A 72,089-nucleotide genomic window follows, 5' to 3' on the forward strand; every position below is an offset into this window, starting at 1 on the left:
AACATGAATCAAACCTTGGAGCCAGCATCCCTCGAGTCAGTGTCTGTGGGGAAACATCTTCAAACAGACCACCTAATAATGTTAGTTAAGCCCTGGTGGAGGGAAAGACAGCAAAATATGAGATCTGTGAAAGCCAGAGGTGAACAGCCAGCTTCTCTTTAAATATACATTCCAGTTGGTTCAATAGTGGGTTCTTCCCCAACCAACTGCAGATCCAGGTGTTGAAGACAGTTGTGGCTGGCGAATGAATATGTGTATTGATGAGTTTGACCCTCAGAAAGCACCTTAATGGAGGACTCAAACATCAGCTGCTGATGTTCATTTGAGACTGGAGCAGTAGCCTCTGGTGCAAGCACTGTTTAAAGTTACTATCTTATGTTATTTAGAAAGGTTCCTAAAGTCACTGCTTCATCCACTATGACTATAAGGTAGGGCATGAGAAGCGTGAAAGGCAAGATGAAGCAGCATGCTTTCTTTTGACTACTGCATACAATATGCAGAATTTAGAAAGGACAAGAGTTTTTCACGTACTATATATATTCGCCCATAGTGATATATGCATTTATAGTGTGGCCCCATTCCATCTGTCACCTTTTCACCATTGTAAAAAAAAATCCTGCTGCAATTAATGCCTAAGGTGAACAGCGGAAGTAAACACAACCTTAGAGAATAAAGGCCTGATTCACAAGTGATATTTTGTAGTATGTTTTGTAGTACTGCAACATTTACCAAAAAGGTGCAATTCACAAACTGCACTTTAGTAGTAACTCATACTTTTATATTAAGTCCCTACCTCCATTATTTTCTATGGGAGGATGTTGAACTACCATGGTTGGCCATGTGTAGTGCTGGACTTACAAGTCAAATGCATAATTCCCTTTAGGTTCACTTATCATTCAACCACTCCATATATACTCACATGTATAAATACCGTCCTAAAGGAAGCACTAATCCGTGGGATATCAAACACTTATAAATTCAATTTAAGGAAAACATTCAAATAAAATAAGCATCATATTACAGTTAAAAACAAAGATCTTTAAAAACATAAATCTAACAGATTTTGTAATATAAAAATGGAAGAGACAATACACAGACAATCACATTTGTCATAGAAAAATTACTTTGTGAAGATACATAGAAACAACACATAGCAAAAAAACAAATTCTTTTTCAAGATGTTGTTAATTATTACACAAATTTAACAGCAACAAAGCGTTGACGCGTATCAGTGGGTTAAAGCGAATAGGACCACGTTCTTCAGGACAATAAACTTATCTTCTCCTCTTCTAGACATTTTCATTAAAACCGGTTTGCAACACTCGACGAGACGCCATTCGTGTTGAACAAAATACTCACTAAACAGATGAGGGTCTATTCCATATGTTCAACTGATTTATATCCTCATGTTCCGATATATCAGAAGTGCAGTCGATGCTTCATGCGATTAATAAGTGGGCTGAATATGCTCCACCCTTTTTCCAGTGCTACCCGACTGTCTGTACACAGTGTCCCTGCGGTCGATGAGTATCAGTGAAACCACAAGTAGGGAGTTGAAAAACTTCCCTCTGTCGTTTTGAGCTGGACTGAGACTTCTAAATCCACTTCTGTCTCTGTAACATAAGGGAAGGGAAGAAGCTCTTATCGTTAAGAGTCTTCTTGCGTATACATGGTTGTCCGATATGATAACGAATGAGTTGTTTCTATGAATCTTCACGAATTAACTTTTCTATGAAAAATGTGATTGTTTTGTATTGTCTCTTCCATTTTAATTGAATGTTTTAGTTAAATAGAATTTATAAGTGTTTCGATATCCTGTGTATTCGTGCTTCCTTTAGGCCTGTATTTCTGCATGTGAGTGTTGTGCCCTGTCCTTTTGATCTGAGGGGCCCCTCTCTTTGTATTTGACCTGCTGGCCTTACTACAAATGTGTTGTTTTTGATTATCGAGAAATAGTAAGTTTACTAAAAAGTGTAAGTTACCTTTGTGAATCAGTCCCCAATTGTTTTCAGGTACGTCCACCATGGTTGGTAATTCACCTTTCTTTTAAACAGTGGCGCGGGCTTGTAGGTACACAACTACACCTGCTGGTATTGTCACAGTACATTTTCCATTTATAGCACATGATTTAAAAGTGTTCAAATTGTAGAACATATTCGACTTATGATAGTGTAAATGTGCAACAGTTTAACATAGTCGTAGTTCAGAAAGGGTCAAGCGGGGGTCCAGAACAAATGTGGATATTATGTTTTCCCTTACAGGCTAAATTGATCCTTGGCATCTACGTACATGAATCCACATATTGAGTTGTGCACACTCATCTAAAAAGTGCATTATTGCAATGTTAAGTAGTTCGCATTTTTGTAGCGAAAAGGGTGCCTTTGCACATTAAAATACAAAAAACTAGATTGAGGGTCTTACCATATAAAATTGTATCTTTCATGATGCATATTTCTAGTGCAAACTGAGACAGAATCATGACAGGCATTTGGGCCTAGTCTCTACAGTGTGCACATTTTAGAAATTCCCCACATGCAGAGTTTTAATGAAGCTTGTCAGACTTTGCTCGTGTAATACAGTTTGTTACCCAGAGAAAATTGACTAGAACATTCCTTTCCCAGAGGTGGAATGCTAGTGAACAGAACTTCATTATTTACTGAATATTAAATCCTCTTCATTAGGTGCAGATAAACTCATATTTCATATCATATTGATTTTTCTGTTTTAAAATGTGCGTTGCATTGCCTTTTGGAGTGGAGGAGGTGTGTTTTCAGGGGGCACCAAAGAGACAACCAGCCAGTAGAAGCCTCTAATTGCCACTTAATTGTATGCTATAATACACACATTTAAGTGCCCACTCATATAGGACCAAGGCTCAAAAATCTCATTGTTTTTTGTGGACTGGTCCTGGGAAGTTCAAACGTGAGGTTTTGTGCCGCCTCTCTATATTGTTGCATTAAAAAAGATGCAGTACATTCGTGCACACTGCAACATGCACTTATGAACAGCTAAGCAAAGTGGGTGCCTTTACACTGTGAGAGGCAGCAGTCCGCTGTGCAAGAGAAAAGGTTATAAATCATTGCAGCTAAAAAGCTCATGGGCAAACGAAGCTTGGTTCCCGTACTTGGATATCTTGCCCAATCAAGGGTTAAGACATGAAATTCTAAGGGTCCGAGTTGGTATTAATCCTTGGAAGATGGAAGAAAAAATAAAGGCAGCATTGATTCAAACAGATGGAATTTGTAAATGTGGGCTAGGAATAAGAAATGACATTTTGCACATATTGCTTGATTGTACTTTGGTTTTAGCTATACGGAAATTGTTTTTACGTCCCATACTTTTGAAACACGAGGTAAGCTCTCGTGCCCAAGCTGTCTGTCTACTTACGAAAATGCCATCTCTAGACATTGCAATTGCAACGGTAACATTTCTGAAAGCAACAAAAGATTTCGTAAGGGAGAAATTAAAGGAGGGGCATTGATTTTAAATGTATTTTAGTGCCCTCCCATTAAAGAGAGTTTTATGGATTTAGATGTTCTTATAAATTGCGTTTAATGAATTATGATTGTATGAGGGGGTCATCTTTTTCTTAAATGTATTTTAATGGTAATTTATTTTGCTATAGAATTTATATTGTCACCATTACTTGGATCCCTCTTGTGTTTTGTGTATTGTTTAAAGACTATGGTCTAAATAAACAAAGTTTTCTCTCTCTCTCTCAGTGCACTTGTTTCTACTTCAAATAGTGAAAATATATCGGAATTATCTTCTTAGACTGCTTAAGGTTTAAAGGAGATTGGCTTTTCATTTGAATGATTTACACGACTAAGGCAGCATTCCAAGTGGATGTCATGCAGAAAGGAAGGTTAATAAATTCTGATAAAACATGTTCTTCTCCATGTATTACAAAATGCAGCAAAGGACTTCAGAGTGGATCGGTATTGCACAGAAGGGAAATGCTAAAAAGTGGCTCAGGTTAAATCGACATAATTCCGCCATTTTGTTTTTAAATTGTACAGTCTGAACCAAAATGCATTGATTAGTTCTTGACAGGAGATATTGATTCTGGTTTTGTAAATGTGCGTGAAGCCTACAGGAAAACAGAGCAAGATGGTATATTTTACTTCTACGTGAGTGATCTGATTTATGAATTTGCACATTTCAAAGGAAGAGTATTTTCTGCTTTTATTTTGACTGTTATTACGAATAACCCTCAACATCTAATGGAACATTGAATGGCTTCAATGAGTGTTAGACTTCTTTTAATGTGTTGCACCAATTAGGCTGGCAAGCGCTAGAAAGGTTGAGTAAATGATCTGGCAAGTGGGCGAGCATGCTTCAGTGAGTGAATACATTTCTGGGTAAAGAAGAGAGGACCAATGACCCAGGCGTGCTAAGAGCCAGGTAAACCTAAAAAAATAAGTGTGAAAAATCAAAATATTATGCACTTAGTAACTTCCTGAATCAAAAAACACATATTAAATCTTTGTCACATAATTTGTAGGCGGGTTTGTGAACATACAACAAAAAAATAAATTCACCCTTATCTCTTCTCCACATATTTTAAGGGGATTCACTCTTTTTTACAGAATGATTGTTGTGCTGTTGATCATGTTCGATTCAAATACAAGAGATAGATCGATGGGCATTAGGAATAAAGGGTGACGAAAAAGAAAAGGAAGGATGGGTGAAAGGGAACAGAATGGCAATGAAGAGACAGAAGGGGAAGGAAAGAAACATGGCCCTAGCAGATTCTTTGTCATTTTTCTGTGAGCACTCGATTTCTGTGAGCAAAACATACTTAAAGGACTCTCTTTTCCGTGCTCTGATAGCTGACAAGCCACTCCATGATCTTGATTTTATCCGGCAGCATATTCTCACTGTCACTGTAAAGGTAGCTTCAGCATATCCATTATGCACTGTGCTCCCATCTGGAAATTTGGAAAATTCAGATACTTTCCATAGATTCCTCTTTCCACACATTTCTAAAAAATCCAATATGAACAAAGTTGTATGTCAGAATACTGTCCACATAAATATTGGCTGACATAAATGTTATGTCTTAAGTATTGTTTACGAAAATATCTTCCTAGTTGGTGTATATTTTCTACTATTTATTATTTATATTCCAGTGGGGATATTTTTGTTGCTGACAGGATGCAATGTTTACGTCAGACGATCTTCTGACACTGGTAATCTGGTACCACACCGACAGATATGCTTGATGCGGCCCAACTATCAAAAGGTCTTGGGTGCCTACTGTAGTTTACCAATACTCACCATAGTGCCATTGATCTGACGGCCATCTTGGAATTGTCACTATATGAACACAGTGCATAAGGACCTTGACAGTAAAACCTAAGTTTACTTTGAAAAAGTATTTACATTCAGGTAATTAAAACATCTAAACATAAATCTCATGTTTCTCTGAGATATTATGTAGGACTGTATGTATGTGTTGGTGTGTGTGATGGTTTTTGGGTAAATAGTGGTATTTGAGTAGGAATATTTACCAACATATATGGAGTGGTGCATGTGTAGCATGGTGTATGAGGTAGTGTATGTGATGGTTTGTATGTGATCCTATGCGGTAGTGTATGTGGAGCAGGCTGTGGTGGTGTGCATAGTTTATATGGTTTAAGCATTTGAATATCCATAGGTATACATTTGTAGTGTGCCTTAATGCAGGTGTTTGTGTAAGTGCAAATGAATGTGTAGGTGAATCTTGGCAGAGAATGTGCTGATGTTTATAGTTTTGTAAATGTGGGCACATTATAGGGTATGTGTGAGTGTACATGTGGTGGAGTAAGTCATATGTATGTGGTGGCACATATGTAAGCATACAGTGCTATATAATGTGACCAATGTGATGATGTATTTTATTTCTAAATGTATATGCATGAAAAAGTGGATTTGTATGTGGCAGTGTAGTATAGTGGGTGTGATACTAAATGTGGAGGTGTTTATATGGGTGTACTGGGAGTATGTTATGTGTGTAAAGAAATGGCTTTTTGCAGGGTTCATCCTCGCTTTTTGCCCCACTTTTTTGTAATTTAGGATTGATGCTGCTGGTTTTTCGACTCTGAGAGTACTCTGAGACCTGCTAAACAGACTCAGCGCCAGTGCTCTAACTCTTAAAAGTACATGTACAATTGACTGACACTCAATTGGTATAAACTAACTTACTTATAAGTCCTTAGGGGTTTATTTACAAGCCCCTTATGTCGCTGGTGCATCACTTTTTTTGATGCAGCGGCGGCACAGTGCTGCCCCATTTGTACAAGGCCACGCAAAGCCACCCTGAGTGGCTTCTCATGGCCTTGTAAATATGACCCATTTTCACACATCACGCTGCGTGAAAGGGACGTGGCATGGGTGTTGCTGTAGGTGTCCCCATGCAAAACCATGAATTCTGCTGCATTTAACAGATTTACAGCACTTCATAAACCTGGGAATGTGTCAGAATCCCATGCCTCTCCAGAGGAGGCATACGGAGGCACAACGATGATAAATACTTTTATTTCTCCTAGTTATTTCCTCTTTCTATGTGTGCTGCATTCTGCAGCACACATAGGAAGTGGGAAAAGCCTCTTGTGATTGTTTTTGTGGAGGAAGGTGTCCCTTCCTGCACAAAAACAATCATCCCCGTAATGCAGGCACCCTTGCACCATGGTGCAAGGGTGCCTGTGTTGGCGCATTGCAGCCAATTGTGCACAAGCGAAGGGGAAAGCACAGAGATACGTCATATTGTTGTAAATATGATGCATCCCTGTGCTTATAAAATTACGCAGGTCGGTGGAGCAAAATGGCTTGCGGCGCCTCGCTGTGTCATTTTGTTGTAAATAAGACCCGTAGTATATGGTACTGAGTGTACCTAGTGCTTGTACATTAGAGGTCTCTTGTGGACTGCTGCACTGATTTTTGACACCACGAGAGAGACAGAGTAAAACATGACACCTAGGCTGCTATCGCAGACTGGCAGGACAGTCTACACTGCTAAATCGACTTTGCCAATTCAATTAGTGGTAAAGCCTAAACCTTCCTTTTAATATAATACTGATCACCCCTAAGGTAGTCCTAGAGATCCTTAAAATGCATTATATTAAAAAGAAGATATGTGTTTTTATGTCTTACATGCCCCGACAGTAAAGACTTCACCTTGTCATTTTTACTGTGGAAAGGCTAGTAACTCTATTGGCTAATATGGAATTAAAATCTGACAACTCAGCTGTTCGAATTTCCAAGTGGGAGTACTAAAGATGGTACTTCAAGGTATCAAAAGAATCAAATATCACTGAATTACAAAGTGCAATTTTAGGAGAGTTGCCACTTTGTTGATCAAAGTCTCCAGTATCCGTTCACGGTTGCACACAAGCTTCTGTTCTTGAAACAGCCTTCTGCCCTCCTGGGGGAAGGTGATAATGACTCTTAGGAAGCCAAACTAAAGATCTGCCCCAGGAGGAGGTGCAATCTCCTCCTGGATGAATGGCCAAGAGTGAGTATGAGCCCAAAAGGCGAACTTCAAATGGGAAGCAGCCTTTAAATGGAAACTGGAAATCACACATGGCAGGGGCTGCTCTTTTGTTTAGGCAGTGTCAGAGGTGCCTGAATCTCCACAGAAGCAGAACAGGCAAAATTTCCCAATGCCCACTCAACGGTGCCGTCACCAACAGTGTTGGGTAATGTCACCAGCAGGGAAGGAAAGGGGAGTGGGACAGAGAAGAGACAACTCCGCATTGGTGATAGCTCCCTCGCCAACCAGGATCCACAGTAGGTACTTCTTCGGCTCTTCAGTAAACCCTTTATAAATCCCAGGCAGGAACGAGCACCTAATGCACACAATAGGGAGACAACAATGAAATCACACCTCTCTACTTTCTTCTTCCCTATCTATTTCTAAGACTAACTCTTACCAATATAATCTGGAGTTCTAGCTTCTCTTCTATAGGATGCTGTCTAATGCCAATTACATAGTCTACACAGTATTGTTAAACAGATTATAAATGTACATTAATCTGGAACAGTGAAGATAAGTTCTTTACAATAGCTCCTGTCATTTTCTTCAGTTTGGGGAGTTTCAATTCTAAGCTTTCAAGCGCCAACTTGGTTTGCTGGTGAAGCGTGCAAAAAGGAACAAGGGTAGGAAAGAGAGGGAGAAAAGAATAAGGGAGAGAACTCAAATAGGGAGGTCAGGGGAAGGCAGCTTGACGAAATATCCAACAGTAATTCAAGGTCTTACTGACTTTTCTAAGCGCTGATGAGGACCCAAACAAATGCTGCAGGAGAATGCGATGAGAAGACTCTCGCCGGAACAGAGGTCGGATACTGGAAATTCTCCTGACGAAAGTACTGACTTCCTGAGAGAAGCGAACACAGCTCACAGCTGAAATGCTCCAGTCTACGAAAATGAAGCTAAGGAGACGCTAGGCTAAGCGATTCTGACTCAATTCAAAATTGGAAACTGGACTCGACAGAAGTCTTGGATAGGAAGTTATTTATTGACTTCCAAAGACGTCCACCTCCACTCTAAGCCTTGTGAGTGCAATGGACTGAAAAACGAACCTTCTTCAATGGAATTCAAACTGAAGTGCGCTGCATAGTACACGCGCAGTCAACTAAAGCCCTCCAAATCTCGCGAGAGTGTTCTTTCACTAAGTGGCTGCGTAGATCAAGAAAACACGGCAGCCATCTTGTAGTGTTCGGAAACAACTAGTCTTACAGCTCCTTTCAGTGATTGATCGCTGGAAGCTTCACTGCGATTCTTCTTTTTCCTTTCAGCCTTCTCCTCACCCTACTCTGAACTAGGGATACCACACTAATCTGATTCCTGACAGGCAGAGAGGCTGGCATCTCAGGTAGAGAGGGAGAAGCTATTGTTAACCCAATTTTTCAAGGGTAGTATCGCCCCAAGGTAGCCACGCCTCTGGATTGGACTATGGAGCTCCACACACCAAGAAAAGGGTTCTGCCCTGATGGGAGTAGGCAGAATGGTGCATTCTGTGCTAGCCAGCTGCCACACTTTGCAGGACATTGTCATTAGGCGGTAGGGATCTGGTAGCCAGTTTGGCTTGTTAGCTGCCCGATCCCCTGAGCTTGCAAGGGGCATAAAAGTGGCACCTCTGGCACCCAGACCTCATATTTCCTCTGTTGTGAAAAAAGGACCGAAGAAAGACTGCCCTGCTGCCTTCTTGGACCCAGCAAAGAGATGGTGCACCAAAGACTGGACTGCACCTGCTGCATCTTTGGCTAGCAAAGAGAGGACTGTGCCTGTGGTGCCCCGCTTAAGGAGAAGTTGTCTCTGAGCTCCATACAGAGAAGTGACTCCTAAAGTCAGTTGACTGGGTCCCTGTTGCAGTCACTGGCTCATAAAAGTAGAAGAGTTGGTAGCAAGGAACGGGTGATCACCAAAGACTGCCGAAGCCCATCCTGGTAGACTGAGCGCTGATGCTCAATGTTGTTCCGTAGGCGGCTGGACTACGGAGAGTAGTCAGAGTGTAGTCTGGCTGCTTATTGCAGAAGTGACTACAAGTTAAAGGGTGCCAGTCATCTGGCTGTAACCAGGATAACAAGGGGTGCCCAAAGAAGGACCTTAGAGACTGGCACAGTATCCTCAGCATCCTTGAGCATCTTGAGCATCCTGCATTCCTTGCATCAGGACCCTTCTAGTAATTCCTATGGAGGCTCGCCCATAGAACTTGGAACTGAACTGGAGGCTACTTTGACTGCAAGGTAACTGTTCAACTGGACTATTTTGGTCCCTGTTGCCAGCTGGCTGCCAGAGTTGTCACCCACATGAGTGCCTAGATAACTGTCTAACATGCTTGTTGTGGCTAACCCTAAACCACCGTTGAGGCAAATTACAATGATCCATTATGCTTTAATGTAAAACAGTTATTTAGTGTGTCTTGAAAAAAATTATATATTTAGAACCCTCCAGTGAATTTTATTAATTCAAATATCTATAGAATTATAAAAAAAAATTATTCTATTTTTATAAATGGTGTCAGATTTTTCTTGTGTTATGTTTCATTCTTATTCACTGTTTTGGTACTACAAAATACTTAACACTTTTTCAGTTGTTAAAGCCTGACTGCTCTGTGCCACAGCTACCCAAGACTTGGCTAAGTGTTTTTTTTTTTAAACGGACCAAATAGGACCTGATAAAGAATAGTGTCATTATTTTTTTTTTCTTTTTTTTTTTCTAAAAACCTTTATTTGTGCAGAGTAAAAGAACAAATACGGGCCTACAACCATCAGGCCGGCCACAATACGGTTGAGCACAGAGGCAAACAATACATTCCCTGTGCGGCAAAATCAAGATTAGCAACGATTCAGGATTCATACACTGGAGGGATCCTTGACACCGGGGGAAGGAGAAGTGAAGGTTAATTTTAAGGTTTTCAAAAAAAAAAAAAAAAAAAAAAAAATTTTTATCGAGAATAAAGTCAGTAAAGGATAGAAACAAGGAGATTCGAGTCCGCAAGTCGGCTTCATACACTGGAGAGCAGCAGCATCATTAAAACAGCCATAGAAAATCTCATACAGTAAGGCGATGCAATTAGATAACAGGATCATCACAGTAGTAAATACGCACCCCCTAAAAGCCGCCCCCACTCAATCCACCCCACACCCGGACCCCGAATCGAAACAAGTATAGCGCAGAGACATGAAAGAAAGAGGCCCATAGAACTAAGAAGAAACAGTAAATTACCCCCCCACCCTACACCAATGCGGAGGCTATGGCCTACCCCCCCCCCAGCATAGTGCCTGTCGCCCAATGAACCCGAAATATAGACGAGAGAGAAAGTAGGAATAGAGTAAAGAAACTAAGAGAAGAAAGAAGAAAGGAGGCGGGGAGGAGCCCACGTATCCTCAGGAGCGCCCGACACCACCGGCCAACCAAGCCTCCACACACTGAAGCCCCACTACACCCGAAGGCGGTCGTGGGAAGACAGCATGTAACACCACGGAAATGAAGGCAGACAGATCGCGACGAGTGCGCACAACATAAGTAGACAATTCCAGTCCCAGTCCAGCCCGGCCGTGAAGCCATGATGATAGAAAGTAATCTAGCCCTGGCCCGATCGCGGGCGTACGATTAGACCCGCCCCCTCTTGAATGCCCCCCATCCCGAACAGACAAAGACAATATGGCCACTTGGGAGAAGATGGAGAAGTAGAGTCACAAAATGGCCGCCGATCATCTATGGAGGTCCCCTTGCACACCATATAAAATCCAGACCTGGCTTGTAAAGTACATGAGTTCCACATAAAAGGAGTCATAGGCCACCGTGAACGGTTCCTCGAGGTCGCCAGGTGTAGTTCAGCTGGAAACTCCTGCGGGCACGGAGAGGCAGGCAACAACAAAGCAGGCAGCAATGACCGGGGAAACAAAGTATCTGTCATTGAGCAGGAGAGCGATTGATCCCGAGCGCCGGGAAAGCCAAATGCAGACACCAGTGTAGCACCGTTATACCCAGTCGTTGCTTCCCCGCAGGAGGGCCACAGCACTGGCAGACTCACGTCTTGTTGGTCACAAACGGGGCGCTCACGGCCCGCAGCAGACAGTGTAGAGTCGAACCGCTCACTCAGCGTTTGCAAGCCGACACACAATTGCAGACGAAAGTCCCGCAGGGCAGCCAGAACGGAGCCGTATGTCAGCGGAGGCTGCGTCCCCCCAACGGCAGCAATCCGGGACGGCACTGGGGAGCTGGAGTCTGGTAGAGGGAGGGCGAAGCGGGCAGCGGGCGAGACCGGAGCATCACCCCCCAGCAGCGAGCAGGCAATCAGCGCCATGTTTTACCGTTGAACGGTACCGTGGCCAGGGGGGGGGATCGTGACAAGGAGGCAATTCCCAACAGGTCTGCGCCGCAACAGGTGAAAGCCAGCAGTCTCTTCCCCTCCCTCGGGCGCTCTTTGCAGCCGACTAGACCATAGAAGAAGGGGGTCTGCAGCCTTCCACAGCGTGGTCCACAGAGCGGGGTAGGAGACCCGCCACACCGGGGCTTACCCTCTGGCTCCAGCCCGTCAGATGCAGGGTACAGGAGGTGTCCGGGCGTCTCTCTCCCGGCCCTTCTGGCGACCGTACGTGGCGTGAGGCGGGATCGGGACCTCGGGCTCAGATTTGCACCAGCGGGTCCGGTGACTGCGACGCTTCCAGGGGGCCGGCCGAGGCCACAGTAGAGCAAGGGTCCAGGGCGGGGAACAAAGACACCAAAAACTCCGGCATCCGGGCGGGCTAAGACTTCGGGAAAGCGGCGGCGCAGTCAGCGCGTCGTCGCACGCGTTGCACCTCGAAAATCGGCAAGGATAGGAATCAGGATGATAGTCCGAGGCCAAGGGCCGACGGAGCCGGGCGCTCAAGCGACTGCTCCGGTCGCCATCTTGGCTCCTCCCAATAGTGTCATTATTAAACAGCGAGATCACACAACTACACCATATAATAAGCCATATTCCCACAATGTGTATATGTTTGAGTAAACGTATGGTTGTGTTTGAGGTGGTTTAGGTGTGGGATTCTGTACAGGTGTAAGTAAGGTGTATATAGTAGTTGTATGTGCAGGTGTATGTGGCAGGACATATGATGGTGTATATGATGGTATATGTACTGTAAGTGGTGGTGTATATGGCGGTGCATGTTCATGGAGTATTTGTATGTGTCTGTGCATTGCTGTGGTGTGGTATGTGTTGAGGTGTAGTGCATGTGGAAGTGGTGTTTATGTAGATGAATTTGCAGGTATTTGTGTAGGTGAGCAGTAGGGTATGGGTTGGTGATTAGGTTAGCATATGTGTATGTGGTGCTTTAGGTGTAGGCAAGTGCTGCAGTGTGTGTGGAAATGTATATTGTGGTTTATGTAATGCTATGTAAGTAGGGGTACGTGTAATGATATGCGGTGGTAGGTATGGTGACATAGTTGTTTGTTTATGATAGTGATTTGTTTGGCATTTGAGAAGACGTGTGTGTGTGTGTTTGTGAATATGCACCTGTTTTTAGATGTAGTTGTATATGGTGCTGTATGTGGCAGGTGTAAACTGTGTTGTACGCGGAGGCATTCACGAGCTAAAACTGAGGGCTTTATTATTCTCAGACTCATGCAAGGCACACATTATTCCCATGAAGCGCATCATAAGGACACGTCGGAGCCCTTTCCTGTTTTGTATTGGAAAATACTATATATGTCACTTTGACTGCACCCCCGGGACTTCAACCAGCAGTGAAGACTGAAATATCCTTGCAAATTCCCTTGTCTGCCTGGGCTCAAAGATTCGTTTCCAATTTTCGTTTTTTTGTCCAATCTGCAGATTAAAACATTGAGGACCTTATACGCAAAATATGTTTCTGACTGAGCTAATTTTGCGAATCATAAAAGGTAGTTTAAGGTGGCATGGTAAAAAAAACAAGATTTAGAATTTTGGTGTGCTACTAATTTGTAAGACAGAAAACATTTCTAAATTGCAAAATGTCACACCTCGATCACTGATTACGTCATAGCACCCGGGAGATCACAGCATTCATTCCAAAGTCATCTAGAGAAAAATGGCGGAAGGCGAGTGCAGTGAGAATGTTCAGCCTAGCAGGAGGCGCAAAACAGAATCCATGAGGATGATTTAATAAACACCCAAACCAGCCTCTCGAAAGCAGGCTAAAAGCTATCAATTCGGCACCAGGTGACGTGGCACCGGGACCCAGAGGTCTGGGCGGCCCAGCACTTCACCAGTTGCTCAAGGCAGCTGCATCTCAGAGGCATGTGGAAAGAGTGACATCAGTGTGGTTACCAAGGGCCTCATGTAGGAAGCCAAATACCGGTCGGTAACGGCCGAAATTCGGTAAATATCCCGTTACCGACCGGTATTTAGGCATTTGCTATGTAGGGGGCTGATTTCTGGATTCGGTATTTACCGAATCGGAAATTAAGAAATCGGTAAAATACCGATTCGGTAAATACCGAATCCAGAAATGCAATGTAGGGAGCACTCTAAAGAGTGAACATCAGTATTAAGAATTCGTTATTTACCACCAAATACAGGTTGGTGATAAATAACGAATACCTTGCAAAAAGCAATATTTTGCTGATTTAAGAGTGCCATGTGGCAGACATATATGTGCGCCACATGTGCACACATGCAAGATTCAGGGGTGCAACCGGGTGTCAATGTGACACCCTGTCACCCTTGTATATGCTCCCCCCATTACCGAATCGGTATTTACCGAATCGGTAATGAGGCATACCTTCCCATTGATTCCTATGGGCCTCCAGGCCCATAGGAATCAATGGGAAGGTATGCCTCATTACCGAATCGGTAAATACCAATTCATAATTTCCGAATTTTTCCGATTCGGTAAACTTTACCGAATCATTACCTACATCACATTTACCGATTCATAAATACCGAATCGGTAAAATTCGGTATTTATGAATCGGTAAATGTGAGGCTACCTACATATGGCCCTAAGTGCGGTCTGTCTCTTTCCCTGCCTTGCACCAGCCCACCATGCATGTTGCCATAACGACCAGCAGCCCTGGTCCCAATTTTGGAATAAGGACAGGTCTGATCTATGGAGCCATATGGCTGGATAGGCAAAGCAGCCAACAGGAGTGCAGTAGATACACCGATAGACTGTGATGTGAAGTGGGATTATGTATGTGATGTTGGCTGTCAGCCTGATATGTTCAGCAGGTGAGTGGGCCTCGGGGCCAAACTGGCAGTGCACAGAGTCAACGGCAAGGAGGGAGCTGATGCAACCTCATTTAGGATCCAGATCACCAGAGCCCCAGATTGTGGTCCAGCAGCCTGTCCCTGACACAATCATTAACCGCATGTATCTTCTGATACAAAGTACTAAGGTTTATGTAAACTGTTGCAAAATGTAAAAATTTGGATGGAAACTGTACTTCCTTCCAAATGGGGCATACCTGACCCACTGCTAAGAACCATCGCTCCCATTTACTCAAGAGCCTGGATTAAAGGTTATTTATGGAACCAGGGTCTCAGGTTTTATATTCAAAATGGTGGCCTGCATCTGGGATTACCCCTCATGTTTGTCTTTACACAGTTGACCTCCGGAAAGCCCTTCAACAATCAAGGTGCTTTCCTTCACAAATAGGGCCACAACACATACAGCTACATCAATATGCAGACGATATTGTTAGCATGGATATAAACAGCATAGGTTTTCAGGGAGCTTGGAAAGAACTGCATGAGTACATCGTAATAACTTGATGGCCAGTAACACAAAAATAAAGATCATGGTTTTGGTAGGCAGAATAAGAAATCCTCTAAATCCTGGTATCTAGAGACACAATGTTGAGTTACGCGTGCATTTATAACTATCCAGGAGTCTGGATATCGGATACGGTCTCCCTCAGATATCATATGACCTCTTTTAAGAACAGAGGCACGGATATCACATTTACCTTCTGTAGATTGTATGTAAGATTACATAGTCCATCTGCAGAGCCCACTCTCAGCGCACTGAAAACTAAGTTAAGACTGGTCTGTCTTATGAGCAGGAGGCTTTCCACTTTAAAACTGACACAAAAGTGGAGGTACTACAGTGTTTGGCACTTAGGAAAATCGAAAGATTATCGTTGGCTACAGCTAGAGCTCAGCATCAATTTGAATTTGGTCTTGGAAGGTAAGACTTGACATGCAAAGCTGTCTTTGAAATGTAGCTTGCAGGCAAGAATCAGAAAACAAGGATCACCGGAGGCTGTTATATAGCCTTTACCTGCAAATTGTAATGCCTTATAGAAATTAACTCCTATTTTAGCTAACTTAATGCAAACTAGGCCTCCGACTCCTTCTTAAATGTGACGTCTTGTTATATTAAGTGAATGGATTTGTATTTTCATGCCTCGCTAGAATAGAATTTAAATGTTCCTCACAGAGAACAGCGAAGACTTTCACAGACTGTTCTAAATAAAGTACAAACACTCAAGGTGAAACCTAGCTGTCCCAGGGAGAATCACATACTATGTAACTTTACTGTTCCATGTGCAGATGTTGCTCATGAGAAGCTCAATGTAGTAGAATTCTGAGAATCGCATCAAATGTATTCAGTTGTAAATATTTCCCTTTTGCTCATTTCTGATTGGTTAAGAGCCGGTGAACGATGTACTACTGTAGTGAATATATGTGATCCTTTGTTCAGACATGAAAACACACTAACCCCAGGGAGATTCAGGGGGAGGGAACTAGAGGCGCCGGGCACTAGGAGCAAGCTAGCCTCCAGCACGAAATGTTTAGCACAAATGAAGCTGCTCCTAACACCACTTTTATCACGGTGAGGGGACAATAATTTCCCCATGCTCACCATCTACATTATTTTAATACCATATAGCTGCCTCTTCTATTAAATTTAATTTGGTAACTGTAATGGTTTTTAAAACTCCACTCACTTATCACAAGCCACCACTTAGTTTTAGAAGTACCTCCCTGTGAAGGCCCGCCCTCTACCAAACCGAGTTTCTAGAGGGCGAGGACTGCCGATGATGAAGCATGACACCTGGTGGTGTGTGACGACATTCCTTCACTTTTTGTGAGATGCCGGCACTCATTATTTAGGTTTAGAGTACCTTCGGTCACTGTGTTAGGAGCAGCTTCATTTGTGCTAAACATCCTTTTTTCAGAACCTTATATAAGAGTGTGATTTCTTGATGTAGAAGCAGCCCTTTGCACTTACTTTAGAAGACGAATCTATGTTGGAACTCCTCCCCATCTTATACTTTGTATTTTGCTCACCTGATTTCTACAGGGTTCTTGATTGATTCTGTACCTTAACTGGGCTTTGCACCCTGCTTTATTGACTAATTGATTTTGACAACACCAAATACATTCCTGAACGAATGAGTTTCTAAAAATAAAACATTTAAGGTTGAGACTTCTTTGTTTGTCATTCTTTTAGGAAGAAATGTGCTCCGCATTTCTGATATTTGAACTTGCCACCAGGGCCGGACTGGGAACCAAAACCGGCCCTGGTAAAGTGCTCGGCCGGCCCCCCGGGGCTTGGGGGTGCCGCCGAGCTCTTTGCCAGGGCCGGTTTTTGGCCAATTTTGTTACAGGGCCGATTTTGCAGCTACGCTGCAAAAACGGCCCTGTAACAAAAACGGCCCCCAGGGGCCCAAAACTGGCCCCCACCCGTGCGGCGCACCGGGGGATTGCCCGGTGCCCGCTACGGCCAGTCCGGGCCTGCTTGCTACTTTAAACTTCTTAAAATGAGACAGGTCCAGCAGGGAGTACCAAAGTCCGTCTGGGGACTAAACCACTCCCCTTTCATCAAGGTGTGCTTTGGAGAAAGATTAGATGGGTTTTACATACCGTCAGCTGTTGTCTGGCAAATTCTGGACAGAAAAATGGGTTCAAAGAACAATCCGTGGGCCATCAGTTTAACTGATGCTCTCGACCAGTGATACTCAAAGTACGGACCAGGGGCTGCATATGGCCCTCTTGACCTTTACATGCGGCCCTCTTGGTGAACAGCAGCAAGAGCTGCTGTCTAGTTGCTGAGCACTAATATTCAGAAAGGAATGTTCACAGGCCAGGTCGCTCCCCCACCGCGTCAGCGTCCCCCTTGCTGCCTCTGTTGATCCCTGCCTTTTTTCCCGCCGTTCTTGCGCTTTCCCGCTCCCGCCGCTGCCTCCCCTGCGGCCCCGTTCCCCGTGCCTGATTCGCCACCCGCTCCCCCTCCCAGCTGCTCCTCCCTCGCTGCCTTCTTAATGGAGGCCGCTGCGCACTAAGGGAGCGACCCTCGACCCTGTTCACAGGCCAGGTCGCTCCCCCACCGCGTCAGCGTCCCCCTTGCTGCCTCTGTTGATTCCTGCCTTTTTTCCCGCCGTTCTTGCACTTTCCCGCTCCCGCCGCTGCCTCCCCTGTGGCCCCGCCCCCGTGCCTGATTCGCCACCCGCTCCCCCTCCCAGCTGCTCCTCCCTCCCGTGCCCCCTTCTTAATGGAGGCCGCTGCGCACTAAGGGAGCGACCCTCGACCCTGTTCACAGGCCAGGTCGCGCCCCCACCGCGTCAGCGTCCCCCTTGCTGCCTCTGTTGATTCCTGCCTTTTTTCCCGCCGTTCTTGCGCTTTCCCGCTCCCGCCGCTGCCTCCCCTGCAGCCCCGCCCCCGCGCCTGATTTACCACCCGCTCCCCCTCCCAGCTGCTCCTCCCTCCCTCGCCCCCTTCTTAATGGAGGCCGCTGTGCGGCCGCGCCGCTGGCGTGCCAAAGGCGCGCCTAAGGCAAGCCCGTCTGCGCGAGTCTGCGCCTGGTCCACGCCCAGCGCTAGAACCCCTGGACAACACGCTCGCCACGACGCCAGACTCAGATACGATGCCGACTCCCTCCACGCACTCAACGCCGGCCGACACAACACCTGCTTCCAGGCCGCCCTGAAACGGACCCACGGACCCTTCTCCTGCCTCACCTGCAGCTTCACCTGCGACAGACCCACCAAACCTCCTAGAACTGGACCCAACCACCTCCGCTGCATTCTGCTCAACACCCGCTCCACACGCAAACACGCCGTCGAGCTCTGGGACCTGCTCGACACCCTCGCCCCAGACGTGGCCTTCCTCACCGAGACCTGGTGGAACGACTCCTCGGCACCCGACATCGCCATAGCCATCCCGGACGGCTACAAGATCACCCGCAGGGACCGCGCCAAGGGAATCGGAGGAGGAATAGCCATCGTCTACAAGTCCACCCTCAAGGTCACCACCCACGCAGACGACACCCTCAACACCGCCAAACACCTGCACTTCCGGATCCACACCGACCCCAACACCACCCTCAGAGGAACACTCATCTACAGACCCCCCGGACCCCGGGCTCAGTCCAGCGACTCCATCGCCGACCTCGCCAGCACCCACGCACTCGCCTCCACGGACTACATCCTCCTCGGGGACCTGAATTTCCACCTCGAGAACAACAACAACGCTAACTCCGCCACTCTGATCGAAAACCTCGCCAACCAAGGCCTCAGACAACTCGTCACCGCACCCACCCACGCCGCAGGCCACACGCTGGACGCCATCTTCTCCACAAGCACCCACATCGCCTTCGACCACACCTCCGAACCCCACTGGACCGACCACCGCTGCATCCACTTCACCTTCAAAAAACCAACCACGCACCATCGCACCCAACAGCTGCCGCGCTGCTGTTGGAACAAAGTCACCGAAGACCAGCTGACCACCACCCTCGCCCAGAACCCACCTATCAATCCCACCTGCCCTGACGCCGCGGCCCGCAACCTCAGACAGTGGATCGATGACTGCGCCAACACCCTCGCCCCACTCAAGAGACCATCCAACAGCCACATCAGCAGGAGAGCCACCTGGTTCACCGACAAGCTCCCGACCTCCAAACGCGCCTGCCGTAAGCTGAAGAAGAAATGGCTCCACAAACAAACGCCAGAAAACCACGCAGCCCACAAGGACGCCACCCGCAGACATCACCACCAGACTAGCCAAGAGATCCTCCTTCAAAGACCGCCTGGATAACAACGCACACAACAGCAAAGAGCTCTTTCGCATTGTGAAAGAACTCTCCAATCCCGACGCCAGCGCCAACGACATCCTGCCCTCACAAGAACTGTGCGACTCACTGGCCATCTTCTTCCACCGCAAGATCGCTGACATCCACGACAGCTTCAACTCCACGACCGCACCAACGATGCACGACTCCACCCCCCGCTATCACCAACAGCGCCAACCGCCTGACCTCCTGGGCCAACACCAACGACGACGAGACACGCAAGATCATGAACTCCATCCACTCAGGATCTCCGTCAGACCCATTCCCACACCACGTATTCAACAAAGCAGACGCGGCCATCGCACCCCAACTACGGAAGGTCATCAACATCTCCTTCGAAAAAGCGACATTTCCGGAAAGCTGGAAGCACGCCGAAATCAACGCCCTCCTCAAAAAGCCCAAGGCGGACCCAAGGACCTCAAGAACTTCCGATCCATCTCCCTGCTCCCGTTCCCGGCAAAGGTCATCGAGAAAATCGTCAACATTCAACTGACCCGCCAACTCGAAGACAACAACATCCTGGACCCGTCCCAATCCGGATTCAGACGAAACCACAGCACCGAGACAGCCCTCATCGCCGCCCCAGACGACATCAGACGCCAACTGGACAACAGCGAAACATCAGCCCTCATCCTCCTGGACCTGTCAGCCGCATTCGACATGGTCTGCCACCGCACCCTAAAGACATGCCTCCAAGAAGCCGGAATCCAAGAGAAGGCCCTTGACTGGACCACGTCCTTCCTCTCCGGCAGAACCCAGAGCGTCCACCTCCCACCTTTCCGGTCAGAAGCCACTGACATCATCTGTGGCATCCCCCAGGGCTCATCCCTCAGCCCGACGCTGTTCAACATCTACATGGCCCCCCTCGCACAAGTGGCCCGCCACCACAACCTCAACATCATCTCCTACGCCGACGACACCCAGCTCATCCTCTCCCTCACCAAGGACCCCCACACCGCCAAAACCAACATTCACGAGGGCATGAAGGCCATCGCTGACTGGATGAGGAGCAGCCGTCTGAAACTGAACTCAGACAAGACGGAGGTCCTCATCCTCGGACCCACCGCCTCAGCCTGGGACGACTCCTGGTGGCCGACCGCTCTAGGGACAGCACCGACACCAACCGACCACGCACGCAACCTAGGATTCATCCTCGACTCCTCCCTCTCCATGGCCAAGCAAGTCAACGCCGTCTCCTCCTCCTGCTACAACACCCTACGCTTGCTCCGCCAGATCTACAAATGGATCCCGACCGAAACAAGAAGAACAGTGACACAGGCCCTCGTCAGCAGCAGACTGGACTACGGCAACGCACTCTACGCAGGAATCCCAGCCAAACACCAACGGCGGCTACAACGCATCCAAAACGCCTCCGCCCGACTGATCGTCAACGCCCCCCGCCGCAGCCACATCACCCCCCTCCTGAGAGACCTGCACTGGCTCCCCATTGACAAGAGGATCACCTTCAAGCTCCTCACCCATGCACACAAAGCACTCCACAACGCCGGACCAGCCTACCTGAACAGCAGACTCAGCTTCTACACCCCCACCCGCCAGCTCTGCTCCGCCAGCCTCGCCCTCGCAGATGTCCCCCGCATCCAACGTACAACCGCTGGCGGCAGATCCTTCTCTTACCTCGCCGCCAAAACCTGGAACACCCTCCCAACCCACCTACGACAGACCCAAGACCTACTCGCCTTCAGAAGACTCCTCAAGACCTGGCTCTTCGAGCAGTAGCGGCACCCCCCCCCCCCACCCCTCAGCACCTTGAGACCCTCATGGGTATGTAGCACGCTTTACAAGTACCCTGATTGATTGATTGATTGATTGATTGATTGAATGTTAAATAAACAGGCAAGCATTTGTTAACCTGCAAAGAAATGCTTGCCCGTTTATTTAACATTTTTTAGACCTCCTTACAAAATCCTTGACCTACCCAGACCCCGTACCACCACCCTGCTGGCATCAGTGCGGCCCTCGGTCACATCACAGACAGTACTTTGTGGCCCCTGGGCAAATGTTTGTGAGTACCGATGCTCTAGACAATCTGGGTGTTGAAACAGCTTAGTTGCATAACCCCTCATACTAAGCCATTCAGGCCACTATGAAAACACAATTGTTTTTTAACACACAGGCAAAAGGTTTGGCGTAGTAATCCGCATTTGTCTACATAATGTGCATACCAGAGAGAATCGAGCTTAACTGCTTAAATATTAATGATTTTTCTTAATCAGAACTACACACGTTATACTCCCTGGAAGCCACGAATACATTGTTTGTTATGACATGTTACCTTGCAAAAAAATGTGTTTCACTCTGTCGTCTAAGTAAGCAGTAAAAGACGCGCCTACTGGCGCTCCCTAATGATCATTGGTATGTAAATGCCACCGCTGTATGATCGAAGGATGCGACATGCTATGACATATTGATTGAATTACGTGTAGGGATGTCTGTACTATACAAACTAAAGATAATTGCAAAACCAATCAAAACAAATTCAAACAAAAAAAAGGTTTGGCATAGTAAAAAAAAGTATGTGGATTTACCAAATTAATCTTTTAAAGACTTAACATTGTTACCTTACATAGCCATTTATAAGGTAACACACATAAATATTGCACTTCATGTTATTAGTGGTACATGACATCAAAGGCACTTGGGCCAAGCAAGCTACATAGTCCAATAAATGTAGATTTTGACACTTCAAATAATTAGTCAATATCCCTCATTTTATGCTGTTGTCTTGGTCATTTAATGAAAATCCTGATGTAGTCTTCATAGTTTTCATATTGCATTTCAGTTATTCATGTATTCAACTGTACTTGTTTTCGATTACATATGCATAGCACTTAGCATTGTTCAATATTTGTTGAATTACAGGTCGATAATTCCGTTTTCACGAATATATAGTTGAATATTTGTTTCAGAATGATCCAATAGCTCATTTTGCAAGCATATAGTGTTTGACATCTTGACAGCTCAACAAATGTTTTCACAAACATTCAATAATGTTTCATTTGATTTAATATTTGCTTCAAGTGGTTCAGTAATCATTGATACCTATAAATCAGAAGTCAATAATCTTTCAGAGAAACATAAGTAGGTGAAAATGCATGAAGCTTCATATATTGATTGTTCATATTGATAACACTTAACAAGGTGAAAGGAGTATTTAAGTAGCATATAGACAAAGCACAGTCACTGCACTAGTTAGACCCCTGAGTGGCTTGTGCTAAGTTCTGAAAAGGTGTAAAACAGTGGCGTTGTCCCACTGATGCTGTCCAGCAGTAAAAAAATTGAAAAATAAAATGACATTAACGCGATGCATTATCTTTTTTATTCTTTCCTGCTGCAGCAGCAAGAGGGCGGTGTGGGGCTGCTCTGCTAACAGAGCAGGGGTAGGAGTGGTGGGCACTCTAAAGTGTGCATGATGCTTTGACTGGCCCTCTTGGGCTGGCCAAACAGTAATGCGCACTTTAGCATGTTCTTCATGCAGGCTGCATTACAGCCTGCATAGAGAACATGCCCAGGCCCCCAGTCCCCGGCTGAGCGCTGAACCACGGCGCTCAGATGAATCACAATGCTGCATTGCAGCATTGTAATTGGTTAAGGGGAGCCAATCACGGGAGCTTGGATGTTTCCTGTTCAGTGGAGGAGAGACGCATGGGACAGAACAGCAGGAGGTAAGTGAATTTTTCTTCTTTTTACAATTATACCTCCTTACCCCCTGACCTCCTGCCTCACCACCCCAGATCCATGCTGGCCACCACTGGTGTAAAAGTGAACACATTCTTATAATTCTTTTTTAATCATTTTAATTAATAGGTTAGAATAAATTATACTTTTACTACTGCTCTCTAACACGCATCATTAAGTACAAGTTAGACTGGTAGGTAAGTTGTTAAATTGTGCAGCAATGGGAGAAACTAATCGCTATAGTCACTGCATCTGTCAAAGTGTGTCAGAATCACTGGTATTACACTGTGTGGCATATTTACAACAAAACGTCGGTGTGCGGAGCTGCGCTAAATTTGGCATCCGACATTTCCAAAATGCAGGGATGCGCCGTATTTACTACAATACAGCGCACCCCTGTGTTTTCCATAGTGCTGGCACTAAAATTAGCTGCCTAGCGCCAATGCAGGCACTCTTGCACCATAGTACAAGGATGCCTGAATTGCAGGGAATGATTGTTTATGTGCAGGAAGATGTCCCTTCCTGTACATAACCAATCCATAATAGTTATTTGTTACTATTGTGTGTGCTGCAGAATGCAGCACACATAGGGCCTCATGTAGGTAGCGTACCAGTTACCACTTCTTAAATACCGAGCCGTACCGACTCGGTATTTAAGAAGTGGTAACTCGTATGTAGGTAATGAGTCGGTAATTTTTACCGATTCGTTACTAGTCGGTGATTACCGAATCGGTATTTACCGATTCGGTAATGAGGCATACCTTCCCATTGATGGGAAGGTATGCCTCATTACCGAATCGGTAAATACCGATTCGGTAATGGGGGGAACACATACAAGGGTGGCAGGGTGTCACATTGACACCCTGTTGCACCCCTGTTTCGGCCATGTGTGCACATGTGGCACACATACATGCCCTAAGGGCATGTATGTATGCCACATTGCACACAGCTATGCGCGTAAAAATGCATTTACACATACATTCATTATTTACCACCAACTATAAGTTGGTGGTAAATACCGACTCATAAACACACACACACACTCCCCCTACATCTCGATTTTGCTTTCGGAATTTACCGAATCGGTAAAATTACCGATTCGGAAAAGTTACCGATTCGGTAACATTACCGATTCGGTATTATTACCGAATCGGTAATTTTACCGATTCGGTAAATTCCGAATTCCCCCTACATACCAATGGCCAAAATACCGGTCGGTAACGGTATTATTACCGAAAATCGGCCGTTACCGACCGGTATTTGGCTTCCTACATGAGGCCCATAGTGAGGAAATATGAATTTTGTGATCAGTTATGTCCCCTATCGTAGACCCCAACGGCTCCATGTACATGCTATAAGTACATGTATGTTCCCTCCTGCTCCAGTTTTGAAGACGCAAATATATGTGCGTCCACCGTCAACATGTCCTCTTTCAGATCCACCATGAATGGGTCAGATATTCCTTTTCTAAGTATGAAAGGCCACCGACTTTATGTGGTTCACTTTCCACATTTTACAGATTCAGGCGAGTAGGCCCGAATTCTGTCATCAAGCCTTTTCCTGCCTTCTGCCTCTGAAAGCTCCAGTCTGAGCCTGCATCTGTGACCATGAACTTTGTCTCACTCCCTGCGCGGCTAACGGTGCCTGATCCAGCCCGTCGCCTGCCAAAAACTGTATTTCACCTTCAAGATTATCTCCTCCGCCCCTCATCCGATGCATTCCTGTCTAGTAGTTTAGGTAAACATTCCTCCAGCTACCGTGCAAAGGGGCCAGGCCTCGCTGCCCTCATGCAAGTAATTCATAGCCCCGTTACCATGGAATATTCCTACCCCCTCACATCTAGTGTAGACACTTAGACGCTTGTACACGAAATAACAGTCAGTATAGTCAGTATAGAATAAGATTCTATCCTAAGAGACCTCTCTTTTTGGATAACACAGTTCTTTAAACATAGGATATTAGATATGATTTGGGATTAGGTTGACATAACCCCAGACTTTTGTCTCCACATGTAGAGCTAAATGTCAAGTCCCTTTCTCCCTCTAGTTGTACGTCAATCACACGTCATGCGGCTGCGCACGCATCTCTGCCAAATATTTCTGCTGACATTGCAGGATTCTCTTATGGATCCACCCACTTATGACATCATGTATAATGACGTTTTCTAGTTACGCCTATTCTGGTTACGCATGCATATTCTATTTTGTCTTATCAGTTGATACGCCTACTGCATCTGTTTTACTGTAATGCCTTTTCTATAAAAATGATTACCTGTCAATAATATATGCCCTTCCTTCCTGAACTTTCGTGGTGATGGAATAGAACGCCTACAATTCGAATTGTATTCCTTTGTATAGGAATAAAGCCTTTTTAAACCTCTAATACCACGGATTCTGCCTCTCATTTTACTGAGTTATTCTTAATAGACTTTACCGCATAAAAAATAGTACCGGTAACGAAATATTTACCACATAAATTGGCGCCCGAACAGGGACACTTTCTCATCTCACGCGCCGGCGGTGCGTTGCAGGCCCGGTCTCCTGCCACAGCTGAACGGACAAAAACGCGTACCCGCAGGATTTCCTGTATCTCCCTCCGGCCAAGCGGGGACGACTGAGGCTGCGATCAACACCCAGACGAGGCGGTGAGAAGTGCGAAGTATCCCGACCAGAGCCTAGCTGAGAGAGCAAGATCCGAGGTATACAGAGACCCGCCAGGTTCCGAAGTTCCGAGTCCAGTCCGGTCCAGTCCAGTTTCAGTTCAGTTCCGAGGCCTTCCGTTCCGAGCTACCCGGTGAGTACCATTACCGGGGAGGCATTTAACGTGCACATAGTCTGTGCCGGTCAAGACGGGTTTGGGTACACAAATCCGGTCTGCACTGTTTTAGCAGTGTATCTGTACTGTTTAGCAGTATATAAAGTATGTTTTGCATATAAATAAGTATAAATAAGTATTATCTAGTGTCAGTATAATGTCAGTAACTAGTTTTCTATTAGTTATCATTGTTCGTAAAACTGTTAAGTGTTAAATGTTTTAAATACGTTCTATATACTGTGGTGTGAATGACTGTTCATTATTGTGTTTTCTTGTATAAAGTGTGTTCTAGTAATAAGGTTTAAAAATGCCGCTCTTTTCGAAACTAAGACAGATCAAAACTAGAAAAGGTGTACTCGAAGAAGCTGTTCCCATCCCACCTAGGGACACTCCAGGGTACTTTATGTATCATAAGCATGGCCTAGATGCCGTATTATTTCTTGATTTATGGGTAGACTACACCAAAGAATTACCAGAGAGTCAGAGATGGCCCGCAGCGGGGACCTGGGATGCAGATTGCATCATGAGAGTAGAAGAAGAATTATGGAAAAAGAAAGCCAGACAGTCACAGAAAGATGCCATTGAATTATGGCGTAAAGAATCATATAGACGCACGGAAAAAGCACTCAGACAGGAAGAGAAAGGTAGAGAGAATTCAAATAAAACCCGAGAAAATCTATTACTTGAGGAAGGTACCCGAGTAAAATCAGAACAAATAGACAGACAAAGAAACGCCCTTATGAATGGTATGTATCCACTTCTGGCCGAAGGGTTACCTAAGGCTACTTCGGAAATACCAAAAGACTTGCCACCTCCATTGTTTCCGATAAAAGCACATCCCAAGGGGCATCCCAGAACCGCAGAAGATGTTTTCCTTTCCTCTTATTTAGATGACGCAGCTCCCGAGTATGCTAATACCGCACCACATAGACCGCTTACCGATGATGCTCATCGCCAAGATTGTCCGTCTGTACCTCCACAACAACAAGCTTCGACACACATTCCGACAAACACATCTGTTTCTACCGTTTTTCCCGCAACGACGGTTGCTGTCTCACCTTCAACAAATCCTTTCACGTCCAGCACCCCAGACGGTGCTACAGGAGGTACGACAGACATTTTTTCTACGCCACCCAGAGGAAATACATTTTCCCTTAGAGAATTAGCACACCAACGTACGCCCAAATTAGCCACCCCCGACATGCTCAAGGAACTTCTAGTAGATTGTAGATATGATCCTGTACCCGGTAAACGGGACGAAATGCTGCTGTCATCATTACGTATTCGACGAGCTGCAATATATTTAACGAAGCTACCAGGAATGGCTACACATTTAGAAAATATATATCACTTTGTCCAGTCAGGACGAGGTCCTGAAAGTATTAGCAGAGCCATGGAGTACCAGAAAGCGGAGGTACAGGGACAACTGTTACGTTTCCTCATAAACTGTGTAATCAGAAATCAAGACCGGCCTGGGGTAAATCCGGAAGAAATGCAAAAAGTTTGTCACTTGGGGCCAGAATATATCGGAAGGGAGACATGATAAACAGTTATGTATAGTAGCTATGTACCGAAAGATCCGCAAAGAAGTAGAACGAATGCACGAAGAAAGATTAGAGGTAGACGCCACTGACCTAAACAGAGAGGAGGGGGAGCAAGAATCAGACCAAGTAGATACAATAGCTTATGTAGGTAGAGGAAGATCCCATAATAATACCAGAGGTTTTAACGACCCAATACGTCCAATACGTCCAGAATGTAATAGACATCTTCCAAACCCTATGCTAAATACAAAATCCCCTGAACACTTATTCCAAGCCGCTGATAAATTACTCCGAGATCGAAGGGGGTACCACGTGCTTGATTCCATGGACGAACAAGAATTAGCCAGGTCAGCAGTACAATGGGCTGACAGTCCCGGCGAATACAATGACGATGTACTTGCACACACGTTTCTGAATCTAGACCCATATGAACAGCGTTTAGCTAGTATATACATGATTCAACACCTCCTTATATTATATAAAGGCCAACACTCCGATCCAGGACCCTTACCTGACATATTGACAGAACTACTCACGAATATATGGAGAGGGTCAGGTACTGATTTGATTAAGGAAATTCTAGAATCCCGAAATCAATATTTAAATTTCGTATGCCCAGAACACGTTCCAGTTCCCATCATGGGAAGAAAAATGTATCACATAAATAGACAGAATCCGTTACGCGAAGTACACCCAATTAGAGGTGCCGGTGATAATTTTACACGCGTGTTTGTGTACACGCCTATAACTAAACTGGAATTATTAGAAATGAAGAAAGTAGTACCTAGCCATGACAAGGACCCAGCAGGTTTCCACCGTGAGATAAAAGACATGTTACTCATGGGAGAGTATACCTACCCCGATATTATGAAAATATTAAAGGTCCTATTACCTGCCGGTGTTTATGAGAAACTCAAAGAAAAGGAATGGGAGGTGGGAGACCAAAAGATAGATTGGACAGCATTAGAAAACGAAGAAAAGGCCCGAGCTGCAGGAGCAGGGCTTGGGGAAAAGACTACATCACTAGCAGGATTACTAATACAGGTACTGCCACGTTTATTAACTACGAAAAAGGAAGACTGGGGTGCAATATCAGCCTGTAAACAAAAGCCAGATGAAGACACTAGTGATTTCTATTCCCGATTTGAAAAATGTTTTAGTATAAATAGTGGTATAAAAGCCAGTAGTGAGTCATATCCACATCTGTTTGTGACAAAATTAGTTGAAAATTCTCTGCTACAAGTCAAGAATAGAGTATTGAAATTCGAAAGTACCTGGCAAGGTAATACCCCATCACAGATGCTACAGATGTTACAATATCACCACAATAGAATTAGAGAAGAACAAGAACACGAACAAAGACGTATGAAAGATACAAAAATGAAAATGCTTGTTGCACAGTCAGTTCCAGCCGATAGTCACCAAAAGGGTGATTCCGCAAGTCCTGCGAAAGGGACATGCAACTATTGTAAACAACCAGGTCATTATATACACGATTGTCCAGTCCTGAAACATAATATTGCCACAGGTAGAACACATGAGAGACCACGTCCACCTAGACAGGATCAGAATCAACAACAAATCCCTCAGAATGCACAACCTAGGTTAGCTCCGCAACAATTAGCTCCGCAACAGGCAGCTCCACAACAGATCGTAGCACCACCACAAGCGCAGCCTGTCGCTGCAACTCAAGCAACAACACAACAGATGTATCAGTACGCACAAACAGATTATCCCGATTATCAGCGATACTCATGAGATAGCCTAGAGAGGGAAGTTGGCTTACCCCTTATTGAGGTTCCTGTAGACCAAGAGGGACCTTATGTACATAGTGAACTATTAGGGGAAGACAGAAAGTTTTTACTTGATACAGGGGCAAGCAGAACAACTATAAGACGCAGTGAAGTTCCAGGGGCACCCCTCTCAGGCTCACAAAATATTTCCCTTGGATTCTCAGGAAAACCTATAATAAATGACGTAACACAACCTCTTCCACTTACAGTCGGTCCATTGACACGTACTACAGATTTATTGCTTACTAAATCATGTCCAGAAAACTTGTTAGGTATAAAAACATTGAAAGCTCTAGGAGCCATAATATGTTGTTCTCCGGAAGGAGTACGACTATTTTTACGTGACTTTAAAGGTCACTACGTATCCAGAGACATGGATCACCGACTGCAGAATTTACCTACACATTTATGGGCACAAGGCCCCACTGATGTTGGTTGCATGAACATTACACCATATCGAGTCACACTAAAGACAGGAGTGGTACTACCACGAATGCCACAATACAAGTTACCACCAGATGCTGTAGTGGCTTTACTGCAAATCATTGACGAGCTCATTGCACAAGGAGTGGTTGTCGAAACCGACTCCAATGTATGTAATTCCCCGATAATTCCGATTCTTAAAAGAACGGATCCAAAAGCTCCGCCAGTATACCGATTAGTTATTGATCTGCGCGAATTAAATAAATGCATTGTACCACAATACCCCGTGGTCCCAGACATCTCTTCATTATTGACAGCCATTGACTCAGAAGCAACGTTTTTCACTGTAATTGATCTCAAGAATGCTTTCTTTAGTGTCCCAATTGATCCAGAAAGTCAATATTTATTCGGTTTTAGTTTAAATGGACGAAGTTTTAAATTCACACGCCCACCTCAAGGATTTACAGAAAGCCCCAGCATCTATAGCCAAGCACTGAAACGAGAACTTGACAGTATCCACATGCCAGTTAACACTGCCTTGCTTCAATATGTCGATGATCTGCTGATCACCGCCCGAAGCGAACCTGAATGTGAAAAAGCGTCACTGATGGTTTTAAAATTTCTGGCCGACAAGGTGCAATTCTGTGTCCCGCGAGTTGTTTACCTTGGGCACTCGCTGTCCAAGGAGGGAAGGCAGCTTACACCCGATCGCATCCAGTTAATTGCTAACATGCCACCACCCAAGACACAAAAGGAGGTGCGGGCTTTTATAGGCCTCACTTCATACTGTAGGCAGTGGATCCCTCAATATGCATTTCTAGCAAAACCACTCATCCAGTTGACAACACAGGAGGCAGCCACATCGACTGTCCTCCCTTGGACTCCAGAACATACACATGCCTTTGAAAGCTTAAAGAAAGCTTTATGCCAAGCACCTGTCCTAGCAACACCATGTTACAGTAAACAGTTTACACTCTTTGTTACAGAACGCGAAGGTACTGCTTTGTCAGTACTCACTCAGGAACAAGCAGGATCACACAAACCATGTGCTTATTTCTCTAGTACATTAGATCCAGTAGCTCAGGCACTTCCAGCGTGCCTGAAATCAGTGGCAGCAACAGCTTTAGCAATCAGACAAAGCGATGCCATAGTGTTAGGACATCAATTGACAGTACAAGTACCACACGCAGTAGAGGTTCTCTTGAACCGCACACAAACACAACACTTGACTATAGCAAGACTCACCGGTTACGAATTAACATTGTTTCAGCCACACATAGAAATCAGACGTTGTAATACGTTAAATCCTGCCACACTGTTACCAGTAGGCGGAACAGATCCATTGGCACATGATTGTGTCGAAGTTATTACTATCACGACGAAACCCAGACAAGACTTGACAGATATCCCTTTGACAGATCCAGACTTGACATTATATGTAGATGGGTCATGTATGAGAACAAGTACAGGAGAGTTAGTGGCCGCTTACGCAGTCACAACAGACACTGAAGTCATTGAAACAAATTGTATTAACACTTTGTCAGCTCAAGCAGCAGAGCTCATCGCTCTGACACAAGCCTGTATTCAAGCCACAAATAAAAAAGTCAACATATACACAGATTCACGTTATGCATTCGGAGTCGTCCATGACTTCGGCGTACTGTGGCGAGAGAGAGGTTATTTAACTTCTCACGGTGCCCACATCCAACACGGACCCCTCATTCAAGCCCTATTAGACGCGATTCATCTACCTACTGCAATATCGATTATGAAATGCAAAGCCCACACAAAAGTTACCGATATCATTTCTCAGGGTAATGACCTAGCTGACAGAACAGCTAAACAGACTGCTCAGAATCAGACTCACCCAACTGACATGACAAAGACAATAGTCCTGACACCAACACATTGCATGACAGTTAAGGATCCCGCCCTTGATGTAATTGACATACAGACACATGCTACACCAGAAGAAATAAAGAAATGGACTGAATTAGGAGGGATCCAAACAGATCAAGGATGGATGACGAAGGAAAAATCTATATGGTTTCTTCCCGACTCAATGGTCCAAGTCATCATTAACACAATACATAGTCCAGCGCACCTTGGAGAAAAAGCTATGCTAGACAGCATTCAACACATTTGGTTCAACAAACATTTGCGAGCCGCAGCGAAACAAAAAGTTCGTACCTGTATGATATGTTGTCAGTTTAATCCAGGTAAAAGCATCCCCGTAGAACAGGGTGGATTCCAAACTCCCGATCATGCTTTTGAAGTCCTCCAGATGGATTATATCCAGATGGAACGATGTCGAGGATTCAAATATGTTCTCGTAGTTGTCTGTGCTCTTTCCCGTTGGACAGAAGCATACCCGGTTTCAGATTACACTGCCCCGACTACTGCCAAACAGTTAGTTCGAGAATTCTTCCCACGGTACGGTTTACCACGTGTTGTCAACTCAGATAACGGCCAGCCGTTCTCATCCGAACTAATGAAACACGTTTCCCTTCTATTAGGATACCAATGGAAATTCCACTGTGTCCGACATCCCGAGGCGGCAGGTCTCGTGGAACGCCATAATCAAACTCTGAAAATTAGATTGTCCAAAATATGTAGAGACAAAGGAGTCGATTGGATAGTAGCCTTACCAGTTGCGCTCTTTTACATGAGAATGGTAGCACATTCTCAAACAGGGCTATCCCCGTATGAGGTGATCTTCGGTAGACCACCAAATATGTGGGGGACGCCTATACCTCGTAAAATAACTGACGTTGACTGTAATATGCTGACAGATTACCTGGCTTCCTTGATGTCTGCACTACAATCTTGTCGTTCACAGGTATCCGCAGTTTTTCCCGACAATACTGAGGTGAAGCCCCATGACGTGGTTCCTGGTGACCTGGTTTTGGTCAGGAATTTCGACCGGAAGACCCAACTGGATCCTAGGTGGAAGTCACCGAAGTTGGTTCTACTTACCACAAGGGCAGCTGTGAAAATCGAGGGAAGGAAAGGGTGGTTGCACTCGAGTCATATCAAGAAATTTTATGGACTACCATCCAGCGTAGAGACTCAACCCTGTATTCCCTCACAAACAGACTCAAAGCTCCCCTTGGCTGAATTAACAAAATCAGAACTGTATAAACTAAAATTGAGGTCCATTAAGTCAGACAATTTGATTGTTTAAGTCCTCTCCAAGGTGAATCGGTTGAATTTGTCTCTGACATGTATCCCCTAGACTGGAATAGAAAAAGAAATAATCAAATGCTGCTTAAAAAGCATGCGTATTGTAAATCATTTCGTAGTCATTGTACAGTAACGTTATTAATTTTGTTTTTTCTAAGTCTTCTGATCATCATTGTCAGCATCCTATTGCACATGTATTATCCTATTCCTAAGCGTGCTTATAATATAACTGCAGAACATTCTTTTAGTGAATTACCTCCACATGAATTGTCCTATAGATTTGCGCTGCGCAATAACACTTTCATTAGTATGCTACATCATTCCCATCAAACCAGCAATGCCACAAATTGTTGGATATGTGGCCGACTCCCTCCCTATCAGAACTATAAGGGAGTTTTGCCCCTCTTTCCCTATCCGTTCACACACAATGGCTCCTGTGGAGCATGGTTTAGTTTGATTAATTCCCTAGATTCAAATTCCGCAGTTTATCAAGACAACTGGGTATGGGGAAACCTGAACTTAGTTTTGCTTAAAGTCTGCTACCCTAACAAGGAGGGACTTCCCAAAAGAACAGGAACTGATCTAGAAAATGAAGTATATGGATTAGGTAATTTTACACTTAACCTCATGATCCTGAACGTTGAATCTGAAGCTACACCAATCTTGCCCGCCATGTCCGTATTCCCAGTAAAAGGGGAACTATGTATAAGAAAGAATGGCTCCATACACATGGGCCATAGTAAATGCACCACTGTAATAAAATTCAGTGATCAAGGCAAGTCTACATTTAGAGCTTCTCGTCATTCCTACTTTATATGTGGCCAGACCGCATATATACGCCTACCTTTAGATTGGGATGGTACCTGTTACATAGCATTCCTTCTACCACCTGTTTTCCTAGCTCCTCCTGATTATTATAGAAATACCCATTTAGTACACAATAGACAGCAGAGAGATCTCCCAATTGTTGATTACACTGAAACAGCATGGGAAAAATACACAGATTTCAATAAAGGTTTCTTTCCCTATATAGGTACAGTCACTAATAGTAAGCTGATACGTAGATTAACCAGAACCCTTGAAGCAGTAGTGAACGAAACTATTTCCGCCTTAGGCAATTTAACAGAAGAGCAGTCTGCTATGCGGATTGTTGTGCTTCAAAATCGTCTTGTCCTTGACGTCATCCTGGCCGATAGGGGCGGATCTTGTAGGGTCATCGGATCAAGTTGCTGCATTTTCATACCAGAAAATTCGCCATCAGTATATAAAGCCATAACCCGCCTTCATAAGATTGTAAGCCAGATACACCAGAGTCCAGGCACCTGGACTTGGTCCGGTTGGTTCTGGGGCGTGTTGTCAGCCTGGGGATGGAGAATGCTCTCCTTCCTAGGTATTGGCTTTCTCATACTATTCAGTTGCTGCTTATGTCTACAATGTGGGCCAGCGATTTGTGGTCTGTGTGCCACCTCGTGTATCCCACATCCAAGTTTTCGTTCGAGATCCCGGAAGAAGAAAGAAGAGCAAATGATGCTATATGAACAGATCGATGGATTGATGAAGATCGATATCTCCTAAGGGTCCGAAGGGGACAAGGAGGGAATGAGGAAATATGAATTTTGTGATCAGTTATGTCCCCTATCGTAGACCCCAACGGCTCCATGTACATGCTATAAGTACATGTATGTTCCCTCCTGCTCCAGTTTTGAAGACGCAAATATATGTGCGTCCACCGTCAACATGTCCTCTTTCAGATCCACCATGAATGGGTCAGATATTCCTTTTCTAAGTATGAAAGGCCACCGACTTTATGTGGTTCACTTTCCACATTTTACAGATTCAGGCGAGTAGGCCCGAATTCTGTCATCAAGCCTTTTCCTGCCTTCTGCCTCTGAAAGCTCCAGTCTGAGCCTGCATCTGTGACCATGAACTTTGTCTCACTCCCTGCGCGGCTAACGGTGCCTGATCCAGCCCGTCGCCTGCCAAAAACTGTATTTCACCTTCAAGATTATCTCCTCCGCCCCTCATCCGATGCATTCCTGTCTAGTAGTTTAGGTAAACATTCCTCCAGCTACCGTGCAAAGGGGCCAGGCCTCGCTGCCCTCATGCAAGTAATTCATAGCCCCGTTACCATGGAATATTCCTACCCCCTCACATCTAGTGTAGACACTTAGACGCTTGTACACGAAATAACAGTCAGTATAGTCAGTATAGAATAAGATTCTATCCTAAGAGACCTCTCTTTTTGGATAACACAGTTCTTTAAACATAGGATATTAGATATGATTTGGGATTAGGTTGACATAACCCCAGACTTTTGTCTCCACATGTAGAGCTAAATGTCAAGTCCCTTTCTCCCTCTAGTTGTACGTCAATCACACGTCATGCGGCTGCGCACGCATCTCTGCCAAATATTTCTGCTGACATTGCAGGATTCTCTTATGGATCCACCCACTTATGACATCATGTATAATGACGTTTTCTAGTTACGCCTATTCTAGTTATGCATGCATATTCTATTTTGTCTTATCAGTTGATACGCCTACTGCATCTGTTTTACTGTAATGCCTTTTCTATAAAAATGATTACCTGTCAATAATATATGCCCTTCCTTCCTGAACTTTCGTGGTGATGGAATAGAGCGCCTACAATTCGAATTGTATTCCTTTGTATAGGAATAAAGCCTTTTTAAACCTCTAATACCACGGATTCTGCCTCTCATTTTACTGAGTTATTCTTAATAGACTTTACCGCATAAAAAATAGTACCGGTAACGAAATATTTACCAATCGTCATTATTTAAGGATTGATTGTTTATGTGCAGGAAGGGACACCTTCCTGCACATAATCAATCATTATTGGTATTTTGCTCTTTCTATGTGTGCTGCAGAATGCAGCACACATGGAAAAAGCAAAAATGGGGAGAAATAAAAGCATTTCTCCTCGTTTCGCCATTCTAACGCCTGCTCTTGTATTGCATACCCCTTTCATGCAGGTACCTGCGTGAAAGGGTGCCCTATATACAAAGCCGCATTAAGCCTTGAAAAGTGGCTTAACGCCACTTTGTAAATATGGAGCAGGGCATTTCGCCACCAGAACATCATTAAAAGTGCTGTTCCAGTGGCGTAATGCCTTTGTAAATGTGCCCCTGTGTTTCTACTTACTTTGGGAATAACTTTGATTTAATTGCTCTTAGCACCACCTCCCATTGCTCTACTCTTCTTCAAGGCCAATGAAAATGCCTCGAAGCGTTGCTATGATACGTAACCTAGCACAACTAGCCATAATTTTGCAGCGTGCTGAGGGTTATACTGCAAACTAGATTTCAAGAAAATTAAAGGTTCGCTACATTGCACTCATGTACTGCCGGTCCTAGGAGGAATATAAGGAATGTTTAAGGATCCATCCCTGTGTACCATAAGCACTGTCACCTGGAAGGGGGGCGTGTCTAGAGCCCACGGAGGATGGGGGCGGCTCTGTAGAGCTCTCGGTGAGGGCGGTGCAGACGAGGGTTTTGCGATGACTCGCAAGTGAAGAGGACCGGTGGAATTTCCAGCGCAGATGTCGGAATTCAAGCAGTATCCAGCGGAGTGATTTTCGACGCGGGAGGAAATGTCCTTTGGTTTGCATTCTCCATTTTTCTTCCGACGTTTTATCTTTACTCGAGACCTAAGGAGATTTTCTCTCCCTTTGGAGCCACTCAATTCTGCACTATTGTGCTTTTAACCCCCTCGTGCTGAGATGCACATAGCTCACAAGCAATTTGACTTTAAGGTGCGCTTTATTTAAAATTGTTTTGCGGTCAATGACAGGAATTCTTCCTTCTTTGCCTGAGCTGCCAGCGGCCATTTTGATTCTACTAAGCCCCTTCATGCAGGATTCCTTATGAACACTAATGCGCTTTATTCAACGCCACAAGCCATTTGCCTCTATTGCCTATCCTTACACGTTTATTTCTGGTTTCTTTTTGACTCCATGATATTTACGCAGGTGTTCCTGAATATGGCACTGTTTGTTCTATTGCATATGTTTTTTGATATTAATGACATGTGTGTTATTATATACTTGATTTAAGGCACTCTCTTTGATAATTAAGGTCTCCTCTTCATACCAGAGGCTTTTATGACACCTCTCATTGGTGTGAACTATTACCCTAATCCTGCATATCCTGTAATTGATATTTCCTATGTATTCCATGCTCTTTTTGGTTCTATGGGCATGACAACTTTTACAGATCTTGAGTGCGCTTTACTTCATTATTAAGTTTGCTGTGGTTTCAAGTGTCTGCTTATATTTACCTGCGATAGAAATTGTGTCTGCTTAATTTGTTTTTTAAAAGTTTTTTTAAAGTTATGATCATTTATAATTGTCATTTTCATGGGCAGACTTAAAACAGTTAAATCTCTAAGTCTCCTACAAATAGCTCAACTTTTATGCTCATCGTATCAAAATGGAGGACTCTCTGGCCTCTTCTCCAAAAAGTGCATCTGCCTCTTCCTCATCACTCCCCAAGGTATCAATCAAGAGGTTGAAAAAGGACCCACCGTCCCCGCCAAAGCAAACTTCGTCAGACTCATTGGACCTTCTTTTGGAAGAAATAGGTGCGCTTCATCCATTTGTAGAGGAGACTAATTCGAAGATACAAGTTTTGACAGATGGCTGGGCAAAGATAGAAGAGAGAATCACTGGAGTAGAACACTGTGTGGACTCCCTAAATTTGACCTGTGACCAGGTTGTAGTTCTTCAATCACAGGTTGCATCTTGCCAGAAGCAGATTGAAAACCTTGAAAACAGGAATAGGAGGAATAATCTACGCATTTATGGCTTGCCGGAGTGCTCAGAGGGGTCCGACCCTATAGCTTTTTTTCAAATCCTTTTTGCCGACGGTGCTCAAGTTACCGGAAACCACCATCTTGAACATTCAACGTGCTCATAGGTTAGGCCCCCTACATTCTTCACCATCTGCTCAAAGCAAACTACGATGTGTTATACTTTACTTTCTAGAGTATACAGATCTTCTCAAGGTACTAGCTGCAGTCCAATCCCTGAAGTGGATTTCATCATAAGGAAACCAACTTTTTTTCTCGTAAGATTATGCAAAGCCCACAGCAGACAGAAGAAAATATTTTCTGGCCATGAGACCTGCTTTGCGTTCTATTGGTGCACAATTCGGCTTATTTCATCCATGCTTGTTCAAAGTAACTTTCAAAAACAGTACCATTACTTACGATGATCCGATCAAGCTCAAAAGTTTCTTGAACTCTCATTGCCCTGACAAGATGGAAATTTTTAAATCTTGTTCTTGATGTCTTTCTTTCTGTAGCAACTTTAGACACAAACTCATATATCTACTCCGTTGGGTTGTCTGCGTAGTTCACAGACTACTTAATAGCTTATATAGTGTTATGCTTTATCTAGTGGAATTCAATGTTTGTTTTTCCAGGTTTACAGTTATAAGGTTTTTTTATTTGCCTATATCTAAATAATGTCGTAACTATTTTAACAAACTTTTTTTTTCTCCCATACAGGTTCCTCTTGGCATTGTCTCTCCCCCATGTTTTGTGGTCGCTCTTCCTGAAGTTTTCCCTGTCTCATCTTGTGGAGTCCGGACGTGTCATCGATCCATGTGACCTCATCCCTCCCCACCCTCTTTCTGTTTTGGACTCATTCTAGGTATAGTTTCTTTCTTCTTTTTCTCTTTCCTATTCTCAATAGTACCTTCTTTCTTTTCCACTCTTTCATTGTCACTTGCTTCTAATTTGTCTTTGCATATTGCCTCTTCTTTCCATTTCTTATCCTTTACTCTCTATCTTATTTTCCATCTTTATTTCCTTGACATACTCTTATCTTATTCTGCATGTCTCAATATTGCGTATAATGTTCTCCCTTATTGTGCTTTGCATTTGTCACATGTGAATTCACTTTATCGTTATTGTCCCTACTTCTTTTTTATAAAATTGGTTCGTATTACAGTTAGTTGGTCTGTCTCCTGGTATGCACTTTCTTATTTGTCCTTTCCAATGGATAGTTGTTTCACACTCCTCCTCTTATTTTACGTATGTCTTTAAATATTGTCTTTGGAATGTGAGAGGTCTCCATTCTCCCATTAAAAGGCAAAGGGTCTTGACCCACCTAGCCAAGCTCGGTGCAGATATAGCATATTTACAGGAATCTCATTTATCAGCAGAGGAGTTCATGAAATTGAGAAGAGGTTGGGTTGGGAAGGTTGTTTAATCGCCAGGTGATGGCAAACAGAATGGGGTTCTTACTTTATGCCGTAAATCACTTTCTGTTAAAATGTTATCCCAATGTTCTGACGAAAATGGTCAATGGTTGTTTACTAAGCTTCTGATTGGAAAAGTTCCAATCTCCTTATTAAATGTATACGCACCTACTGTTGGTGATCCCTCCTTCTGGTCGTCCTTAGCTCAGCAACTTGCAAACTGTATTGATGAAAATGTCATACTCACAGGTGATTGTAATCAAGTTTAAGACCCCTTTTTGGATCGTACTTCCATGGTCTCCTTTGCTCCTCATAAGGCCCACAAATCATTTGTACAGACTATCAAACAATACAAGCTCATTGATGCCTGGAGACTCTGCAACCCCACTACTAAAGAATACACCTATTACTCTCCAGCTCACCATACTCAATCAAGATTGGACTATTTTTTCATCTCTCATAACATATCACAGTCATTAATGACAGCAGAGATTGGATCCATTCTAATTTCTAATCACACTCCTATTACTATGCAATGAGACATTTTACAGAAACCCTGCACCCCACGGAAGTGGCGCTTCAACAATTCTCTTCTTTTGGACCCGACATTCATTTATTCATTTACTTCTTTTTTCAACTAATATTTTTTATTCAATCAGACTGATGACCTTCCTTTTCATGTGATTTGGGACGCCTTTAAGGCAGCGGCTAGAGACTTTATTATTGGTTATGTTTCCAAAAAACATAAAAAGTCAAAAGAGCTTACCACATCTCTCCTAGCTAAGATAAAGAGACTTGAACATTATATTTACTCGTCTAGATCAAAAGATTGCTTGTCAGAACTTATTAATGTTAAATTTCAATTCAATAAGGAATCAACGAATAATGTTTCTAATTACCTATTAAGTGCAAAGTTTTATGGTGGACAGACAAAGCTGGCAAGTTTCTAGCCAATTACTTAAAAGTTAAGCATAATAAGCTTAATTTAGAATCTATTATGAATGCCCAGCAGGAATTAAAATATAAAGACAACGAAATCCTAAATGATTTTTTTAATTTCTATCAAACGCTTTACACTTCAGAAGCCTCTCCTACAGAGCAGCACATCTCTCGGTTTTTGTCTGACATTCACCGATCTCCTTCAGCTCAACCTGACTTTTCTAATTTAGAATTCGACCTCTCACAAAAAGAACTTCATGCTGCACTTTTGGCACTTAAAAAAGACAAAGCCCCTGGCCCGGATGGCTTTACACATTTTGCCTCCTTATTAATCCCAAAATTACATGTTTTGTTAAATTCCTTTTTGTCCTCTGGTATATCCTCTGGCTCTTTTTATGAAGCTCTCATTTGCCTTATCCCCAAGGAGGGTAAAGACTTGAGATATTGTCAAACTTTAGACCCATATCTTTAGTCAATGTTGATTATAAAATCTTCTCTAAGTCTTTAGCCTTTCGACTAGACTCCCACCTTCCTGACTTGTTGGGCCTGGAACAATCAGGTTTCGTTAAAGGGTGTTTTATCACAGATAACACCCGTTTGTTTTTTTATATTATATCTAAATCCTCACATATTACGCATCCCTTGGCCGCCATAGCACTGGACGCTGAAAAAGCGTTTGATAGAGTGGAGTGGTTGTACCTCTTCAAAACCCTCAAATTATTTGGCTTTGGACCTAAGACAATCTCCCTAATCTCACTTTTATACTCTAACCCAAGAGCAGTAGTGTGCACTAATGGTGCGTCATCCGCTTTTTTACCTTGGGAAGGGGTGTTCGCCAAGGTTGTCCACTGTCCCCGTTTCTTTTTAACCTTGCCTTAGAACCCTTTCTTTTGCGGATTCGTCAAAATAAGGACATTCAGGGTTTAATTTTAATGATACTCACATTAAATTGGCAGCATATGCTGATGATATATTGTTATTGATATCCCAAACCCAATCCTCTGCATTTCTACATGAAGTTGACTCTTTTGCAGCTGTTTCTGGGTATCAACTAAATAAAGATAAATGTGAAATATTACCTCTGACGAAATACACATTTATAGATGATTTTGCTCTCTCAACCTTTGCATGGTGTACCCAAAATATTAAGTACCTAGGTCTCCATTTCACTTCCTCCATCTCTAATACAATTTCAAGATGTATGAATAATTGTATACAGAGATTATCGTCTTTAACTGCTAAATGGCATCCTCTGTACCAATCCTGGTGGGGCTGTCTCGATACCATAAACATGATGCTGTCCCCCATAGTTCTTTATACGATTTCTAACATCCCACTATCCATTCCTTAAAAAAAAAAACTCCTTGTTACCCTCTTTCCTTTGGTGCAATAAAAAATCTCATATGTCCTTATCAAAATTGACCCGCCCAAAATCGGAGGGTGGTGTTAATTTTCCTAATTGTTCTATATATCAAAAATATTTTTTGCTTCGGCAATCATCCAGATGGTTCTCATACTCCTCTGCAAATCACCCCTTGTGGACTAAACTTGAGCTCTCCTTTCTATCCACTTTTTCCTTTCAAGAGTATCTCTCGTTCTCGCCAAAATCACAACACCTTTCGACCCCCATAATTAAATATACATCTAAGATTCTGAAACCTGCACACTCAACCGATCCTATAAGTGGGACTCTCCTCTCTAACTCCACGATATGGCACAACAACATGATATTGATACGTGATAAGCCTTTCTACTGGAAATCATGGAGGCAAAAGGGTCTAATATGGGTTCATCAATTAAACATACAAGACCAATTCATGTCCTTTGCGCAGCTTAAAAGTTTGTTTGGTTTACCATCCTCCTTCCAATCTAAATATACACTTTTAAAACAAGCTATTTTGGAAGCGTACATCCGTTGCACACCTCCCAACTCCTTCATTTTCCCTGTCAATTCTCCAGTTGACAAATTGCACTCCCCATTACAAGTTAACCCCAAAGCTTCTGCCATTTATAATTATTTACAATTTTCAGGCACTCCACGGGACAAATCTAAGACAGAACTCTCTTGGCAGCAAGATTTGGGTGTTGACTGGTCAACTACTTTTTGGAACAAGATATGGGGTAAAATGAGGAAATCCTCGAGAGCTGTCAACACAACGCAGACACTCTTTTTTATTTGTAATAGGCTTTTACTCTCTCCAGTTGTTCTGCATAAAAGACACGCTTGAATTTTGGATGACTGTTGGACATGCTCTTGTCCTTATGCTGACCTTCACCACCAACTTTTTACATGCCCACCTGTTCATTATTTTTGGAAAAAGGTTTGGGCCCAAATCAATTCAATTTTTCATTCCAACTTTCTTTTTCCTGTTTCCAATGTATTTTTGGGTAGTTTATCCCCGGTGTGGTCAGATCATACTTCTAATACAAGAATTCTAGACCTTTTATTGGCGGTTACCTTTCAGCAGATTACTAAAAATTTGAAAGACTATGGACAGTGTGTTTGACTCCCTGAGCTGGGTCTATCTATTTGCGCTCTTGTGGCGGCTGAATTTCGGACCGCGTTTCCTGTCCTACCTTAACCTGTTCTATACCGATTTGACGGCATCGGTGCGAGTGGCGGGCTTTGCTTCTTCTGCATTCTCCATCGGGTGGGGCACAAGGCAGGGGTGTCCATTATCCCCATATATTTTTGCTTTGGCTATAAAACCCCTGGCTGCCTAGGTTAGGATGGATGCTCAGGTGTCCGGGTATGAATGGGCGCATGGCCTGTCTGACCGCATCGCCCTCTACGCCGATGATGTGTTGTTCTTTCCTACCAACCTGGAACGAACGGGGCCGCGGCTGTTGCGTATCATGCAGATATTCGGGGAAACTTCCAGTTTATATATGAACCCCGGAAGTCCACTCTGTGGGTACTGGGAGATCGGGGCGAGCTTGGTTCTTGGGCGTCGTCTGTACAGGTGGTACAAGGGGGCCTGAAGTATTTTGGGGCATACCTATCCGATTCTCCCGCCACGGCCTGGGAGCACAATCTTGCGCCTGTGTGGGAGCGGGTGCGCGAGGACGTTAAGACCTGGTCTCACATGCCCCTGTCCATCTACGGCCGGTCAGCCATATTCAAGATGGTGTCGCTCCCGCGACTATTGTATCAGTTACAAAACCATCCCTATCCGATTCCCCCACGGTGGTTTCGGCAGGTGAACTCGGTTCTGGGACAGTTTCTTTGGGAGGGTGGTGCGGTTAGGGTGGCTGTCCGGACGTGCTTTCTTTCTACGTATTGTGGGGGGCTGGCAACCGCCGATATGTGATTGACAGCCGTCAGTGGCAGCAGCCTGAGAGATGTCGCTTGTAGCCGATGCCTTCGTGTCCCAGATAGCAGGTATTCTTAGCCCCAGTGGCTGCTCGTAAGCCAGCGTCTGAAACAGCTCTCAAAGCATAGTTGCACACAAGGAGCATGCGTTGATTCGGCACCTTCTGAGGAGCTTTTTCCAGCCCTTACGTTGCACACAGGGATGACATATCCCTGACATGCGTTGCTCTGCTTGGGGAGGGGCTTAACCTCCGTAATTGTCTTATAGTGACACTAGACGCTGTAACACGGTAGAAGCATTCTTTCTGTTCATGAACGGACACAATTACAGCTTTTGGTATTCTAGAAAGCCAAGCTGAACATAATAACTGAAGCCCAAAGACAGAGGAACAGCATCTGCCCCTGAATACAATACATGAGTGATAAATTACCTACCCTGGCGTAATTGACTTTATAATGCACACCCATTGTTTCATGAACCTTAAATCGCATACTTAGCTGTTAGACAAAAAAAACGACCTGTTATGGTATTTGTATTTATGTAGTGTTTACAGCTCTTGGCGAAGCCTATTGTAGGCTGAGTTGGAAAAGTGGAGTTATTAGAATCGAAACGACCATGTGATTACTGATATACACGAGTTATATAGTCATTACAGTCCAGTCTTGTTGAACTTACACGCCTAATATTCACAAAGTACTACGTGGTTACTACTGTTATCTGTATACATAAACATACAAATGATGTCATATTTGTCCAAGACCTCTGCCTGAGCCTTAGAGGTAGTATCCGTTTTTCGGTCTCACTTTATCAGAGGCATGCATCCATATGTTCCCTGACTAGGAGCGTTTGCAGCAGGAGCGTTACGGCGCTGCCGCGCGAATTTTAAACATTCTTACCTATTATTTCTTTTTAGGTCTGCGGATCTGCGCCTCACTTCCCCCTCACCTGCACTATAATTCGTGCCCTCACCGCCGTTTGGCGGGTTGGTTTCCGGGGTGGCAGACATCTTGGGTTGGGGAGCGGACCGGGTAGACAGCGCTTACTGCGCATGCGCCAGTGGTTGAGCGGGCATTTAAGGCGAGTCCCCGCCTTCCTTTTCCCCTGACTAGGAGCGTTTGCAGCAGGAGCGTTACGGCGCTGCCGCGCGAATTTTAAACATTCTTACCTATTATTTCTTTTTAGGTCTGCGGATCTGCGCCTCACTTCCCCCTCACCTGCACTATAATTCGTGCCCTCACCGCCGTTTGGCGGGCTGGTTTCCGGGGTGGCAGACATCTTGGGTTGGGGAGCGGACCGGGTAGACAGCGCTTACTGCGCATGCGCCAGTGGTTGAGCGGGCATTTAATGCTCCTCCCCTAGCGCAGCGGGATCGCGCAGCGGGCGTGCCTTCGCGTGGCCGGAGTCGTGCCAGAGTCCTGCCCGTCTGCGCCCGTCCGCGCTAAGGACGCGCGGGACGTGGCGAGCTCCGGCCTGCTCTCGTCTACCTAGCACTGTTGCCATGCGTATATACTCCAGGGAGCGCCTGTATTCCATTGGCAGGGTGAGCGGTCATTGCGCTCTACAGCCCGTTCATCCATTATGTGGCCCCTACCGCTGTCCCTGTAATGGTTTGGCGCTTGACCCTCCGCTGCTTCTTTCCCGGCTTTGTCCCTCTGCCGTTCGGCACAACAGGGGGCTACCGCCCTCACTGCGGATTTTGAATCTTAACGTCAGGTCGATCCTTACACATCAACAGAATGTGTACGACCTGATTGAAAATGAAGTCCCGGATATTTTAGCCTTAACCGAAACATGGCTTCAGGAAGCCGACACTGCTATTCCCAATCTCGCTTGTCCTCCCGGCTACTCAATGTATATTGCGAATAGGCTATCTAGAGGCGGAGGCATAGCTCTGATAGTGAGATCTAGTTTTTCCTGTGTGTGGACCATTCTCAAGATCGCTGGCTGTGAAAGTGCCTCTTTTAAAGTCTCTGTCAGCCCAGAATTTACACTCTCTGGGATGGTGGTGTATCGTCCGCCGGGCAGTGATGTGGCGTTCAGGAATGCTTTCCCGGACACTGTCGCCACCTTGGTCACTGACTGTGCTAATTTTTCCATCTTGGGCGATTTAAACTTGCATTTTGATGCTCCATCCTGTCTGACAGCACGTAGTATTCTTATGGACTTAGAGGCCTTTCAACTTTTTCAGCTGGTCTCCCAGCCTACTCATTCCGGGGGACATATCCTTGACCCTTTTTTTACCAACTTGACCGAGGCTAAAGTCACGTCGGTGGCTCCTGTAGAGTGGTCTGACCATTCTTTGGTATCCATCTATTGCCCTATGACTACCAACATTTCCATCTCTTCAGCCAAGCGGGTACCCAGGAGACCCTGGAGTAAACTCAGGCTGGATGACTTTTACCATCTTCTGTCAGTGGAACCTCTGGCCCTATCTAACAACGTAGAGGAGGGGTACGATCTCTTCTGCGCTTGGCTCACTAGGGCTCTGGATGCTTTGATACCTGTTGTAACAACGAAGATCAACCCTCGAGTGTCAAGCCCCTGGTATAACGATGCTTTGCGCGCTCTGAAGGGAGCCTGTAGACGGGCGGAGAGGGCCTGGCGGAAGACATATGGGGCTGAGTTAAAAGCTACATATGTCGCGTCCGTCAAGCTCTACCACCGGGCCATCTGTCGTGCCCGAGCGGCATTTTATGCCGAGGAATTCCGGAATAGCACTAACCCGTCGAAGGCCATCTTCAAGGCGGTGAAAGATCTTATGTCTAAGCGGGCTATCTCTATGGCTGAGAGTTCTGTCACACACTGTGAATCCCTCGCTTCCTACTTCTTGGGAAAAGTCCAGTCTATATATCGGACTTTCCCGAGCACTGGTATAGCGATGGGTAGCCCTAAGGAGACACCTCACCAGCCCGCCCTGCTCTCACTTCCCCCCCTTACCTTGGAAGGGTTTGACAAACTTGCTACGCAAGTTAAATCTGGGTCTCCATCTGATCCAGTGAGGCCTGCCCTCTTTCGAGACCAGACCTTTGTGGGGCGCGTGGCTATACGCTCTCTTGTCAATCTCTCCTTAGAGACCGGGGTCGTTCCCATCAGTTGGAAGCGGGCGGTGGTGTCTCCGATTATTAAAAAATCATCTCTTGACCCGTCTAAGCCGGAAAGCTACCGTCCCATCTCGCTGCTGCCTTGGCCAGCTAAGTTGACAGAGGCCCATGTCAATCTGGCCCTGTCTGAATACTTAGCCCGGTCCAATGCCCTCGATCCCACACAGAATGGCTTCCGTGCTGGCCACAGCACGGAGACTGCCCTTCTGGTGATGGTGGAACATCTCCGTGCAAGGTTGGATGCTGGTCAGATGGCGGCGCTGATTTTGTTAGATCTCAGCGCCGCATTCGATACTGTATCCCACAGCATCCTCCTTGGGCGGCTCGAGGAGATTGGTATCGGCGGCCTGGCGCTGCAATGGTTCCGCTCCTTCCTAGACAACCGCTCCTTCTGTGTTTCCATCCCACCCTTCAAGTCCAGGTTCCAGCCTCTGGCCATGGGGGTTCCGCAGGGATCCTCGCTGAGTCCCACGTTGTTCAATCTCTACGTGAGACCGCTGGCTGATGTCGCAAGGCAGTGGGGCCTAACCATGGTCTCATATGCCGACGACACACAGCTGACGGTTACTCTCAGCGGGGATGCGGAACAGGATGCCCCCAGGTCTCAGTCCGGACTGAAGGCGGTGGCCAGCTGGTTGACAGGTAACTGTCTCCAGCTTAATGCCACAAAAACAGAGGTTATGGTTGTCGGGAAGGGAGTGGAGCTCTGGGGCGATCAGTGGTGGCCTTCGGAGCTGGGCCCCACTCCGACCTTAGTGTCGGAGGTGAAGAACCTTGGGGTCTGGTTAGACGCTGGTCTTACATTTATAGGGCACACCAAAAAAATCGCAGCCTGTTGCTTCGGTCTACTAAGAGGCTTACGGCCGGTGCTTAAGTTCTTCGATGCCCCTACCAGACAGCTTGTGGTCCAGGCAACCATCATCTCCCGTCTGGACTACGCCAGCTCTTTGCTGGTGGGGGCTAACCAGGCTGAGTTAACCCGTCTGCAGCGGGTGCAGAACGCCGCGGCGAGAGCCATTGTTGGACTTCCTAAGTTCTGCCCGGTGTCTCATGTCATCCGCTCCTTGCACTGGCTTCCGGTGAGGAAGCGTATTATCTTCAAGGTCTTGTGTCTGACCTTCAAAATCCTTAGAGGCATAGGCCCTGAGATCCTGGCCAACTCCATCTATTTTTATGTTCCCACCCGCAATCTTCGATCTCAAGGTCAGGCTCTTGCTGTTGTCCCCAGATTTAGGCTCAGCAGGATGGGGGGCCGGGCCTTTAGGGTGAGAGCCGCGTCAATATGGAACACCCTCCCAGTTGAAATTCGGCTGATAGAGGACTTGCTGCCGTTTCGTAGAGCCATAAAAACCTTCCTATTTTAGCTCCCTTGTTTTAGTACTTTTCTGTTGCATCATCTCCATGTTGTGTTATGACTGCTCCTTGTCTCTGCGCCGGGATGCTCCTTTGCTGGAGTCGCTGTGCGCGTAATAAATTGTTATAACATAACATAACATAACATAACTTATGGTCCTAATATGCTGCATCGCATCTACTTGTCCTTAATGAGTGGTGTTATGGAGATAGGGCTGACCCGGCAAACGCCGTGGAGCGCCGCTGCATGGGGGATCACTCCCTGCACACTATCCTTTACTCTGCCCAGCTGAGACGTCCTCTACCGCCTGCCACGCGGATGGTGTTTCATATTTGGAGGCAGGCATTGCAATAGATGGGATGGTGGAACAGACTGACTAAAGAGACCCCGCTGTGGCACAACGGCCGTTTTCCCCAGTTGTTGGGCCTCCCCGGGTTCCGCGATTGGGATAACATCGGGATCTCTACTCTGGGTGATGTTATGCGTGGCACGTTATTGAAATCCTTCCCAGACATCCAGACCGCTTTTCAGATGCCAAAGACTCAATTTTTTTAATACTTGCAGTTTCGGCATGCCATTGCTCCCAGCATAGAAGGCCTGGACTCACTGCCAGAGTTTAGTCCGGTGGAAGCAAAGATTTTTATGGGGGACCTCCTTGACCACAAGATCTCCAAAATCTATCGATCTCTGGTTACGCATTGTTGCCCCTCTTTGCAGCATCTGCGAGAGGCCTGGGAGGGTGATGTAGGCCAGTTAGAGGAGGAGGACTGGACAGAAGCTCTGGCTTCCCCACGTGGGGAAGCTATTGCGATGCGCCTGCCACTTATCCAATTTAAATATCTTCACCGGGTTTACTTTACCAGGGTTAGGCTCTGGAGGGCGGTCCTGGTGGCTTCCCCAGAGTGTCTCCATTGCGGGCGGGAGGAGGGGACCCTGATACATACCATATGGCACTGCACGGCGCTGGCTCGCTTCTGGAGGGGGGTGCTAGCTTGTCTCTCGGAGGTTCTGGGGTGGGAGTTTCCGCACTCACCAAAATTAGTTCTCCTCCATGTGATGGAAGGGATCGGGGGCAACATCTATAAGCGACATCTCCTGCTCCTAGGCTTCACATTAGCAAAGAGAGATATAGCTAGGGCCTGGAAGGCGGTGGTTGCCCCATCGGTCTCGTCCTGGAAAAATGGCCTAGACTTTAGTATGGGCCTCGAGCTCCCCTCTTTGAGGCTAGAGGGTGCCCTAGGAAGCACTATAAGATCTGGAGGTGCTGGGCAGATTATCGGGGTCTGGAGCTGGAACGCCCGAGGGGGGACCGGGGTCGTGACCCAGAGTAGCCGGTTGACCTCTCCCGTTCCTTGCATTTCCCTATGTGTGGCTCACGATCCATTCATTGATAATGGTATGGTGGCTGTTGAGCTTTTGTGTGGACCTATAGCAGCCTGGGTCAGCTATATGTTGTTTCGGAATATGGAGATGGTGCACTGGGGGGTGGGGAGAGAGGTGGGTGGTTGGTTGGTTGGTTAAAGGAATTGATTCTATTTGTATCGCCTTTCATATTCTCCTGCTTTTCATTATGTAAAAGGTCAAAGTCATTGGGTTTTTTTTGTGTCTCTTATGCGGCAGTAGTCTCTGGGATTCAGAGGTCTGCATTATATGTGCTATTTTGACAAATAAAATCTGTTTAAAAAAAATAAATACATTTGAAAGACTTCACCAAATTATCCTACCAAGCTTGGTGGTATGCTATTTGTTATAATCACAGATTAGACACAACTTTCGTGTACCCCATTACTATGGCCACGAAACGTCTGTGTTTATGGCTACCTGTTACAACATTCATCGAAGCTAGTGCTAGACGTTCATCTTCTTTAACTCCTGTACAAGAAGTTCCCAAACCTTCATGACTTTCTTTTATTGCAATTTTACTGTAATTTTCACTTGCATAATTACTCTCCTTTTGCATTATAGTTTACGCATTCTGTGACTTTTTATTAATTCTTCCTTTTCAGATAGACCAGTTTTTGATTGTATATATGCCTACCTTCTCCTTGTATTCAAAAGATGTTTCATGTGATTATGTACTTGTAGGAGAGTGGAATCTGACTAATGGTTGCCCCCAACTTTTTGCCTGGCATTTGAGTGGTTTTTGACTAGTCTGGCTGGGATCCTGCTATCCAGGACCGCAGCCTATCTGCTTCTCCCTAAAACTGATGTGAGTACTCTAGGTACAAACCTAATTGGATGCTGGGCATGCCCTACCAGTCCCTTGTAGATGGTACCCTAGGTACCAAGGGCATGGGTCCCTCAGTAGGCCTACCAGGGCTGCAGCACTTATTGTGCCACCCTGGGACAGCCATACAAACTGACACCACCAGACCACTACTGTAGTCTGGGTAAGGTGGTGCTAGCACCCCTTACAGGGATATAGGTACCCTATATCCCATCCCATTACAACACATGTACTCTCATAGGTCACCCCTATAGCAGGCCTTGCTAATCCTACAGGGCAGGGTGCTGAGGTATGTGTGAGGGGGGACCCCTATATGAGTAGGGCCTCTCTGCAACCTTCGTAAAATCGTTACTGGGTTGTTTGTAGTGTAGCCATACCATATACTCTTAACCGCATTATAAGTCTATTGCGATACCGCGATAACTTGAGAATGGCTACACAGAACCATATCGTGTTTGGTGTCAAACATGTAGGAATCATACCCCCAGTCCAGCCATGGGCATGAGGGTACGATTCCCCCTTGCTAGAGGGGCGATATGGGAAAAGCGGTGGAATTTAGACACCAATTTAAAAGTGCACAAGTTTCACAAAATGGCTACTGCCCGCCACCTACACGACCCTGGCTGGCTGTTGCTGGGGAAAACCCCAGCCTCGCCAGCTGGACAATAGGGTTCCTGTGGCAGGGAGGTGCTAGCATCTCCCCAGACAGGATAATGTGGATTGGAACAGGGTGGGTGCACCAAATGTCCTTTCAGAGTTGCACGTAGGCAGCTGCAGAGACCTAATTCTTCATACACCGCTTGGAACCGGTTCAGGGGCATCCTGCCCCTCGCCCAGGCGGGAAACACACAAAGGGGAGAGGGTGTAGCCACCCTTTCCCGCCTCACCACTCATTGGTGGACACTACTCTGGACACTCCCCTAATCTTGGGGATAAAGGTGAATAACGTGGCCCCAGAGCCTCAGAATAATCTTGAACTTTACAGTCTTGACCTTCGACTTGCTGCTGCCCAGCTGATGGAAGAAATCTCCCTTGGGATAAAGGAGTTATCCCCCTGCTTGGCAGGCACCTGAAACACTGCAAGTGACCCAGTTGGAACTTTGCTGCTCCAACGGACTTCGACGACTTCCAGCACCCTTGAGGTGGGTTTCCAGCGCATCCCAGAGGCCAGTGAGTTTGCTCAACGAGTTTGGGCACCGTAGACCGCGTGGGTGCCGAGATCCCCAATACCCCAGGACACCGGCCACCTCTTGCATAGCACACGACCCTGACCAGTGGGGAAGTTGTGCTTTGGCCCGTTTTCGAGCCAACCACTCCACAGCAATTGTGCCAAAGACCAGTGCCCTAGCCCCCTCTGGTGACCCGTGGGTGCCCTTTTACGCACGCCAAATTGCCGCCTCCCGCGGTCCCTTGTCTCTCAACTTGTGGGCCCTAGCGGAGGTCTATTTCAACGATCAAGAGTTTCCCTGGTTGCTCTAGGCCTGCTCTACAGTTTCTCCAAAGGAGACCTCTCCCAGACCTCGTGGGTCTGCAATGTAGCTGATTTGTTTATTCTTCATGGGTTGCGGTTGCCAAGGCTTAGTGGATCCAATCCGGACACTAACACCGCAGCGACCCTCATCCGACGTGGGTCAGTCGCCCTCCGGAATCTGGCCTTCCTTGAAGCCTCCCGGAGCCCGTGGCTGCAGATCCAAGCAACAGCACCTCTCACCTGAAGCACCCGACATCGAAGGGCTCTTTGCTTTGATCCTCCTGGTCACTGTGCCGTGACCCAGACTCTGTCCCCTCTGCTTTCAGGTTCTTCTCGACAATCTTCACACCTTTGATCTTCACGGCATCATCGACGCTTTTGGCTAGCAGCACTTTTGAACATTTTCCTATAGTAAATCAGCCTGCGACCCGACACCAGAATCGACCTATGCACCCGGCTTCCCTGGGGCAGGTAACAGTGGTACCTCGGTACTCTCGTGGTAGTGGGCTCCTAAAAAGCTTAAGTCTAAAGTTTTAACTTTGTACTCCTGCTAGAAGTGACTTTAATCTGTGTAATTTAAACCGCGACATTCTCCATAGGCTAACATTGAGATCCCGATAGCAGCTCTTTGCACTGCACGCGTATCCCGTGGGTCCCCTTCCTCATAACTGTGGGTGGATTCTGAAGGGGCAAGCGATCCTGAATGCCCTAGGCATTGCCTGTAGAATTGTCGTGGTTCTTATACCACTTTTTTGATATATGGTTTGGTCCCCCCCTGGGGCCCATTGATCTCTGTGCTATTTATTGTGTTTATAAATGCTTGGTTGAAGTGTAACTTTGCCACTAGTCTCATAAAGCGACTGTGGGATTCTGTCTAGAATAAATACATATATTTTATATATATACCTGTGTGGGCTACTCTTTCATTTGGTTATTCAAGAGGTTATTATGGTAAAACAATAAGCTTAACACTCCTTCAAGACTTAGCCTGAAGGCTGCTCTCCACAGCTACCACTAGGGTAGCTTTCTTTAAAGGTTGTCTTAAACCTATCATCAATAAGAGTCGAATTGGACTGGTGCAAGGTGGCCACTATAACTAGTGACCAGCATATGCCAGGCCAACTTCTCACAGTACTGTTTTCTTGCTCTTTGTATTAAGATTTGCATTTCCCTTAATAAACGTATTTCTGAACTTAAAGCACTGTCACCTGGAAGAAAAGGTAATGTAGTTAGCTGTGCGTGGACATTCGATGGGGACTAATGTATTGTCCTTAAGCACCGACGGTTAAAGCTGTAAAGGTAACCTGATGCCACAGATCAGTTCGATGTGATCAGCGATCGTCCATGTGATGTAATTGGGGTACCTTGATGCAATTAATCATTCATCAATGAAAATAGTTGGCATGCTTCATATATTTTGAAAAGTGGACAGGAAAGTGATGGAAGAACAGAAAAGACATGGCAAACTTTCTAAGCAGATGCATTAGGGAGATGATGCAAGGCGTGCATCGTACAATGTCTTTTTGTAAATATTGCAGTGTTGTTTTTAAGATAGTAATTTACATTTTTACTCTTGCTTGTGCACTAATGAGTGATTCGTAAGTTTGCTTGATTTTTTTTTTAAAGATTGTTTTGTTCATTAATTCGTTTGTTGTTGCCATGGCAACTGCAATGCATTCGTTGCTTGACCACTATTTCTTTTTTGTGTGCCGTAAATGGTTTGTATGGACTATTCAGGTTTCTTTCTTCTGAAAGTGGTCATTAAAAAAAAAAGCTTGATGCCGTGGGCAGCTGCAGTAATACATATTCCAAATTAAGAAAAAAACTAAAAGCCCACTTGACTTTTAACAGCCTACACATGCTGAATAATTGATCACCGTTTGCACTTCCAAAAATGTTCTGTTCCCTCGGATGACGATGCCGTGGTTTCCCTCCCATCTCTTTCGTGATGACATTTTGCAAGCGGAGTGATATTGCACTTTTCAATTATTCATGCACAACAATCCACTTTAGGCCGTAGTCTAAGCCAGTGGGTTTGCACTATGAGACGTCTGGGCACAGAGTAAAACTTCTCCTTACTTTGACAACGTTCCGGCTCTGTTTATCAGAAGGCAAGGCGGGGAAATGAGTTGAGTCAGCAGCAGAAATGCTTCAAAAATATTCCAGAAAATTGACAGGTTCATCTGATATTACTTTCAGTTCTGTGAATTATAGTCGACCACGGGAAGTCAGAAAAGGGTACCAGCTTCTTACCCTGTTTTGCTCTTTGATACCTCTGTCAGTACCCATTTTGCTCCTTGTTTCAGGGGTCATGAAGGCATGGTCGAGAACAGAAGGTAAACAGTACTATAAGAACATTGTCAGCCTACCATACTCTCCATTCTATAGGCCTTATTCACTGAGGTAACTTACACTTGTGAATAATTTACACGTTTGAGTAAGTTTAATTCTTTTTGACTATTCACAAAATTTGAGTGCAAATGTACCCCAAAAGTGTCATTTGCATGTTGCCACCCAGTTGAATAGCCCCTGCAGTTTGTGAATACCCCAAGGATCTTGCGTTTGGTAGAGACATGTAGGTTACACTTTTCTAGTAATTTACACTCTGATTTTGTGAATACCCAAAAAGTAGTAAACTTATTCAAAAGTATAAATTACTCACAAGTGTAGGTTCCCTTTATCAAGCAAGCCAGAAGCTCTTGTCGTAGCCCATCAATAGGAAATAAGAGGGTGCAGCAGAGATAACTGTGAGTCAGTCCTCTGATGAAATCAGGGGAGGAATGGCGCATGAAATCAGATTTGCCAACCATGGCATTTTGGTAAAACAACGCCCAAGTGTCAACCGAGTCCAGGACGCAGGCACACGTGCATTGCAATTTAAAACTAATGTATGCTGAATTGTATCCCATCTTCGGTTGTCATTTGTGAGAAAATGTCAACATTGGTCAGTGATCTTTAAAATATTTCATACCAAAATCACCTTGATTAAATAAATGTAGTACCTTAACCCTGAAATACCATGTTATCACAATTGTTATGTAAAATGCAAAATGAAAAATGTGGAGCAAATTGAACAATGTGGTGGGAATTAAGGACATTTCCTCAAAAAAGGTAGATAAGGGCTGTTATTCTGTATTACATTTAATCACCACAAGCAAGCGGAGCATGTCATGAGCTAAGTCTAGGGGGCATCTTGAAAAAAACGTACAACGGCCATGATACTTTCTACTATTACCATAAATCCGTTTTATGAAATTAAAATATATTGTAAGGGAGGGAGCAGAAATATGTGACTTTTTAAGAGGCAGAAGCTCTATTTCTTCAAAAAAATGTTGACGATAGTTGATGCTCATCGATATCGTCAATTATCACATATTGCCAAAATTAGGGCCTCATTTGGTAGTCGGCCCCCCAAATTTTTGGGGCAGCGAAGGCCCCAATGCCGGACTACCAACAAACCGCATTCCATACTTAGAGATCTCTACGTTTGTGATGGGGATTTATGGACAAAAATGCTCCCACTGACAGTGTCATGGAAACCCGTCTTAATAATTTTGATTTTCAGAAAGAAACTCCCAATGCAGGGGTCTGTTTCTGAAAATTTAAAAAAAAGAATGTCTCTGATGTGAAAGGAATATTCTTCCTGTGGGACAAAGACATTTAGCGCTAGTAACCACCGTGCGCCGTGTCGCAGTTGAAAATGGGAACACTCAAAGTTGGAACCCCAAACCTAGATACAACAGGACTTTCGAGGCTCAAAATTCCGATGGTAAAAAGCCTCCGGCCCAGTGGCAGATGGACCTGCAGTTAGGGGTTTCTTATAGTGGGGCCAGCGATGGTTCTGCTGTCATTAACTCAAAAGTGCCCAAACTCTAAAGGAACTGCCGCAATGGCGGAATAGGTGACATCCACCAATTCTGAAGCAGATCTCACGTTTCAAATGAGGCCCTAAGTCTTTCAAACCTTGCAATGTCTTCAGTTTTCCCTTTCAGTTAAAATTTTTGTCAAGGACGTTAGCAAAATGCTATTGATTTTTAGAGTTATTTTTAAAGTGGCCGAAAACGCTCCGGACCTGCTCCCAACATTTGTGGAATCATTTGATTGCTGCTTTGCTGGAACCTACGTAGGGGCACACAGTATTTTCCTAGCCACACCTCTTGTTACCTGTAGGCGCGCGAAAGGTAAAGGGTGTTAGCTGACACAATAGGAACCACTTGGTTACATGAGGAAAAAAGCCTGAAGAGATGGCAAAATATATCCTATATGAATAAAAGTGACAGTAATAACTGAGGATGGAAACAGAGAAACAACATAGGACATGTACACAAGCAGAAATCAGGTGGAGCAAATTAGTTCCCTTAGGCGGAAAAAACACAAATCAACTCAGTTAGAGAATAAGACTAATAATGTGGTTTTATCTACATAGAACATTGAAAGAAGAGGGCTCTGTAAGAAGCTCCCAGGAGCCCTCATTATTAAAAACGTTTAGAGAAAATACCACTGAAAAGATGTTGCAAAACAATTTGAAACTGATACAGAATTGTTGTATAGAGAAAACTGCCCTAGGTACTCCGTCTTGGTATGAGACAATATTACTAGGCCGAGCCGCCAACATAGATGCTCTGTTGGTGTCTTGCAAGTAGCAATGTTCCTGTTTTTCCCTTGTTTCTCTGCAGAGGCCACCCTAGCCTGCTGTGCAACTGCCACAGGCAATGAGTGCATGGAGGAGGCAGTGCCAGCCAGTGGTTCCCTCCAGCCGTGGCCCGTCCAGGTAAGAATAGTGGGGCGGTGGGCCAGGTGTTGGGGGGGGTACTTCGACAGACGACGACAAGGGAAAATTAATTATTCGTGGTCATCTGTCAAATCCTCCCCACACCCCAAACCTGGCCCACCACTCTTACCGCTCCTTGTTACCACTGCCATCGTACTTACAAAGAAGCGACCAAACTGCATATGTGAGTACTATGTTCCTAAATGAGCATTAGAGTATACTCCCTCCAGAAGGGCCAGGTACGTTCAGCCATTGAACAAAGGAGACCAGCTGCCAAGAGCGGTCACTTGGAAGATACCTTACAAATTAATCATTGTTTGGAAATCTGTGAATCACAGACTTGACTTCTGTTCTACTCTTGATCTTCCCCCTCCTCTCTGGGGCTGAGGCTGCAGCGTCAGGATGGGAGGCAATGCCCCTCTGTTGGCTCGCAGCCTGATAGTAAAAATGTTTTATTATCATTTTATTTTTGGCCTCTGATGGCTTTCAGCAGGGGGGCGATGATCCTCCGCTATATAATGGAGGAGCCGCCCCTGCTTTTTGTCTATCACATTTAATGAAAGTGAAGTGAATGTTTCTCAGGTTGTACTTTACCAGTATTGCTCCTTCTTTGAACTTGATGTTCAATTCAAAAAATTTCAGTAGCCCTAAAAGAAATAGCCAATAAGATAAATTTTAGATCCTTGAAAAGGTTCAGTCTTAATGTTAGGTTCCTCAAGAAGTTCATTTTCCCAAAACTTCTCAAAGGTATCCTGTGTGATAATGGTGACTCTTGCTCTGGAATCCATTAATAATTTGACATAGTGAACTCCTAAACTGATGCCAGCGACGGGATTCTCATCTATTTGTAAATCAGATGAATCAGTGTTCTATACCAGATCATTAAGACTGCATTGTAGTTCATTTTCTTAAATTGACTCAGATGACTCATTAATTTAATTTACTTGCAATTTCTTCTTCATGAACACCTTGGCAAAATTACCATCAGCACCAAACTGGTTGTATAATGGTCTAAGAAATGCACAATACTTGAAATCTACAACATGCTGAGGTGATCCACAATGAAAACATGTTTGAAATTAGTTGCTGGGCATAACCAAATCTCCAGATTTAGATTTACCTAGTGAAGATTTGTTGAACTGAACCCTGCTTTAAAAATTGAGAACAGACTCTTCAGAATTTCTTTTTATAATCTTTACTTCAGCCTGAGAGGATTCAATATTTTTTTTTTTTTTTTTTTTTTTTTTTTTTAGTCCTCATCTCACCTTAAGCTTCTGCAATAAGAACAAAAAGCCCGTTGCTACCTGGGAACGCCCTCGAGCTTCTGTTTACTGCTTTGGCTTAGACCAGACCAGGCCAGCTTCTTAGTACATGGCGTGGTGATGTGGTGTAATCATTGGACCGAAAAGGAACTCTAGACCAACCTCAATTCGGTGCCCCAAGATAGGATATATGACCAGATATTTTGATCATTATCATTCAGGCCGCTCTTTCCCAAACGGGCCATGCTGAGTGCGATTGCCAACCACTTCTCATACAACGGGGGCATTGGGTCTTTCCAACATTTACATATCTCCCTCCGTGCAATTATGATGAGACAGAGGAGCAACCCCTTTTGTGTGTTAGAAAGCAAACTTAATAGACAGGTGTCTACCCCAAAGAAGACTATTGCTAAGTTTAGTTTAAACTCACATCTAAATATGGCCAAAAGAGTATTTTCAACGTTGTGCCAAAAGCCGGATAGGGAGGGACACTCAAAGAACATGTGTAAATCATCTGCCTCAAGAAATCCACATCTAGGACACTTCGGTGATGAACATGGGGCGAATCTCGCTATCTTCTTGGGGTATAGTAGAGCCTATTGATAACAAAGAAATGTTTTTTTTTTTAGAGAAGCTGGCCTAACATACCTATATAGAGTTTGAAGAGACAGGGGGTAAAAGTGGATAGCTTTTTTGTCCAATACAGACGAATTCCAGATGGAATATAATGGAGGGGTATCAGCATCATCGGCATCCAGTAGGCTCCTATACCATAGTCCGACTTCTTTTTTTATCGGCTTTGTATTTTGTAGGCAGTGTTCAATTTCCCAGTTACCTCGTATCATTTCTTTCTCGGCTTTATGCCAGGAACATAGTTGTATATATTTGAATTTGGAAAAAGAACTGCCTATTTTAGATCTAAGGATCTCCCAGGGGAGGATACCGTCTGATGATAGAAGGTCGGACCAAATCGTTATTCCTGCCTTTTTAATTGATGATGCAAGACTATCTTGTAGGCATAATGGTAGACCCGGAGAGTCCCAAATAGGGGCAAAATCCGAATAGTATCCGATCCCCCATCTCTCTCTAACTCTATACCATAGATTTAAAGCCATTTTTAAGCATTTTAGGCGAACCGTCTTAAAAAACCTATGGGCCCCGAACTTGTACAAAAATCCGACCCAACCTCCTTCGAAGCTGACCATTACGCTCAAGATCTTCCCCCAGTTGGTTTCACCTGAATTATTAAGCAGAGAACGTATATTCTTAAACTGAAAGGCAATAGAATACCAAGAAAGGTCGGGAAGAGCCAGGCCGCCCTTAAGGAGCTTTCGTCTCAACTTCTTCCATGAGAGCCTGGCTCTTTTATTAGCCCAGACAAAGCTTTCGATTTTACCTTGTATCTTGTCCAGGAGCTTTCTGGGGAAGTTAAGAGGGATGGTACTGAAAATATAGGTTAATTTTGGCAAAATAACCATCTTGACAAGATTTACCCGGCCATATATGGTCAGAGGCAGATTCTGCCATCTGGAAAAAAGATGGTCGATTTCCATAGCTACTCTGCTTAAATTAATGGTTGGAATGCCCGCTAAATTTTGAACGATTGTTATCCCCAGATACCTAAATTCCCTACTACGCCTCCCAGTCCAGCTGTCCACTCCCCAGGACATTATCTCCGTCTTGGAGGAGTTGACAAGATATCCAGAGTGCAGGCCAAACTCTTCCAGTGTTGCCTCTACCTTGGGGAAAACCGCAGCGGGGTCGCTAGTGTAGACCAACAGGTCGTCAGCATAGAGGGCTAACTTACAGCTGTATTCCGATACTTGGAAGGAAGTGATCTGATTGTTCAATCTCAGAGCCTGGGCAAGGGGCTCGATATAGATATCGAAAAGCAGGGGTGAGCTAGGGCACCCCTGTCTGGTTCCTCTGGTGATGCTAAAGCTGGGGGTCAGCCGACCATTCAGGAGTATAGCTGCAGTCGCACCCTCATAGCATCTAATAAGCGTTTGAATAAACATTGGGCCAAATCCCATTGTTCTTAAGGTTTCCCATAGAAAGGTCCAACTGACCCGGTCGAAAGCCTTCGCTGCATCGTAGGCTGCCACAGCCAAAGGCTCCGACCGCGCCAATGCCAAATCGATGGAACCGATAAGTTGTAACGTTTGTTCCTGGATGAACCTTCCTGGGATAAAGCCCTTTTGGTCTGAATGTATCAGCTGTGGAATCAGCTTGACCTGCTAAAATGCTCATAAATATCTTATAATCGGCATTAAGCAGGGAGATTGGCCTGTAAGACTCCGCTTTGAGTGGATCCTTCCCTGTCTTTAAGATGAGGACAATCGTGGCCTCCTTCCATGAATTGGGGATCTTACCGTTGGAGCTATAGACATAGTTGAATAGTTCACACAATCTGGGAACTATCTCGTCTTGAAGAGCCTTATAGATTTCCCCAGGGAGGGCATCTGTCCCGGCGGCCTTATTATTTCTGATCTTTTTTATATATAGCTTAATTTCCTCCTCGGATATTGGGGCGTCCATGATGTTAAGGCCCTCCTCCGTTAGGACAGGTAATGCTTTATTGCGGAGCCAATCTTGGGTGTTCCCGGGGGTAGACACTGTCTCTTCTTTATATAGCTCAGAAAAGACAGAGATGAGACACCTTTGTATATCGTCTTGTTTACAGGATGTTACTCCTGTTTCGTCTATTTCCAAGCTATTAATGTTGTTTTTAGACCGGTCGACCCTTACTTTCCATGCCAGAAGCGCGCCCGCCTTTTCACCGTACTCAAAGTTTTCCATATTGTGAACCAACCATTGTGCTTTTATTTTAATATCCAAGTTCTTCCTACATTCTAGGCGAAAATGTTCAAGGTCACTAAGAATCTGTGACAGGTTACCAGGGAGGCAGGTCAACCTATCTCCTTCTAGCTTAGAGATCTCTCTTTCCAATGTCTAGAAGAATAGGGCCTCTGCTCTGTTCTTAGCACATATCATACTATGAGTATGTCCACGGAGATAGGCCTCAAGGCGTCCCAGAAATACTCTAGGGACGTAGATCCGATATTAGTGAAATAGTCATTTGTTGAAATTTTTAGGGCATCAATTATTTCAGAGTTAGACAACATTGCCCTTTTCAGCGTCCATCTAGGGATTAGGCTAGGTCTATTCCCTGAGTACGAGAATGAGATTGGAGCGTGGTCAGACAGTATACTTGGGAGGATGGAAATGTCACCCAGATTTTCTAGACTTTCTCGGGAGGAGTGGTTATATTTCTTACTGAAGAAGGTGAAGCCTTGGTCATCACCTCTGAGGGCCCTCCATGCGTCTGCTAGACCTAGGAGATGGATCATATTAATCATAGCTCGACGGGAACGCGGAGCCGCAACATTTAGACTATGGTTAGACCTGTCCTGAAGGGGATTGAGGAGGATATTGAAATCGCCTCCGATTATTACCGGGGTGGTGCCCTCTATTAATTTAGCCTGCACTCTGCATATGTAGGTTGGATCGTCCGAATTGGGGCCATAATATGAAACTAGGGTTACCCCCCCCCCCCCGATGGACAACTGAACTAAAATCCATCTTCCTGACTGGTCCGTTGAGACGGATCTGATAGTTCCTCCGGTACCTGATCTGATCAATGTAGCTACCCCTTTACTGTGAAGTGTCTGCTCTGAGGAGAAATAATGCTTGACCCATCAGTACTTCCCAAAAACGATCTTACACTCAGAGTTACTTAAGTGGATCTCTTGTAGAAGAAAAATCTGAGCTGAAGATTGCTCGAGGAATTTCATAACTAGCCTTTGTCTACGCAAACATCGAAGCCCATTGATATTCCAAGAAACAAATCTGATTTTGGATGTCATTAAATTTTAAAATCCCTTTCGCCTGCACAAGGCTGAGTCATGCACTTTACAGGTGCCCTGGATAGTAAGACGCTGTTGCGGATAAGGACTGTTTTGATGATTTCTCCCCCAAGGACCCTTCCCTGTGCTCCCCAACCCCCCAACCCGAAAACCCACCCTTCCCAAGTGACCCCATTAATCCCACTTTACCCTGGGGGATCCCTCCCATCTTCTCTGGGCATAAGCCCTATGGACGAGTCTCCATAGGCATAGTGATGACATAGCATAGCTTAATTATAATGAAAGGGGCGAGCGGCCATTATCTATAAGAATATTATAGAAAAGGTTTTTTTATCCCCTTTTTTCTTCGCTTGGCTCAGTTATTTTTTATTTTTATTTTTTTCCCCCTTTCTTCTACTTCCTTCTTCCTATTACTGCTCCAATACTTTTCTGCTTCTCTTTTCGCCCTGTTATCCTTAAGGTGATACCTGTAGCCCCCCTATTTCGGCACTACTCCGCTTTCACTACCACCGCCCTCTCCTTCACTTTTTATTTTATCTATTAGTTCGTCAACATCCTCAATTTGATGCAGATTATACATGTGGTTGTTCCACATGATCCGCAGAGAGGCAGGGAACTTTAGCTGGGCCTTAGCCCCCAGTGAGTTCAAAATGGTCATTCTTTTACCTAACTCCCACTGTCTTGCAGCCATGGTGTGGGAGATATCCGATCGAATGGTAAAAGAAAATGGCCTAGTAAAGGAATTACTCTTAATCTGCCCGATTTTCAGGGCTAAGGACAGGACTTTCTCCTTGGTAGCATACGTAAGGAAGTTCACCAAAATCTTCCTTGGTCGAAGTCTTCCTGGGTTCTTTCTGTATGGGTCACGATGGACCCTTTGTAAGTCAAACGCCAGGTCAAACTCCGGTAGATCTTTCAATATGGTTTCCTTCAAGAGTGAAATTACAAAGCTTTTGATATCGCTGCCCTCGATTTCTTCAGGAACATTTAGCATTCTGATGTTGTTTTTCCTAGAATGAGCTCAAGGGCATCAGTTCTCACTGAAACATCTTAAATTTTTTGAGCCAATAATGCACATGTAGCTTGAATGGTCGCCTGATTGGATTCTGAGATAGTAAACCTTCTCCCAATGTCTTCTTTTAAACTGAGCAATATATCTGCCAGAGAGCCAGGAGGAGACGCAATCGTGGGAGGGTAAGGCGTAGACAGTCCAGCTGACTGGGCCTCATATGCGTATGGTGGAGCATCCGCATTCTCATTTACTGATGGAGCTCCAGATGGGCTTTCGTGGTCATCCAGAACCGAGAAGCGATTGAATAACTCTACTGTTGGATGGATGACCGCCATTCCCTCCTCATCTACCACACCGGTAGCAGAGGAGGTAGGAACTTGACAGTTCTCCTTTAGGAGGCCGAGAGTAGACGAATCAGTGGCAGCGGCAGTGGCAGAGGCCATAGTAGGTTTTTTAGTCTCCGAATCTGAGGTGGGGTTAGATAGCACCTTATAATAGGTTTTTAAAGATGGTGTAATTTTAAGAGAGGAGGAGAGACCCCCTCTTGCTTTCTTCCTCCCCCTTCCTTTACTGGGAGGGGTGTTCTCAGGAGCAACCCGCTCTTTACTCGTTTTAGAGGTTTTTTTTACCTCAGTAATCAGGGGGGAGGCGGAGGGGGGGTCAGTCAGATCCAGCTTGAGAGTAGGGGCTCTGTTGCGCAGGGTGTATCGGCTTATGACAGGTTCCGGCTTTGGTTTGGAGACTGTAAGGCGGGAGGTACTGTAAGGATCACTTCTCAGGATTTTCTCCATAAAGTTCTTATAGGGAGTTTGCGGAAAGGTCCCCTTAATGTCAACGTAAACCCCTGCAGGTTCCTTCCTGTGTGGAAGCACGCTCTCCCCGGGCGAACCCCCAGGGGAGGGGGATGTGCTAGCAGACAAGTAAAAAGATAAATCAAACAGACCCAAGTTCAAGGTCACCGGTGCCTCGCCTCCTCCCCCACCCGCAGGAGCACCCCTGCAGCCCCCAAACCTGCTCCGCCGGACCTCTCGCACAGACCCAGCGCCTTCCCTTCCCTCCAGGACAGTCCGGCGCACGCAAGCTCCGCACGGACCGACCCGGAACTGGAAGCCGGGACTCTGCCGCCTCCAAGCCTTCGCCGCGCCCACTAGCCGGAGGAATGACGGCTTCGAGATCACTTCTTGCACGCCCTCGTCGCGCACCATTGGTCTTCAGAGGGAGAAAGGACAGGAAAAAGAACAGGAGCCAAACGGGGCAAAATCGAAGGTAAGACTAGCGTCAGGAAACGCCGCTATAGCCCCCGATCGGAGCTAACCATCACCCGCCATCACACGCCGTAGGAGGCTCGACCGCGGCCGTTAGCTTCCGGCCGCCATGTTCCCCGCCACAAAGCTCGGACAACCAGGCACTGTACAGAACATGCCACAGCGAGAGGATTCAATCATTGAAGCGCATCAACTGCTTCTGAATTTGTTTTGAAAGAAAGAAGGTTTTTCCAAGATGGTTTTGATGTTATATCTTTAATGAGTTGATCAGTGGAATCATTAAATTCAGGAGTAGCTGCCAATATCTTTAATGCAAAGTAAGATTGCACAGATGCCTCTGGTTTCTGGTCACTAAAGACATTTTTTAAATGTCTGACAACAATACTTTTTTGTGGGACACCTTTGATGTTTTAGGGGCTACGTGAGACTACATTGCCCACAATACAGCTGATCCTCAAGGAGGAGGAGGGGATCCAACAAGCTCACTCTTAAAAGCTATGGCACAGGACGCCTTTGGTGTTTTGGGGGCTAATTGGTACTTTATTGTCCACAATACAGCTCGGCTTCGAGGAGGAGGGGCTCCAACGCTTTCTTGCTTGAACACACTGTACTTTTCCTTTGGAGCAGGACATGCCTGGGGGTGTGCCCAGGCTAAGGCTGGGCCGAAAGTAAGCCCATCTTCCCCCTTCATCACCCATAAGAGTCTGGGCTGGGCATTCCACTTTCAACTTCAAAACACGCTCTGACCATGTGTGGCCCCTTAAAGTACTGAATGACTGTTTTGCTTTCTAACTACAGTAGTATACAGTGATACCTTTCGTCACCATTCATTTTTTGACAGGTGGGAACGCCCCCCGGAAGTGACGTAGGAGCCGGAAGTCCCGCCCCCGGAAGTCCCGTCCCCGGAAGTCCCGCCCCCGGAAGTCCCGCCCCCGGAAGTCCCGCCCCCGGAAGCCCCGCCCCGGCAGTCCCGCCCCCGGAAGTCCCACCCCCGGAAGCCCCACCCCTGGAAGTCCGGGCCCCGGAAGTCCCGCCCCAGAAGTCCCGCCCCGGAAGTCCGGGCCCTGAAGGGGGGCAGATGTAATGTGTGCGCCCCCTACCCTTGAAATGGCGGCGGTGCAGGTGTGTCATAGGCGTAGAAGGGTGGTCAGGGGAATGGCTGGGGGTAGCTGCAAGCCACCCATCAGGGCCTACAAGGGGTGTTTAGGGTTATGGGTTGGTTGAGCAGAGACTTACTTGTGTGAGCCATGTTGGTTGGGCAATCAGGGGCATGTCCGGGCATGTTCAGCGGGTGGTAGCGGCTGTAGGTTGGTGTTGTTTGAGCAGCGGCGATGTTCATCTGTGGAATGGGAGCCCTAGAGTGGTGCTGAGTCTTTTTTGGGGTAGGCCAAGCCCCCAAGGAGGCGTGCCTAATGCATGCAGGCTCGTAATTGACAGACAGCCAAGGGCTGGATTTTCAATGTCCCCACAGGAGGCGGGAAGCTAGACTGCCAGTTTGCTGATTAAGTAATTTTTCCGCCTAATTTAAAAAAGTCTGATGTAAAATGCCAGTAGTTATGAAATAAAAAAATAAATAAAAACCAGCCAAGGGCAGGAATGCCAATGTCCCCACAGGAGGCGTGAAGCTAGACTGCTACTTTACAGGTACAGTAACTTTGCCGCCTAATTTTAAAAAGTCTTTGATGTAAAATGACAGTAGTTATGAATGAATAAATAAATGAATAAATAAATAAATAAATAAATAAATAAATAAAAATCAGCCAAGGGCGGGAATTCCAAAGTCCCCACAAGAGGCTGGAAGCTAGACTGCGAGTTTGCTGGTGCTGTAATTTTAGCGCCTATTTTTTAAAAAGTCTCTGATGTAAAATGACAGTAATTATGAAAATAAATAAATAAATAAAAATAAATAAATGTTAAGTCAAGTCACGGACCTGGTATGTGTGATGTCGCAACCCTAGACTGTGAGTTTGCTGATGCAACAGTATGCATCACATAGTTTTAAAGTCTCTGATGTAAAATGATACTAGTTATGAAATGAATATATAAATAAGACATGTTTATACAACTGCGGCTTCTCTCTACGTTGGACTGGGGTATCAGGGCTGATAAACATGGCAATCTTGTAAAGCATGCGTCTGGGTTTGGTAACATGGCCATGCATCGTTTTGGAACGGTGAAGGGTGCTGTCACAGCCCGGATAGGGTTGGATGGAGCAAGTTCCACATAAGAGGCGGCAAACCAACCAGTCATGGTGATATAACAGGGTAAAAAAATGCTGCTGCACCCCAGAAAGAGCGGGATGAAACACTGCTCCACAAGAGGAGGCAAACTAAAATGTAAGTTTGCTGATGTAACATTTTCAGCGCCTACCATGTGTAAGCCACCCCAATAGGGCCTAGTAGGGGTTGTTTAGGGTTATGGGATGCGTAAGCAGAGACTTACCTGTGTGCGCCATGTTGGTTGGGGCAAGCCGGGACATGTCTGGGCATGTTCAGGGGTAGTTGCCGCTGTAGGTTGGTGTTGCTTCAGCAGTGACAAGATGCATCTGTGGAATGGGAGCCCTTGAGTAGTGCTGGGGTATTTTTGGAGGTAGACCAGGCCCCCTAGGAGGCGTGCCTAATGCATATGGAGTTCCTAAGTGGTAGACCGTGGTGCAGGGCCTAGCCACAGTCAGGCAGAGGCGGGAAGTCCAATGCCTCCACAAGAGGCGAAAGCTAGACTGTAAGTTTGTTGGCGCAACAATTTTACCGCCTAATTTTAAAAGTGACACTAGTTATGAATAAATAAATGTTAAGTCACCGAGGCTTGAAGGGGTTGATAAGTATGACAATTTTGTAAAACATAAGTTGTTGGTGCAACATTTTTCACTGCCTAATTTTAAAAGTCTTTGCAGTAAAGTGACACTAGTTATGAAAAGTGAATAAAATAAAATAAACAGATGCTATGAAACTATGACTTCTTTCTATGTGGGGGTGAGGTGTCGGGGTTGATAAGTATGACAATTTTGTAAAACATAAGTTGTTGGTGCAACATTTTTTACCGTCTAATTTTTAAAAGTCTTTGCTGTAAAGTGACACTAGTTATGAAAAGTGAATACAATTAAATAAACAGATGTTATGAAACTATGGCTTCTTTCTACGTGGGAGTGTGGTTAGCAAGTTTGCTGATGTAACAATTTCACCGCTTAGTTTAAAAAACCGCCTTAAAAGAGTGCTAAGACACAAAGAGGCTTCTACGTGGGGAACGAGGTGTCAGGGACTGATAAACATGGGAGTCTTGTAAAAAGTGGCGCCGAGGGCCTTGTAATATGCACAGTCGTGATGTTCTTAGATGGGACAGTGCGTGAGAGGTCGGTAAAAGTATGACATTTTTAAGGCGCGCATTTTACACCTTTGGAGTGTGCAGAGAAGAAAATTGAAATGCAACACGTAAACTCTTTTTCCATGAGTTTCCCGCCTATCTAGGACACGACGAGGCTTCTACGTGGGGGGAGAGGTGGCATGGACTGATAAGCATGGGAGTCTTGAAAAAGTGGCGCAGAGGGTCTGGAAATATGCAAAGTCATGATGTTCTTAGACAGGGAAAGGTCGGTGAAAGTATGACATTTTTTAAGGCGCGCTTTTACACCTTGGGAGTGTGCAGAGAAAAAATTGAAATAAGGACGTAACTACACTTGCACTCTAAAATTTGTTGGAGCACCTAATTGTATCTTTGCGGGTAAACAGGCTTTGGCAGAAGACTACAGAGTTAACATGGCGCAGAGGGGAAACAGCCACGCTGATGAAACAAACTCTATACTTAATGTAAGTAGCTATGGATTTTGGTTTTATTTTATAAGGCAGTTCTGGTATTTGTTAAAAACTTTAGAAAAGGAATAACTGTAAAATAAGCATGCATATAGTTATTATTGTAGTACTATGTCATAGAGACCTAACAGCTTTAAGAGGATAAAAATTACAAAATAAAACCATGCCTTTTATGCACATACCTTAAGTGTTGGTGGTCTTCAGGATATGTAGGAGATGGTAGGGCCGCCCCCAATCCGGCATCTGCTGCATTACAAGGGGCCAGTTGTGGTAGGTGCACTGGCTGCTGCTCTGCGCACTTGTTCTACCCCAGATACTACATTTTATTGACTGCTTGCCTTCCCCTGCTGCACCTTCTGGGAGCACACTCCTCAGTATACTGATACACAATCTTTACTTAACACAGCTAGCATTCCAGTACTTGTAGTGCTGGCTATTCTCAGTCTTATACTGTTGTGGGGCAGTGCAGAAATGTTATTGGGAAATCGACAATGACAATACTTCCTATCAACATTCTATGCATTTTCGCATCCATTTGCAAAGACTATTGAAGTTTTTAGGGTGAGTGTGCCATGATGCTGTTAGTCTAGTCCATTTGTATTACAGCAGCCAGGATACAAAGTGCACATCAGAGGGCTCAGACAACACCATTTCATTTAACAATTACAGACGTGGCATTACATTCCTCAGCACACTGCCATTGTATCCCCTTGGCACCGCTGATAGTCTCCTCGTGATTGTCTTCTGTTCAGTCGATTGCTGTATTGACAACACTGTTTTATTGTAGTTTTACTGATTTGATTCCTTGGCTCATGGATACACAGGTTTTCCTCTCTTGGTCTCAGTTGCCAAAATTGTCCTCTGTAGACCATTCTTCGCAGAGGTTAATTTGTAAACAAATAAGTGCTGGGGTTCTTGTCAGGAGGCAGCTTGCACCAGCCCATTTCTCCTGTTAGCACCGCCTAAAACAGAACCAACTACCAACCACGAAAGTGGGGAGAGGATGTGAATTAAGGGCCAGAGTTGCTGACTTCAGCGCTGGGGAACCAGGTTTAATCCACGGCATCGGCTCAACATCCTGGGATTCTGGGCAAATCACTTAAGCTCCCTATACATAAATGAATGTGTCCTTAACTGGTGCTCATGAAAAGCACTGGTGTTGAAGATTAAGTGCCGGCTGAGCACTGGCTCAAATTAAGCACTGATTCTTCTGCTTCTTTGTGCTAGAGCTAAAACATACATAAACCTGTCAATCTGTGGAAGCTATTCCTAAATGAAAGTGCCTTGAAGTACATGTGCTTAGGCATGAGGACAGAGCCATACTCCCCATACACAGAGTATACTCCTTGTGTTGTGCATTCCCAAAGGTGCCAACCAGTGTTGAAAGAAAAACACAAAGTTCTCTTTGTCCACACCTATGTCACTCACAATTACCAACAAAGGGGGCCCCGGGTGTTGGAACTAGGGGTGCAGCAGGTGCTTGAGCACCCCCAGATCTGGAAGGAGTTAAGAAAGGTGATGGAAAACAGTGAAGCCTTTCAATCTGTGAAATTTTCAAACAGCATTAGCAGTGTGCTCAAACACAGTGAAAGATCAACGAAATTAAGGAGAGCCCACAGAAAGAAGGTATGCCACTCTTGTGAAGGGGTGGGATCAGATTACAAGAATGAGGCACATGAAAGGCACCAATGTAACTAATAGCTCCTTTTTAAAGTTCGCCAACATCGCAAACAAGAATCATTTGAGTCTTTTAATTGGGGAATGTGGAGACAGGCATGTGTTAAAGTAGGGTGGGAAAACAAACCAATCCACAAATTATTTTACCCTTGCATGTATGCATGGCTAAAACCACTCTGGTTTATTAATGGTCTCTTCTAAGTAACTAATTTCTTTAATAATTTTTTTACAATAAATTGACACAATGTATTCACATGTTCATAATATTGCACCATAATGCAAACCGAACCACATTTTCACTAAAAAGGTCTCAGAATATCATTCACCCGCTTCCTTCCCTTCAGCTACCCACTTAAAACTTTTTGTCATGCTCATTTGATACACTTGCTTGTTCAGTAACAGCATGATGCTCTTAGAACACCTACAGTTTTAGCGTGCTGAAGCCCCTGGCCAGCATCCTGAATCAGAAATTTGTTCTAGCATCACTGATGGCTTTTCAGATCTCATGTGACATCGTTCACCAGATGACCCCTTTCATGCTCCCTGGGAAGCAGATCCTACGTTGGTTCGTGCCTCAGAGCACTTCTGCGGATGAGTCTAGACCTTCCATATTCTAGATGACAGAAGATTTTTGTTTTCCAAATCTTCGTGCAATTAAGTGTCTCAGAGCGAGGTAGATATCCCTCCATCACCATAACTACCTTTAAAATCTACATACTTAGTGTGTCAAAATAAAACTTTCTGTGGTGTATTGAGCTGAAGAAGAAAATGGACTTGGATGTCCAGAACGGAAGGAAGTAAACCTGATACTGTGTTAGTAGCAACCATGCAAATAGGAAAGAACACTTTGTTATGTTAGGTGTTTTTATTTAGCCACCCTACACTATTTACATGGTCTTTTAACACCCTTAAGTGTTATAGCAGTTTGCTCCAACAGAAGGTTCATTTATTGGGGAAATCAGACTTGTGTATTCCTGACTTGTTGTCAGTGTGTTTGTGGTGGCTTTGCTCAATTTGCACTGTGGTAGTGTGTCTCTATCCTTGAGCCTCGAGTTTATTGTTTGTCCATTTGTGGATGTAAACAAGCAGATGCCTCTGGGTGAGAGCTGCGTGGTTTGCATTATATTTTTTATGTTATACCACGGCTCTGTATGGCCCAGCAGTGTGAGGTTTTGCGGGAAGAGTTTTGCCATAATAGATAGATGGTTTATACTAGATGTTTAACACCCTCATTTTCTGTGTAAGACTTGTGTCTTGCTGTAACTTGTGTAAAGAAGCAGGTTGGTATGGTTTAGACTGATGTGGTGTTGCAGTGGGTGGTGTAGGGTGGTGTGGAGAGTCAAGTGTGGTTTTAGCTATTGTACTACATTGGGTTGTATAGTAATTACATTGCAATTTAGTGTGGTAAGGTGAGGTATGGTGTTATGTGGCATTTGGTGATGTGGTACACAGACCTTTAAGGTGAGATGTAATGATATGGTATGCCAAAGTCTGAGAAAGTGTGGTATTGTGTGTGTTGAGAGTGGTGTGGTACTGAGAGATGTGGTGTTGAAAATTGATGATGTGACATGATGGACTATGTTAGTGTACGATATAATGTGCTGTAGTGAGGTAGACTGCAGTGGAGTGGTGCAGTATGAGATTGTCATGTGTGGTATGTTGGTGTGTTCGGTGTTGTGGTGTAGTGATATGTACTAAGTGAACTTTGTTGTTGTATAGTTCTGCTGTGCTGTGATGTGCAATGTAATTGCTCTTATATGGATAGTTGTGGTATTAAATGGCATGTATAGTGCATGGTGTGGTGTAGTCTGATGTGGAACCATAGGGAAATATGGGAGGGGTTGATGGATGGGTGGGGTATAATATGATTGCATGTGATGTGGCTTGGTATGAAGTGTGGGATGTTGTAACCTGGTATAAGTATACTTCTATCCGGTGGTGCAATGTGTAGGATGTTGCGTTTTGGTGTGGTGTAGATTGGTGTGGTGTACATTAGTGCGGTGTTAGATTTTGTGGTGCTATGTGGCATATGTGGTATGGTGAACAGGGAGGTGTGTTGTGGTACAGTAGGGTGTGTTGTGTTGTATACCATAGAATGTATGGTCCTGTGTGGAGTTATTAAGTCAAGGAGGGTGCTGTGAGGTGCGGCAGTGTGACGGGGAGAGTTTTGCCATAATAGTTAGATGGTTTATACTAGATGTTGAACACCCTAATTTTCTGTGTCAGACTTGTGTCTTGCTGTAACTTGTGTAAAGAAGCAGGTTGGTATGGCTTAGACTGATGTGGTGTTGCAGTGGGTGGTGTAGGGTGGTGTGGGGAGTCAAATGTGGTTTTGGCTAGTGTACTACATTGGGTTGTATAGTAATTACATTGCAATTTAGTGTAGTAAGGTGAGGTATGTTGTTATGTGGCATTTGGTGATGTGGTACACAGACCTTTAGGGTGAGACGTAATGATACGGTGTGCCAAAGTCTGAGAAAGTGTGGCATGGTGTGGTATTGTGTGTGTTGAGAGTGCTGTGGTACTGAGAGATGTGGTGTTGAAAACTGATGATGTGACATGATGGAATATGTAGGTGTATGATATAATGTGCTGTAGTGAGATAGACTGAAGTGGAGTAGTACAATATGAGATTGTCTTTTGTGGTATGTTGGTGTGTTCGGTGGTGCGGTGTGGTCATATGTACTAAGTGAACTTTGTTGTTGTATAGTCCTGCTGTGCTGTGATGTTGCATGCAATTGCTCTTATATGGATAGTTGCGGTATTGAATGGCATGTATACTTCATGGTGTGGTGTAGTCTGATGTGGAACCATAGGGAACTATGGG

Source organism: Triturus cristatus, chromosome 7 (assembly GCF_964204655.1).
Source record: "Triturus cristatus chromosome 7, aTriCri1.1, whole genome shotgun sequence".
In the NCBI taxonomy this organism is placed as follows: domain Eukaryota; kingdom Metazoa; phylum Chordata; class Amphibia; order Caudata; family Salamandridae; genus Triturus; species Triturus cristatus.